The sequence below is a fragment of the Chiloscyllium punctatum genome, chromosome 22 (genome assembly GCF_047496795.1).
Source record: "Chiloscyllium punctatum isolate Juve2018m chromosome 22, sChiPun1.3, whole genome shotgun sequence".
Classification (NCBI taxonomy): Eukaryota; Metazoa; Chordata; class Chondrichthyes; order Orectolobiformes; family Hemiscylliidae; genus Chiloscyllium; species Chiloscyllium punctatum.
In genome coordinates this window covers 91,175,367-91,239,163 of record NC_092760.1, presented here as the reverse complement: position 1 = coordinate 91,239,163, position 63,797 = coordinate 91,175,367, and the positions used below count along the sequence as shown (strand labels likewise).

The 63,797-nt window shown below is 45.8% G+C and overlaps 1 protein-coding gene across 4 annotated transcripts; it reads right to left on the bottom strand.

The window, feature by feature from the left end:
* Positions 1-21,985: 21,985 nt before the first annotated feature.
* On the bottom strand, positions 21,986-63,521 carry fadd (Fas (tnfrsf6)-associated via death domain). Of its 4 annotated transcripts, XM_072592824.1 has the most exons (5): positions 63,212-63,521; positions 57,026-57,282; positions 39,654-39,729; positions 27,714-27,804; positions 21,986-22,120 (listed from the first exon to the last, which is right to left on the bottom strand). In XM_072592824.1, exons 1-4 carry the CDS (start codon positions 63,513-63,515, stop codon positions 27,740-27,742), a joined length of 702 nt encoding a protein of 233 aa, XP_072448925.1. In that variant the 5' UTR covers positions 63,516-63,521; the 3' UTR covers positions 21,986-22,120; positions 27,714-27,739. The 4 variants fall into 4 exon arrangements, with proteins under 4 accessions (XP_072448925.1, XP_072448926.1, XP_072448923.1 ...); XM_072592825.1 differs by lacking the exons at positions 21,986-22,120; positions 39,654-39,729 and having other exon boundaries at positions 27,715-27,804; XM_072592822.1 differs by lacking the exons at positions 21,986-22,120; positions 27,714-27,804; positions 39,654-39,729 and adding an exon at positions 44,620-45,641.
* Positions 63,522-63,797: the final 276 nt, after the last annotated feature.

Here is a 63,797-nt window from a genome sequence, read left to right as displayed (position 1 = left end):
GGAGGCTGGAGGAGGAGGTGGAGGAGGTGGAGGAGGTGGAGGAGGCGGAGGAGGCGGTAGGAGGCGGAGGAGGTGGTAGGAGGCGGAGGAGGCGGAGGAGGAGGCGGAGGAGGTGGAGGAGGCGGTAGGAGGCGGAGGAGGTGGTAGGAGGCGGTAGGAGGTGGAGGAGGTGGAGGAGGGTGGTAGGAGGTGGAGGAGGCGGGTAGGAGGCGGAGGAGGTGGAGGAGGTGGAGGAGGTGGAGGAGGCGGAGGAGGCGGAGGAGGTGGAGGAGGCGGAGGAGGTGATAGGAGGTGGAGGAGGTGGAGGAGGCGGAGGAGGCGGAGGAGGTGGAGGAGGCGGTAGGAGGTGGAGGAGGTGGAGGAGGCGGAGGAGGTGGAGGAGGTGGAGGAGTTGGAGGAGGCGGAGGAGGTGGTAGGAGGTGGAGGAGGCGGTAGGAGGCGGAGGAGGTGGAGGAGGTGGAGGAGGTGGTAGGAGGTGGAGGAGGCGGAGGAGGCGGAGGAGGTGGAGGAGGCGGAGGAGGCGGAGGAGGCGAGGAGGAGGTGGAGGAGGCGGGAGGAGGCGGAGGAGGTGGTAGGAGGTGGAGGAGGTGGAGGAGGTGGTAGGAGGTGGAGGAGGTGGTAGGAGGTGGAGGAGGTGGAGGAGGCGGAGGAGGCGGAGGAGGTGGAGGAGGGCGGTAGGAGGCGGTAGGAGGTGGAGGAGGTGGAGGGAGGTGTGTAGGAGGCGGAGGAGGTGGAGGAGGCGGAGGAGGTGGAGGAGGCGGAGGAGGCGGAGGAGGTGGAGGAGGCGGTAGGAGGTGGTGGTAGGAGGTGGAGGAGGTGGTAGGTGGGCGGAGGAGGCGGAGGAGGGCGTTAGGAGGCGGAGGAGGCGGAGGAGGTGGAGGAGGTGGAGGAGGCGGTAAGAGCTGGTAGGAGGTGGAGGAGGCGGAGGAGGCGGAGGAGGTGGAGGAGGTGGAGGAGGCGGAGGAGGCGGAGGAGGTGGAGGAGGCGGAGGAGGCGGAGGAGGCGGAGGAGGTGGTGGAGGAGGCGGAGGAGGTGGAGGAGGCGGAGGAGGCGGAGGAGGTGGGAGGAGGCGGAGGAGGCGGAGGAGGTGGAGGAGGTGGTAGGAGGTGGAGGAGGGTGGTAGGAGGTGGAGGAGGTGATAGGAGGTGGAGGAGGTGGAGGAGGCGGTAGGAGGTGGTAGGAGGCGGAGGAGGCGGAGGAGGTGGTAGGAGGCGGTAGGAGGTGGAGGAGGTGGAGGAGGCGGTAGGAGGCGGAGGAGGCGGAGGAGGCGGAGGAGGCGGTAGGAGGCGGAGGAGGTGGTAGGAGGTGGTAGGAGGTGGTAGGAGGCGGAGGAGGTGGAGGAGGCGGAGGAGGTGGAGGAGGTGGTAGGAGGCGGAGGAGGTGGAGGAGGTGGAGGAGGGGGAGGAGGTGGAGGAGGCGGAGGAGGCGGAGGAGGCGGTAGGAGGCGGAGGAGGTGGAGGAGGTGGAGGAGGCGGAGGAGGTGGAGGAGGCGGAGGAGGCGGTAGGGGGTGGAGGAGGTGGAGGAGACGGAGGAGGCGGAGGAGGCGGGAGGAGGCGGAGGAGGCGGAGGAGGTGGAGGAGGCGGAGGAGGCGGAGGAGGCGGAGGAGGCGGAGGAGGTGATAGGAGGTGGAGGAGGTGGAGGAGGCGGTAGGAGGCGGAGGAGGTGGTAGGAGGTGGAGGAGGTGGTAGGAGGTGGTAGGAGGCGGAGGAGGTGGTAGGAGGCGGAGGAGGCGGAGGAGGTGGTAGGAGGCGGTAGGAGGTGGAGGAGGTGGAGGAGGCGGTAGGAGGCGGAGGAGGCGGAGGAGGCGGAGGAGGCGGTAGGAGGCGGAGGAGGTGGTAGGAGGTGGTAGGAGGTGGAGGAGGTGGAGGAGGCGGAGGAGGTGGAGGAGGTGGTAGGAGGCGGAGGAGGTGGAGGAGGCGGAGGAGGCGGAGGAGGTGGAGGAGGCGGAGGAGGCGGAGGAGGTGGAGGAGGCGGAGGAGGTGGAGGAGGCGGAGGAGGCGGTAGGAGGTGGAGGAGGTGGAGGAGGCGGAGGAGGCGGAGGAGGCGGGAGGAGGCGGAGGAGGCGGTAGGAGGCGGTAGGAGGTGGAGGAGGTGGAGGAGGCGGAGGAGGCGGTAGGAGGCGGTAGGAGGCGGAGGAGGCGGGAGGAGGCGGAGGAGGGGGAGGAGGTGGAGGAGGCGGAGGAGGCGGAGGAGGCGGGAGGAGGCGGAGGAGGGGGAGGAGGTGGAGGAGGCGGAGGAGGCGGAGGAGGCGGTAGGAGGCGGAGGAGGCGGAGGAGGTGCAGGAGGTGGAGGAGGTGGAGGAGGCGGAGGAGGTGGAGGAGGCGGAGGAGGCGGTAGGAGGTGGAGGAGGTGGAGGAGGCGGAGGAGGCGGAGGAGGCGGGAGGAGGCGGAGGAGGGGGAGGAGGTGGAGGAGGCGGAGGAGGCGGAGGAGGCGGGAGGAGGCGGAGGAGGGGGAGGAGGTGGAGGAGGCGGAGGAGGCGGAGGAGGCGGTAGGAGGCGGAGGAGGCGGAGGAGGTGCAGGAGGTGGAGGAGGTGGAGGAGGCGGAGGAGGTGGAGGAGGCGGAGGAGGCGGTAGGAGGTGGAGGAGGTGGAGGAGGCGGAGGAGGCGGAGGAGGCGGGAGGAGGCGGAGGAGGTGGAGGAGGTGGAGGAGGCGGAGGAGGCGGAGGAGGCGGAGGAGGCGGTAGGAGGCGGTAGGAGGCGGAGGAGGCGGTAGGAGGCGGTAGGAGGCGGAGGAGGCGGAGGAGGTGGAGGAGGTGGAGGAGGCGGTAGGAGGTGGAGGAGGTGGAGGAGGCGGAGGAGGTGGAGGAGGCGGTAGGAGGCGGTAGGAGGCGGTAGGAGGTGGAGGAGGTGGAGGAGGCGGTAGGAGGTGGAGGAGGTGGAGGAGGTGGAGGAGGCGGAGGAGGCGGTAGGAGGCGGGAGGAGGTGGAGGAGGTGGAGGAGGCGGAGGAGGCGGAGGAGGTGGTAGGAGGCGGAGGAGGTGGTAGGAGGCGGAGGAGGTGGTAAGAGGCGGAGGAGGCGGTAGGAGGCGGTAGGAGGCGGAGGAGGCGGTAGGAGGCGGAGGAGGTGGTAGGAGGCGGAGGAGGTGGTAGGAGGCGGAGGAGGCGGTAGGAGGCGGTAGGAGGCGGAGGAGGCGGTAGGAGACGGAGGAGGTGGTAGGAGGCGGAGGAGGTGGTAGGAGGCGGGAGGAGGCGGAGGAGGTGGTAGGAGGTGGTAGGAGGCGGTAGGAGGTGGAGGAGGCGGTAGGAGGCGGAGGAGGCGGAGGAGGTGGAGGAGGCGGAGGAGGCGGAGGAGGTGGAGGAGGCGGTAGGAGGTGGAGGAGGCGGTAGGAGGCAGAGGAGGCGGAGGAGACGGTAGTGCAGTTTTGTGACAGCATGTTGACGTTGTGCTGGGACACTGTCAGAATCTTTCAGCCAGCTTGATGTTCCCAGCCTGGTCAGGAACTTGCTCTGCATTCATTCGCAGGTCATGAGCACTCATTAACAGCATGGGCCAGTGGAATTTTGTTCATGGGTGTGACATTGTTCACCAAATACAGATCTTTAACTTTTATTGCTGTCCTCAAGGGAAAGGAACTGTCCTTGTCTCCTGCCCAGGCTTCAGGAGAAATGTGAGAGAGATGTTGCTAAAGTAGGGTGCTGCTTTTTGCCTGAACATCAGAGGCTGGCAACTCACATCCTGACTCCCATAACCTGTCCTGGTCTAGACTACCTGTAACTCCAGAACCTCACTTAATTGTGCACTAGACAATTAGACATGGACAGTAACTGCTGGTCTAGCCAACAACATCCTCATCCTGTGAATGAATTTTTAAAAATAACAAAGTCAGAAATGTGATGGAATACTCCCCACTTGCCTGGATGGGTGCAGCTCCAAGTGAACTCAAGAAGCTCATCACCCTCCAGGACTTGATTGGCACCACATTCACAAGCATCCACTCCCTCTATCACCGATGCTCAGTAGCAGCAGTGTATTTTATCTACAAGATGCAGAAGTTCACCAAAGATCTTCAAGCAGCTTCTTCCAAACCCACAATCACATCCATTGAGAAGGACAAGGGCAGTAGGTACATGGGAACACCACACCCTGCAAGTTCCCCTTCAAGCTCCTCACCATCCTGACTTAGAAATACATCCCTGTTCCTTCACTGTTGCTGGGGCAAAATCTGGAATTCTCTCCCTAAGGGCATTGTGAGTCTACCTACAGCACATGGACTGCAGCGGTTCAAGAAGGCAGCTCGGCCCACCTTCTCAAAGGGCAACTAGGGACAGGCAACAAATGCTGGGCCCAGCCAGTGATATCTACATCTGAGGAACAAATAATATGGAAGGATGATGCTGCCTGTGCCTCTGTGTGAATGTCATCAAGGGAACGAACTGATTGGAAGACAGGAACGGACTGGCCTCAGGATATGGCAGAGCACTTCACAGCCAAGAGGTCAGGAACAAATACATACTTAAAATGGGGAAAAAGCAGCAGCCAGATTGCAACAGCAAGATCCCAAAAATAAATAAATAGCAACTAAACGCACCTAACCCTGCAAGCCTGGATCTTATTTCTGGTCTCGGGCAGGTACTCACTCCATATTCTTCATGAATTGAAAACAGCAAATATCACACCCAATAAAATGTTACAATCCCTGAGAAATATTTCTGAAATGTATGGAAATAGCACGCTCTTATTGAATTCAGTGGCACAACTACCCACTCACTGGCTTTCTTGGCTTTGCTCGTTATCTCCAGAATACAGCAACTGAACACATTCACAGCAACTGCCTCCCGGTCAACATTTATCACACCAGTTCCTTTTGGAAATGAAGTTCTTGTATTGTTATCATTTCAATGCTTTAGGTTTTCCTCTGTCACTACAGATACCGTTTGCTACAAAAACATCGAATTGGATTGAATCCACAGAAAAACGAATGCTCCAAATGTCTGAATCATTGCATCTCATTGATATTCTCTTCAAATTCTGTCCAGCGATATGTACAGCTACATATGAAAGAGGAGGTTTGTCCATTATGCTCTGCTGAATTCCCAAGCCTCAATTTAAATGATTAGATGTTATGCTTGTGTCATGAATTCACTGCAAAATAATTTGGCGTTCTTTGCTTTTTTTTTAAATGCAGCTTTTGAGGATATGCCTCAGGATACTGACAGACCATAACATTGACTTGCCGAATCTGACAAAGCCATTTTCTCTGGTTTACAGGTGCTTCAGTTCGAATTTGCTTCATGAACTGCAGGGCCTTGTCGAATTAAGTATATCTGGGGGAATGGGGCTGAACCAGAAGGAGGGGGAGGACACCTTGAAATAACTGAACAGAAACTTAGTTGTGGGGCTCTAACAATACACTGATAGACAACAATGTGCCTTCTGTTTGGCAGTGGTATTTTTGTGGGACAAATTGTGTTTTTTGTTGAAAATGTTAATGATATATAAACTTGAAATGCCATCTTTTCTGCACATGATAACAGGATTTGTAGATTTGGTTAAATGAGGACCTGTTCCTATTTCAAAATTGGCCCGGACTTTCCAGGCAGTGCACCTCATGACGTACCCTGTTTGTTAGATTCTACCCCCTACCCTTCAGCTTGAGTATGGGACCAGCGACAAATCACTAGGAATGTACCAAGTTCACAGTGCAGCATGGGCATTGAGGCAGCTGGAACTGGACCAATCAGCTAGTTCCAGAAACATTTCATATTAGGATTTAGTTGAGGATTTAGGGTCAAAAGAAGCACAACAAAATGAACGGTTGGATTGGGAGAAAAAAGGGACTGAAGCAAAAATCAAATTGGAAAAAGGATCAAAGATTTGTCATCAAGCAACATGAGGTGATGCGAGGCCAATGGGCAAAAAAAGCCTGGTTCAAGGGTCAGGTTTAAGAATTGCCTTGAAGAAGGCCTGGGAGGCCATGAGGATTAAGGAAGAAATTATCGAGTTTAAAGCCTGAGTTGAAAGCACAGCCGGCAATAATCAAGCAATTCAAATCAGGAATGTTTCCACAGTCAGAATGAGGTCAGATATTGTGGGGAATGTACCACAGCAGAGAGTTCCAGAGATAAGGAGTGGGGAGGTCTACAAGGACGATTTGAAACCGAAAATGTGAATTTTAAAATCGACGCATTGATTGACTGGAAGCTAACAGGAGCTAAACAGTGCAGGATAAGCTGTCACTCCCCTCCAGTTTATTTGGGGTGGGTGGGGTGAGGTTTAGAATTGAGAGAAGCCAGGATTTCATTGGAACAGTCAAGTCTACAAAGAGTCAGTGCATTCCTGATGAAGGGCTTTTGTCGATTTTCCTGCTTCTCGGATACTGCCTGACCTGCTGTGCTTTTCCAGCGCCACTCTAATCTAAACTCTGATCTCCAGCATCTGCAGTCCTCACTTTTGCCAAAACAGTCAGCACATGCTTGAATATTTCAGCAGGAGATTGGTTGAATCAAAGCTGGTCAATGTTGGACAGCTGTTGGGGAGAGGGCTGGCTTGGGGAATTAGGAAGTGGAGTTTGTGCATTTCGGGGACTACTTCCAAGTCAAACATTATCCTGCCTCAGAAATATATCCCCATCCTGTTACTGTCCCTAGGACAGAATCCTGGAACTCCATCCAAACAGCACAGTGGGAGTCCCGACACCACATGCACTACAGAAGATTATGAAGACAGTTCACCACCTTAAAGAGGCAATTTTAAATCAGCAATAAAAACTGGAATTTAATAACAGACACATTCTACAAACAAACAACAAATCTGGAATAAACTGCTCAAAGTTCTATCTGTGATTTAGTGAGAACACACAAAATGTTCTTCATTACTTTCTGAGGAATTCTACTTGTTACTTCAGAGAAAGACAAACCAATGAAACATTATTCCCATTCTACTGTTGAAGATAAACAGCTATTTTCTGGGAACTAATATTTGCAAATATAGCATTCAGGTAAAAATATTCAAAATAATCTTGGTGTCTGGATGTAGGTTTGCTCACTGAGCTGGAAGGGCCAATTCCAGACGTTTTGTCACTCTACTAGATAACATCAGTGGGCCTCCGGGTGCCTGGAAGCCCACCGAAGATGTTACCTAGTAGGGTGATGAAACGTCTGGAAATGACCCTTCCGGCTCAGCGAGAAAACCTACAACTAGAACCTCAACCTGAGATACAAATCTTCTCAAAACTCACTAATCTTGGTATCTTTAATAAAATATTCGAAATAAACTGCATGCAAATGTGGCACATCTTTTCTTGCAGTTAAGAAGTTTCCTTTACTTTCTTTTCTCGAAGAACTGCAATTATTTGGTAAGGTGCAGAAACCTGGAGATGAAATTCAGCAAGGTCATTAATTCAGGTTGATGCCTGTTATTATGTTGGCGAGTCAATCCACTTGTTGTAAACAGATTAGCTCCTTCAGTAAATAATCCAGAGGTGAAACAAAACCTTCCATGTTCGTATATGATTTGGAGATGATGGTGTTAGACAGGGCAAAGAAATACTGTTTGAGCCACTCTTACAAGTGGAGTCAATTTGCACACAGCAAGTTCCCTCAAACGGCAATATGGTAAGGATAAAATAAAATCATAGAGACATAGAGATGTACAGCATGGAAACAGACCCTTTGGTCCAACCCGTCCATGACGACCAGATATCCCAACCTAATCTAGTCCCACCTGCCAGCACCCAGCCCATATCCCTCCAAACCCTTCCTATTCATATACCCATCCAAATGCCTCTTAAATGTTGGATTTGTACCAGCCTCCACCACATCCTCTGGCAGCTCATTCCATGCACATACCACCCTCTGTGTGAAAAAGATGCCCTGTAGGTCTCTTTTATATCTTTCCCCTCTCATCCTAAACCTATGCCCTCTAGGTCTGGACTCCCCGATCCCAGGGAAAAGAGTTTGTCTATTTATCCTATCCATGCCCCTCATAATTTTATTAATCTCTATAAAGTCACCCCTCAGCCTCCGATGCTCCAGGGAAAACAGCCCCAGCCTGTTCAGCCTCTCCCTGTAGCTCAGATCCTCCAACCTGGCAACACCCTTGTAAATCTTTTCTGAACCCTTTCAAGTTTCACAACGTCTTTCTGATAGGAAGGAGACCAGAATTGCACACAATATTCCAACAGTGGCCTAACCAATGTCCTGTACAGCTGCAACATGACCTCCCAACTCCTTTTAGATTAGAGTACTTACAGTGTGGAAACAGGCCCTTTGGCCCAACAAGTCCACACTGCCCCGCCGAAGCGCAACCCACCCTTACCTACACTACGGCAATTTAGGATGGTCAATTCACCTGACCTGCACATCTTTGGATTGTGGGAGGAAACCGGAGCACCCGGAGGAAACCCACGCAGACACGGGGAGAATGTGCAAACTCCACACAGTCAGTCGCCTGAGGCGGGAATTGAACCCAGGTCTCTGGCGCTGTGAGGCAGCAGTGCTAACCACTGTGCCACCATGCCGCCCACTTGTGTGCACAATACTCTGACCAATAAAGGAAAGCATACCAAACGCCTTCTTCACTATCCTATCTACCTACAACTCCATTTTCAAGGAGCTATGAACCTGTACTCCAAAGTAACTTTGTTCAGCAACACTCCCTAGGACCTGACCATTAAGTGTATAAGTCCTACTAAGATTTGCTTTCCCAAAATCCAGCACCTCATATTTATCTAAATTGAACTCCATCTGCCACTTCTCAGCCCATTGGCCCATCTGATCAAGATCCTGTTGTAATCTGAGGTAACCCTCTTCGCTGTCCACTACACCTCCAATTTTGGTGTCATCTGCAAACTTACTAACTATACCTCTTATACTCACATCCAAATCATTTATATAAATGACAAAAAATAGAGGGCCCAGCACCGATCCTTGTGGCACTCCACTGGTCACAGGCCTCCAGTCTGAAAAACAACCCACCACCACCCTCTATCTTCTACATTTGAGCCAGTTCTGTATCCAAATGGCTAGTTCTCCCTGTATTCCATGAGATCTAACCTTGCCAATCAGTCTCCCATGGGGAACCTTGTTGAACACCTTACTGAAGTCCATATAGATCACATCTACTGCTCTGCCCTCATCAATCTTCTTTGTTACTCCTTCAAAAAGTTCAATCAAGTTTGTGAAGCAATACCTGACCAGGGACTTGAACCCTGGACCCTCAGGTTTAAATGCTGATGCTCTACCAACTGAGCTACATAACCAGGATGGCAACATAGAAGGATGGGTTAGTAAATTTACGGACACCACTAAGGTCAGTATAGTTGTGGGTAGTGCTGAAGGATGTTGTAGGTTACAGAGGGACATAGATAAGCTGCAGAGCTGAGCGGAGAGGTAGGAAGTGGAGTTTGGTGCAGAAAAGCGTGAAGTGAACCACTTTGGAAGGATTAACCGGAATGCAGAGTACTGGGTTAATGGTAAGATTCTTGGTAGTGTAGATGAGCAGAGAGATCTCGGTGTCCACGTACATAGACCCCTGAAAGTTGCCCCCCAGGTTGAGAGGGGTGTTAAGAGGGCATACAGTGCATTAGCTTTCATTGGTAGAGGGATTGAGTTTCGGAACTATGAGGTCATGCTGCAGCTGTACAAAATTCTGGTATGGCCGCACTTGGAGGATTGCATATAGTTCTGGTCACTGCATCATAGGAAGGATATGAAAGTTTTGGAAAGGGTTCAGAGGAGATCTACTCGGATGTTGCCTGGTATGGAGGGAAGGTCTTTCGAGGAAAGGTTGATGGACTTGAGGCTGTTTTCATTAGAGAGAAAGTTGAGAGGTGACTTAATTGAGATATCTAAGATAATCAGAGAGTTAGATATGGTGGACAGTGAAAGACTTTTTCCCCGGTTGGTGATGGATAGCACGGTGGGGGGACAGCTTTAAATTGGGGGTGATAGATATAGGACAGATGTCAGAGGTAGTTTCTTTACTCAGAGAGTAGTAGAGGTGTGGAACACACTGCCTGCAACAGTAGTAGACTCACCAACTTTAAGGGTATTTAAATGGTCATTGGATAGGCATATGGATGAGAATGGAATAGGGTAAGATAGGTGGGTTTCAGATTGGTTCCACAGGTCAGCGCAACATTGAGGGCAACTGTAATGTTCTGTGTTCTATGATCTGGTGTACAGGTGACACCAGACCCGCAACAATGGGATTGACCCTTAATTACTCCCTGAAATGGCACAAAGCTTAATGGTGATTCGGGAGGGGAACAGATTACCTTGTCAGTGATACCAACATCTCATGAAAGGATAAAGAGAATAATTCTTCTGCACAGAAAGTCCTGAGTCTTTGAAACTCTTTTCCTTAAATGTCAATGGGAAGCAGACTCTTTGAATATTTTGAAGATTGAGGTGAAAAGGATATGATAAAGAAGGGGTTGAAGGGTTACTGGGGGGTAGTTGGGAACATAGAGTATTCACACCAGTCATGATCTTATTGAATGGCACAGGAGGCTCCAGGTGCCAAAAGTCCTATTCCTGGTCAATGTTTGTGCATTTACTAACAAATTGATGAAATCCTTATTACTATTCACAGAAACTGAGAAACATAGAAAATTGGAGCAGGAGTAGACCATTCAGCCCATCATGCCTGTTCTGCTAATCAATGTGATTGTGGTTGATCATCCAACTCAGTCCCTTGGTCCTGCTTTCTCCCCTTACTCTTTGCTCCTTTTAGTCCTAAGGACTATATTTCTTTTCGAAAGCATTCAATGTTTTGGCCTCAACTGCTTTCTGTGGCAGAGAATTCCACAGGCTCACTGGTCTCTCCCATTGAGCAGAAGTGTATCCACTTAATGTGAAATAGATGTCTTGTTTTGTTTTACAGCCGGATGTTTCTAGCAACTTGTGCAATTCTAAATCTGCAAAGACTTTGAGGAGTCAGATTTTCAGACATGAATATTTTAATGTGTTAACACATCCTTTTCAGCATTAACTAGAGAATGATATCCTGCTTTATTGACAGAAGTTGGCCATTTGCCCACCTCACAAGGTTTTCGACATCTGTCTGTGCTAATTTGATTCATTCTGTTGTACAGTTTTGAAGCTCCAGTTCTGATGGATTTAGTTTTATTCAACATGGGTTTTATTGGTTGGTCCAACATTTCTTGTCTATCCCTATCTGCCTTTGAGAAAGGGCTGATTAATATCATTTCACCATTGGTGGCCATGCTTTCAGATGGATGAGCCCTAATCTCTGGAATTCCCTCCCTAAATGTCCACCTCTCTCTTCTTCTTGACTCTTCTCTCTATCCCTTTTCCACCCTTGCTTTCTCTCCCACCCCTCCACCTCATTCCTCCCCCTCCTCCCTCTCTCCGTTGTCTCTGTCCCTCACCCGCTCCACCTCTCATCCCATCCCTACACCTCTTTCCCCCACATCACTGCCCCCCCTCACCCTCACCCACTCTCTCTTCTCCTTTAGGCGACGCTGTTGCCTGTGAAATACTTTATATAGACACAGTTTATTACTCAAAACCATGTTTCCAGGTGTCATTACTGTATGAGGGCAACAAAAGATTGTGGTTCAAACTTAGTTTTATTAAAACACTCATAAGTCAAAGAAAAACTCTTATACAACAATTAGGTTACCTTTTCCCCGAACTAGGCTGACTACCTGATAAACACACGCATTACCCATTCTGGTGAACGTGACTGAGCTGTTGATTATATTCACTGATCTCCATTAATGGGTAAACTCAGGGTCTTCTTGATACAAAGATGGATAAAGATCAAGGAGGTTGTCTTTGTGTTGAACTCGAGGAGATGGGAAAGTTACTAAATGAATATTTTGCGTCAGTTTGTACTGTGGAGAAAGAAATGGAATCTAGAGAATGCAGAGAAATAAACTTTGATATTTTAAAAACAATTCACAATACAGAAGAGGAAGTTCAGGAGGTCTTAAAGAATATGAAGGTGGATAAATCTCTGGGACCTGATCAAATTTATCCCAGAACATTGTGGGAAGTAAGGGAGGAAATTGCGAAGGCCCTTGTAGCAATATTTGCATCCTCTATAAGTACAGGTGAGGTGCCTCCTGATTGGAGGGTGGCTACTACCGCATCTTTGTTTAAGAAGGGTTGTAAGGAGAAACTGGGGAACTATAAACCTGTGAGTCTGACTTTGGTTGTGGGTAAATTGTTGGAGGTGATTATAAAAGATAGGATTTATGGGACAATTAGAAAGGCAAAAACTGATTAAGGATAGTCAGGGCAGTTTTGTGTGAGGAAAATCATGTTTCACAAACTTGATTGAGCTTTTTGAGGAAGTTACGAAAAATATAGATGGTGGTAGAGCAATAGATGTTGTTAATTTGGATTTTAATAAAATCCTTTGACAAGGTTCTGCATGGTAGACTAATTAGTAAAGTTAGGTCACACGGGATTCAAAGTGAGCTTGTCAATTGGATACATATTGGCTTAACAGCAGGAGACAGAGAGTAACGGTGGAGAGTTGCTTTTCAGACTGGAGGCCTGGGACCAGTGGTGTTCCACAGGAATCAACTCTGGGTCCTGTTTTGCTTGTCATTTATGATTTGGGTCACAGTATAGAAGGCATGGTTAGTAAGTTTGTGGACGACACCATAATTGGTGGCATTGTAGACAGCGAAGAAGGTATTCAAGATTACCAAGGGATCTTGATCAAATGGGTAAATGGGCTAAAAATGGCAAATTGAGTTCAATCCGGATAAATGTGAGGTATTGCATTTTGATACAACAAACAAGGGAGGGTTTATACAATTAATGGTAAGAGTTGGGTAGTGTTGCAAAACAGAGGGTCCTAGGGGTGCAGATATATAATTCTTTGAAATTTGCATCACACATAGGCAGGATGGTTACAAAGGTGTTTGGTACGCTTGCCTTCATTGCTCAGTCCTTTGAACAAATGATTGGGAAGTCATGTTGAGATTGCACAGGACATTGGTGAGGCCTTTTCTGGAGTACTGTGTCCAGTTCTGGTCACCCAGTTATAGGTAGGATATTACCAAACTGTAGAGAGCTCAGCAGAGATTTACCAAGATGTTGCTGGGTGTGGAAGGGTTTGAGTTATAAAGAAAAGCTGGATAGGCTGGGAATTTTTTAACTTGAGTGTAGAAGATTGAGAGGTGATCTAATAGAAGTTTATTCAATAATGAGGGATATAGATACAGTTAATGTAGTTGAGTTTTCCCTAATATGGGGTATTTCAGGACTGGGGGCACATTTTTAAGGTGAGAGGAGAGAAATTTTAAAAAGACATAACAGGCAATCTTTTGACAAAGAGACGCTCTGGGCACAAGAGGTGAGCCACTGTGCATTACATGCAGCTTGTATCCGAGGCAGAGCTGGTGGAATTTGACCCGGTGCTAAAAGCCCCAGGTAGAGCTACAAAAATAAAAGAACCAGCCTATGTCCCTGGACTCAGAGGGAGAGGGATGTGCTGATTGCAACAGGGTCAGCCAGCTGGACCTCGTAGAATAGGAGTTCCCTGATTGACAGATATAAACAGGAGTGTCAGGAGTTCTGTTCACTCTGAGAACTGGCTCTGAGGGAGCTGGACCAGTGTCAGGGACTTTCCCCATGTAAATAAAGGGGGACTTGGCCTCTGTGGAGTTATTTCAGTTAGGGTTAGGTTTGAAAAATGTACTGTGTGAATGCAACTGTTTCTTATGATTTAACATGGATCCAAGTTTCGCAGGAGCTCTTACTGAAATGATTTTCTGATTGGTCACTCTTTTTCCCACTTGCTTTCCCTTACTCTTGTTTCAGTCATGGGAAAGTAAACAGTCATGGGTATTTAAGCGGGCATTGGATAGGTATATGGAGGATAGTGGGTTAGTGTAGGTTAGGTGGGCTTTGATCGGCGCAACATTGAGGGCCGAAGGGCCTGTACTGCGCTGTAATGTTCTATGTTCTATGTTCTATATAAAATTCTCAGATTGCCCCCAATCACTACACCAGTCTGGTTGTTATGACGTTATAGTTTGTGGACTATTAATCTTGATGTCTATCTACTGACTAAGTAACTGGGGCTTTCATTGGAAAGAAAATACTTTGAAATGTGTCAGAACACTGTTTTAAAATGGTTGCACAGGTCACCTGACCTCTAAGAGTGGCACAGCCGCCTTACAGTGCTACGGATCCTGGTTCGATTCCCACCTCAGGAAACTGTCTGTGAGGAGTTTCCTCCCACAATCCAAAAGATGTGCAGGTCACGTGAATTGGCCATGCTACACTGCCGATTGTGTTACACTGCCGATTTGTCAGGGGTAAATATAGGGTAGGGGAATGGGTCTGGGTGGGTTACTCTTCAGAGGGTCAGTATGGACCTGTTGGGCTGAAGGGCCTGTTTCCATACTGTAGGGAATCTAATCTAAAGAGCAGCCTTAGTCTTGGATGTGATTCAGATATCTAGGCAGTTCTCTTGCAGAATCTCACACTTTCTATTGATTAAACTTTCTGGGGAACAGAAAAACAAAGACATTAAACTACAGCCATCTCTGTCACAGAAACTACCAGAGACAAAGCAAATCAAAATGGTGCTGAGGATTCTCCTAATTGTTGTATCTTGGTATCTTTGACAATGAAAAAGGGCTCATGCCCGAAACGTCGATTCTCCTGCTCCTTAGATGCTGCCTGACCTGCTGCGCTTTTCCAGCAACACATTTTTAGCTCTGATCTCCAGCATCTACAGTCCTCACTTTCTCCTAAGAGTTATCATTACCAAGGGTTGACTCCACTGTGTGCCAATAGCCAGCTGTCACACGAGATAGAGCCCACCATGTGAAAGGCTTTGATTAGAAACTTGCTTTTTACAGACAAGGAGCAACATCAACAAGGTCTCCAGAATGGAATAACAACTGCCTTTTTTTTAAAGTCAGACTGTTTGGTTGAGATAAATTGGAACACATGACAGAAATGAAGATTCTTTTCTTAAAATAAACAAAACCACCATAGCACTGAGTCTGGTAAATGAAGAATTGTAACTTAAAGAGGCTGATTCCAGCTGACATCAGTTACAGAACTTCAAAACCACTAAAGGAACATTGGAACATATTCTTTCTGATGGAATTTACCCTTATCCCAACACCAAATGCCTGAATGATAACCTGATCTGTTCGACGTTACTCTGTATACATGTCATAAGATTTTTGGAATAGGTTTTACCTATGAAATAAGTGTTATGCTTCACTTAAGTAAGTTTACAATAAAACTAACACTCTATTTATATCATCTAGGCGAAAGTGAGTACTGCAGATGCTGGAGATTGGAGCCAAGAGTGTGGTGCTGATAAAGCATAGCAGGTCAGGCAGCATCAGAAGTCCTTCCTGATGAAGGGCTTCTGCCCAAAACGTCAATTTTCCTGCTCCTCGGATACTGCCTGACCTGCTGTGCCTAATGTGTATTCCTTTTTGCTAATCTTTCCAATGCTATTGCCTTGTCACCTTACATTTTGGTTACATTAGTGTGATTTTATGTGAGTTTTTGTTATTAGGACCACCACTGTGCTGTGACTCTGTGTCAGTCATACTGCTTCTGATGACAGGCTGGTATTTTAGCTTTGGAATCATACTTGATGATCTCATGTCTTTTTCTCTGTAAACTATAAACGTGTGGTCCTGATCATCTCCGCTCGTGGCTCTTTTGCCGCCTTTCCCCTTTCAGGCTGTGCTTTCTGTGCCACTAAACACCTTATATCACTGTAACAGGGACACCATCCATCCTCAGTCAACCAGTCTCAAATGCCCCAGGCCGCTTCTATGTCTAACATTCAGGAATCAGTTGATGCGAGTGGTGGGGTGGAGGATTTAGATTAGATTCCCTACACCAAAAAGTAACCCACCCAGACCCATTTCCCTCTGACTAATGCACCTAACACTATGGGCCAATTCACCCTAACCTGCACATCTTTGGACTGTGGGAGGAAACCAGAGCACCTGGGTGGGGAGAGAAATAAAAATGAATAATACTGATCTCATATCTACAATCTTGTAGTTTGAGGCACTGTTTGATGCAATGGAACTGTGACCGGCAACACAATTCTGTCCAGACTGTGTTGTTTTAAATGGAGTGCCAGGTTAGGTACAGTTTTTCATCGAATTCTTCAGAATATGATACCTCACTGATGTGAACAAATTCTTCTGAGCTGGAATGTATTGGCTTAAACCCAAATCCTTTGCTGCCTCCTTTCCACACCCTGTGACCTGGTTGTTTGGTAAGATATTAATGGGAGGAAAATATTTATAAAATAAAAAATGAAAATAGTGAATGTACCACGCTCCAGCACAGAATGGATGAATTTATGTTTCCTCCGCCCTTTCCGCTCATTCCTGCCTCCTCTCCCCCATACCTTTTAGTCTGAATTTGCTGGTTGTGTTTCAAATGTTTGGTTTCTACAGCTGGTCTTCTCATACTTTACCCTATTCAAGGCACAAAGATCATCATGACTCCTTGACAAGACCTGCATAAAATCAAAGGGCAAAGCAGACTTGGAGAGTGGGGGGAGCTGAGTGGCCTGTGAAGAGGGTGGGGGGACTCTCTGTTATAGTGGGATCTCCATAATAACTCAGTCTGGAGACATAGCTGTTCCCGGACACATGACCCCAGAGTTTCAGCTTGTGAGCCCCACAGTAGCCTGAGCACTTTAACTCTATGCTCAATAACATTGTGTTTATAATGTTTACCCAGTGATTCAGTCTGTATGCTCACAGCGTCACAGTGGGATTACCTTAGCTCCATTATCTGCAACTGAATCTTGTGTGATCAGCATGTGACCAGGCAGGAAATATCCTTTCCTCTAATACCTTCTTGTGCCACTCATTAAACTCCACTCTGTTATGTGAAACGCTCCTTGTGTTCAGCAACAACGGAAGAGTACATGGGGAACACATCAATTTTCATCTGTTCGGAGGGAGAGCTGAAGCTGCAGAGTTTGATTTGCTCAGCTGAAAGTCACTGAGTGTTTCTGACTAAAATATTCCAAACTGTGCTGTGGATTACATCCAAGAAAATATTTCATAGACAGATGTTAATAGAGTATCATGGCTCAGAAATGATTGAAATTTCAATACCCATCAGAATCCAAAAGACCTAACCTGCAAAAGCAACAACACAGCCTGGATATTGAATCATTTGTAATGGTGCTTTTAGTGACATCAATGATCTAAAAGAAACGTGCCATGAAGGAACAGGATTAGGCCAATAACAGAGCCTGGGAAAGGTGGGTGAACATGTTGTTAACCATGGTGGCTGTGATTTCTCTCCCTGGCCCTGATATGTCCCTCACAGTGAATAAAACACTTAAAATGTAGACATTGTTGTAACGTTCAAAAAATGGCAACCAATTTGCACACAATGAAGCCACGCCAACATCAATGTGATAATGATTGAGTAAACTAATTTGTGATGTCTGTCCAAAATGTATCCATTTGATTCTCTGGACGGTGGCTCAGTGGTTAGCACTGCTGCCTCATAGCACCAGGGTCCTGGATTCAATTCCAGCCTCAGGTGACTGACTTGTGGAGTTTGCAGTTCTCCTTGTGTCTGTGTGGGTTTCCTCCGTGTGCTCTGGTTTCCACCCACAGTCCAAAGATGTGCAGGTCAGGTGAATTGACGTGCTAAATTACCCATAATGTTAGGTGTATTAGTCAGGGGTAAATATAGGGTAGGGGAATGGGTCTGGCTAGGTTACTCTTCAGAGGGACAGTGTGGACTTGTTAGGTCAAAGGGCAGTTTCCATACTGTAGAGAATCTAATCTAATCTTTACATTGGTTAGGCACAGGTTCCCTGACTATCTCAACGTCATCCGTTTGTTATAAAAGTTAATGAAAGTCATGCGGAAAGTCAGGAGGCATGGGATAGTGGGAAGTTTGGCCAGTTGGATAGAGAACTGCTAACCGGTCGAAGTCAGAGAGTGGTGGTAGATGGTAAATATTCAGCCTGGAGCCCAGTTACAAGTGGAGTTCCACAGGAATCAGTTCTGGGTCCTCTGCTGTTTGTAATTTTTATTAATGACTTGGAAGAGGGAGTCAAAAGGTGGGTCAGTAAATTTGCAGATGATACAAAGATTGGTGGAGTTGTGGATAGTGAGGAGTGCTGTTGTCGGCTGCAAAGGAACTTAGATATGATGCAGAGCTGGGCTGAGGAGTGGCAGATAGAGTTCAACCCTGTCAAGTGTGAGGTTGTCCATTTTGGAAGGACAAATAAGAATGTGGAATACAGGGTTAACGGTAGGGTTCTTAGTAAGGTGGAGGAGCAGAGGGATCTTGGGGTCTATGTTCATAGCTCTTTGAAAGTTGCCACTCAGGTGGGTAGAGCTTGTAAGAAGGCCTATGGTGTATTAGAGTTCATTAGCAGAGGGATTGAATTCAAGAGTCGTGAGGTGATGTTGCAGCTGTATAGGACCTTGGTAAGGCCACATTTGGAGTTCTGGTCACCTCATTTTAGGAAAGATGTGGAAGCTTTGGAGAGGGTGCAGAGGAGATTTACCAGGATGTTGCCTGGAATGGAGAATAGGTCATACGAGGATAGGTTGAGAGTGCTAGGCCTTTTCTCATTGGAACGGTGAAGGATGAGGGGTGACTTGATAGAGGTTTATAAGATGATCAGGGGAATAGATAGAGTAGACAGTCAGAGACTTTTTCCCCGGGTACAACAGAGTGTTACAAGGGGATATAAATTTAAGGTGAAGGGTGGAAGGTATAGGGGAGATGTCAGGGGTGGGTTCTTTACCCAGAGAGTGGTGGGTGCATGGAATGCGCTGCCCGTGGGAGTGGTAGAGTCAGAATCATTGGTGACCTTTAAGCGGCAATTGGATAGGTACATGGATAGGTGCTTAAGCTCGGACAAATGTTCGGCACAACATCGTGGGCCGAAGGGCCTGTTCTGTGCTGTATTGTTCTATGTTCTATGATAGTTGTTATTAGAATCATAGGGTCTTAGAGACTTACAGCATAGAACAGGCCCTTCAGCCCACTGTATCTATGCCAAACATCAATCACAAAACTACACTAATCTCATTTACCTGCACTTGATCCATAGCCAATTAAACCCTGGCATTTTAAGTGCTTGTTTAGATGCTTCTTAAACGTTACAAGATTACTTGCCTCCACTACCCACTCAAGCTGGATTATTTAGAAACATAGCATCCCAATTGGACAGAATCATGCGTAGCTCTAAGTTTAATTTGTATTTCTATCTTGCTTGTGGAAATGAGGAGACACAGTTTCAGTTTCATTTGTGAGATCTGTGAGTGGTATTGGTTTATTGGAATGTGGTCAGGGCCCGTAGCATTTGTAGTATCCAGTGCCTCCAACCGTTTCTTGATGTCACATAGAGTGAATGGAGTTGGCTGAAGACTGATACCTGTGGTGCTGGGGACTACGGGGGTTGAGATGGATCATTCACTTGGTACTTCTGGCTGAAGATTGCTGCAAATGTTTCAGCTTTACAAATTTTGGAATGATGTGATAAACTAATCAAAGTACGAAAAGTAAGTTTTTCATTGACATGGCACCATGACTGTGTGTCTTTCGAATCTGGGATGGAGAGCTGCTTTCTTTTAGTGAAAAGTGTGGTGTTGAATTTCAGTGAGAGGCATGCACTCCCTTGTGAGGAGTGGAGTGGAGCTAAGCATCAAAATCAACTTGATCACAAAAGCAAAGCACTGCAAAAGCCAGAAATCCGAAGGTGAAAACAGAAAACACCCATGAGGTCTGGCAGCAAGGGCTGAGAGAGAATCAGAATTTTCATGGCGTGAACTTTCATCAGGAATGGGAAAAATTATCAATGTAGGAGCAAATGAAAAGCCAGAAAGGGAGGGAAAATAATGAAGGGAAGGTATGTGATTGGTTGGATAAATGGAAAGATTATGTGACAGTGGTATCATGAGGGCCAAGTGAGTGGTAAAGGGGCAAGCAAAGAAATGGAAGGATGAGTCTAAATGAAGTGTGAATGGCAGGATCCTGAAAGGATCTAAGAATGAATAATGATCCTGGGTGCACTGGAAGGGGTGGACCCGATCAAGTGCTGAAAGGTGAGGGAGACGTAAGTTGTGGAAGAAATGGCAGACAATGACTGTTGGATATGAAGACTTGCAGGATGTAGGTAAGGAGACGTGAATCCTGTCCTGGTTCAGTGTGGGAGCAAAAGCCACAGGATTGAAACTCAGTGAAGTGAAATGTAGGTGATATAGGGCTCTTCAAGCCATTGTTTGCATCAACAGAGATTTAGTGTGACTGTCTTCTTTCAGTTTTCCCAACCGAGTGTGAGCCAAAGGTCAGGCTTGTCAGGGTGTAATGAGCATTGCTCTAAATACATCGTACAGACATTCAAAAATACTTCCGGTACGGCATTAATAATGAGATTTGTGCAGAGATATAAACAGAAATTGCTGGAAAGGCTCAGCAGCTCTGGCAGCATCTGTGGAGAGAAATCAGAGTTAACGTTTCAGGTTGTGACCCTTCCACAGAATAGGGAGATTCTTGCAGCACTTTGTACAACTGCTGATTGAAAACAGGACAATAATTTGAGTGGATATTTGCAAAACTCTAAAGCAACAACACAAGTTTTCTCACACATTTTCATTTGATAAACTGGTACTATTTGTTATTTACTGCATGCAGTCCTAATAAGACTTAAAGATGTAGGAGTGGAACAGGCCATTCAGCCCATTTAGTCCACTCTGCCATTCAATGAAATCCTGGCTGATCTGATAATCCTCAACTCCACTTTCTTGCCTTTTCCCCATACCCTCAATTCCCTTCATGACTAAACATCAGTCTGTTTCAGCCTTGGATATACTGAATGTCCGAGCCTTGACAACCCTCTGTGGTAAAGAATTCCACAGACTCACCACCCTCTGACAGAAGAAATTCCTCCTCATTTTTGTCTTAAATTTTATAGAGTAGAATCATAGAATCTCTACAGTGTAGATCAGCCATTCAATCCGTTGAGTCCACACCAACCCTCCAGACCCAAACCCGTATCCTTGTAACCCTGTATTTCCCATGGCTAATCCACATAGCCTGCACATCACTGGATGCTATGGGAAATTTCTCAGGCCAATCCACCCAACCTGTACATATTGGACTGTGGAAGGAAACCAGAACGCCCAGAGGAAACCCATGCAGGCATGGGGAAAACGTGCAAACTCCACACAGTCACCTGAGGGTAGAATTGAACCAGTTTCCTGGTGCTGTGAGGGACAGTGTTAACCACTGAACGACCATACCTCCCACTATGTGCCACATTACTCTGAGATTCTTGTCATAAGGCACTCTCTCCATACCCATTATCAACCAAATGAACCTTCTCTGAATTGTCTCGAATGCCAGAATATTTTTCCTCAGATAGAGGGCCTAAAACTGTTCACTGTGTTCCATTTGTGGTCTGACTAGTGCCTTGTATAGTTTCAGCAAAACTTCCCAACTTTTACATTCCATTTCCTTTGAAATCATAGCCAACGGTTTGTTTGCCTTCCCTAATACCCACTGAACTTGGACGCTGGTTCAGATTCTACAGCATGGGAACAGCTTGTGAAATCTTTTACTGTAATTTGAAAGTAACAGCTCATTACATTCGAGGAGCGCAGGATTGTGGTTTCGACAGGAACCTGAGCACCTCACACACACTGGGTTGAGGCACACTTTCCACTTATTACTTTCTGCCTTGTGGTTGCTACATGTTAAAAGGATTTTTCTTCTCAACAAACCTAAACAGAAATGAACATTTTTTTTCTTTTATTTTCTGCTGCTGTTTTCAGAAACGGTCTCATCATCAAAGCTGATGAAGCTCCTGCTCCCAGTTTTGAGAAGTCGAAGTCTTTTAAAAATGCTATTGTTACTAGGCTGAGGAAGCAATGAGACAAACTTGGTTGAGGGTTGCTCGGAAACAGTAGTGGCACTCAGACGTCTGTGAATTGAAGCAAGCTGTGCAGTATTTATTTAGCTGCAGTATATTTCCCAGTGTAGCCCCCAGGCGAATGACAAATGCGGTCCCTCTCGATATTCTCAGCCTCTGACCTCCCCTGTTTCGCTCCTTATGTTGAATAATGTTTTTATAGCTCAGGACTGAGGGGGGCGGGGGGGGGGTGGTGTTGGAACTCAACTCCTCCTGAAGAACAAAGATGACATTCCCATGTATTCTAGAGAAGGGAAAAAGTGTGTTTCAGTGCTAATACATCCTAACCAACCCCTCCACCTCTCCACTCATTAATTTGCATCCTTTTGTAAATAATTTCATCCAGTTTGAATAATATTAAAATACATATTCTGCTTTTAAGACCCTCATGAGTAACACAATTGTACACAAAAGCAAAAAAAAAATGGTCCTGGCTTTTGCTAATCTTCTGGGTTACAAATGAGGCATATAAAAGGAATAATGAAAATGCAGAATCTTCCATGTGCAATCCAGGACAGAGCGTAGCATGATGATCAGCTGGGCCCAGCCCTACACATGCTCATCACCAACCCGACCTTCTCACTCCCTCTCCCAAACTAACATTGGGGTCACAGGAGAGAAGGCCAGAGGGACCCGGAGCTGTCTCTGCAGAAGCCACAGAGACACCAGCTCAATATAATGGGTCTTCTCATGCAATAGACAATAGACAATAGGTGCAGGAGTAGGCCATTCAGCCCTTTGAGCCTGCACCGCCATTCAATATGATCATGGCTGATCATTCCTAATCAGTATCCTGTTCCTGCCTTATCTCCATAACCATTGATTCCACTATCTTTGAGAGCTCTATCCAACTCTTTCTTAAATGAATCCAGAGACTGGGCCTCCACTGCCCTCCAGGGCAGAGCATTCCACACAGCCACCACTCTCTGGGTGAAGAAGTTTCTCCTCATCTCTGTCCTAAACCTAACCATTCTTCACTTGGGTGGGCACCAAGCTTTACTCTGCCATTTCATACAATCCTGTGCTTCAACTCAGTAAGATGGAAATCTGTGCCAATATCTCCCAACAGTTGGAAGGTGTAAGTTATAAAAGGAGATAAAATTGGTGGCACTTGCACACTTGGGGCACGATGCAGCTAGTTACTGGGCAGTGAGTTTGTTGGGATGTTGTAGGGTGTCTCCTGTTAAATGCTGAGAAAAGACAGAAGATGCATTCAACGTGAAGTTGGATAAACACATGAGGGAGAAAGCATTATATGGAGTATGCAGATCAGATTAGATGAAAACATAGAAACATCCAAAGTTGGAGGAGTAGGCTTGCTCTACCATTCAATATGATCATAACTGCACATCCAACTCAGCCCCTGTTCCCACTTTCTCCCCTATACTCTTTAATCCCTTTAGCCCTAAGAACTCTGTTTAACTTCTTTTCAAAAACATTCAATATTTTGGCGAAATTCTGTGCTAGAGAATTCCACAAACTCACCACTCCCTGGGTGAAGAATATCTTCTCATCTCAGTCTTAAATAGCTTACCCTGCATTCTTAGCTGTGACCTCTAATCCTGCACCTCCTGAATATCAAGACCATTCTTCCTGCATTTATCTTATCTAGTCTCATTAGAATTTAATAAGTTTCTATGAGATCTCCCTTCACTTTCCTAAACTCCTGTGAATATAGTCCTTTCCAGTCCAATCTCTCTCTTCATATGTCTTGTCATTTCAGGAGTCAGATGAAGATGGGTAGGAAGAGCCTTGTGTCCGGAATAGACACCAACGTGGATCAGTCAGGCCAAAAAGCCTGTTTCTGTGCTGTAAACTCTATATAAAGTTAGATCACTCAGGTAACAGCACCTCGGCAATGCTTCCTAGTCAATGTGAAATTAATTTGTAAATATGGTCCCTGACTTATCCAGGTCAGGATGAACATTGTAAGAACAAATGAAATTTGAAGCAGGACATTCATTATAACACAGCTCAGGAAGTTGCTTGTTGTGTTGTAAAGCTCAGCTGTAAATGCTGTCAAACTATAGTTAATTACCAACAGCTTTTCTTCATGCATATCTGTTAATGACTAGCCTGGAGCCAATTTAAAACAGAGGATCTAAAGTTCATCTAAAACATTTTGCTCTTCATATAGAAAGGATGAAGATCAAGTTCTGTCACAGGTTGTTAGATTGTACAGTTTTGACCAGGCAGATTGAATCAGCATAAAGCCCCTGAGGTAACCTGACATCTCCCAACAACAGCTCACGATCAGTTAATTTAGAAACAGCGGACGTAGACCTTTCAATGAAAATTTGATCTGGATGTCTTACACTGTAAAAGAAATTAGGATTTAATTCAAACTGTCAGACTCAATGGAGTGAAATACTTTGCAGTGTCGCTGTCCTGGAAAACTGCTAATGACCAGGAGTCGGCCACTCAGTCATAGAGTCTTAGAGATGTACAGCACAGAAACAGATCCTTCAGTCCAACCTGTCCATGCCGACCAGATATCCCAACCCAATCTAGTCCCACCTGCCAGCCCATATCCCTCCAAACCCTTCCTATTCACATACCCATCCAAATGCATTTTAAATGCTGTAATTGTACCAGCCTCCACCACCTCCTCTGGCAGTTTATTCATACATGCACCATTCTCTGCATGAAAAAGTTACCCCTTAGGTCACTTTTAAATCTTTCCCCTCTCACCCTCTAAGCCCTCTATTTCTGGACTTCCCACCCCAGGGAAAAGACCTTGTCTATTTACCCTATCCACGTCCCTCATTATTTTATAAATTTCAATAAGGTCACCCCCCCAGTTTCAGATGCTCCAGGGAAAATAGCCCCAGTCTATTCAACCTCTCCCTGTAGCTCAAATCCTCCAACCCTGGCAAAATTCTTGTAAATCTTTTCTGAACCCTTTCAAGTTTCACAACATCTTTCCAACAGGAGGGAGACCAGAATTGCACACGATATTCCAAAAGTGGCCTAATCAATATCCTGTACATCAGCAACATGACCTCCGAACTCCTATACTCAATACTCTGACCATTACAGGAAAGCATATTAAATGCCTTCTTCACTATCCTATCTGCCTGAGACTCCACTTTTAAGGAACTATGCACCTGCATTCCAAGGTCTCTTTGTCCAAGGTCCCTCCAGCCTGCTCCACCACACAGTAAGATCATGACCATTCTGATTGCTCCATGTTCCTACCTACCTTTGCTAACTTTTCAACCGCTTTGCTTGTCAAGAATATCTCAACTTCTGTCTTAAAAATATTCAAAGTCTCATCACCCATTGTGAGAAGGAGTTCTCTTCATCTTTGTTTTACATCAGTAACCCTTGTTTTTAATCTGTGCTCCTAAATTTAGATGCTCCCACATGAGGAAACATTTTTTCCACATCTTCCCCATCAAGGCTGAGATAGATAAGTTATTGATCAATGCAAGTATGAACTGTTACAGAGAAACTGCAAGTAAGTGGCTAAAAGGATTGTTAGGTCAGCCATGATCCTATTGAATGGCGGAAAAGGCTTGAGGGGCCAAGTGGCCTACTCCTGTTCCTATTTCTTATTGTTTTTAAAAAACTGCTCTCAGTTCTACACTCAGTTGCTCCAATATTCCTGTGGCTGGGCTCCCAATTCTGCACAAACTTCAACTCGTCTAAATTTCTGTAGCCGATATCCGCCCACAGATCTATCATTCTTACCTAACCCAAAACTGACAGGCAGGAAATTCCAGCTACCAATGAACCCCATACTTTGAACTGACTCTTTGTGTCATTAAATCCAATCTCTTTGATCCAATATTTGGTCACAGCCTCTAACCTCTTCACTGACATCAGTTTTCCCTCACATCTTGGTAAAGCTCCTTTTGAGTTTCTGGTCTTCAAGGAAATTGTGGAAGATCTTGCATCATTGCATTGATTTCCAGAAAGCCATTACACCATTCAGATAGCTATAGAAGATCACGACACACGATGCTTCAGCATAAGAGGTATCCATCTTACTCTCTGTATATTCTTTTGGTTGACAGTTGATCTACTAGCAAGCAGCCAGCTGGCCAGTCAGTCTACTATGTTCATAATTTAATAGTAATTTAACTAAGCATATAACTCAATCTGTATAGTAAATCTGACATGTCATACTGGTGTGCATGGTTAGTTGTTAATGAACTTCTAGATATCCGTGTGAATACAAACTGATTCTTTGTGGTATAGTTTATGTAAACTAATACATAAGAATCAATAAAAAGTACTTCATGCTGGTAGCAAATGGTCACACTGTGATGGAAGGTATTGGCAGCATTGTGGATGGTGAATGGTTAACTGATATCATTATTAGATTATTAGTCAAAAACCCAGGTAATGTTCTGAGGACCTGGGTTCAATCCTGCCACAGCAAATGGTGGAATTTAAATTTGCCAAAAGTCTGGAATTAAGTGTCTAATGATGACCATGAATCCATTGGTGATTATCAGGAAAAGCCTATTTGGATAAGTAATGTCTTTTAGACAAAGAAACCAGTGTCCTTACCTGGTCTGGTCCACATGTGACTCCAGACTGACAGCAATGTGGGTGATTCTTAACTACCTCTGGGCAATTCGGGATGGGTAATAAATGCTGGCCTGCCAATGATGCCCACATCCTGTTAGTGAATTTTAAAAAATGATAGGAACAAGGATCTGGCAGTATGCTTTGGGGATGTTGGGGAGAGGAGGTAATTTCTTGTGGAGCACTGGTAATTTCCCTACCATCAAGACAGGAGACCATGGTTCAAGCCACACTGTGTCCAAAGTGCAGAATATCATCAAAGAATCCCAACAGTGTGAAAGTCAGCCATTCTGCCCATCAAGTCTAACCAATCCTCCAAAGACCATCCCAACCAGGCCACTCGCAAACTGGAAAAGGAACACCTCATCTTCTCACCTCAGGAGCCTACAACCACACTGCATGAGCGTTGAATTCACTAATTTCTAAATCTCCCCTCCCCCACCTCGTCCTAGATCCAACCCACCTACTCAATTGCGCCCTCTTGACGCTGCCCATCTTCCTTCTCACCTATCGGCTCCACACTTCCCACTGACCGAACACCATCACCTCCTACTTTTGCCCACCTAAACTATCCCAACTGTCTTTCCCCTACCCCCACCCACCCCATTTATTTCTCAGCCCTTTTCCCCCTTCTAAGTCCTGAAGAAGGATCCTGCCTGAAATGTTGACTCACTTGTTCCTCAAATGCTGCCTGACCTGTTCTGATTTTCCAGCGCCAAGCTTTATCAATCCCCACATCCCACTGAGGACCACACCCCTACCCTATCCCTGTAACCCTGCATTTCCCATGCTTAATCCACCTAGCCTGCAGATCTCTGGACACAACGGGCAATTTAGCATGGTCAAACCATCTAACTTGCACACCTTTGGAATGTGGGAGGAAACTGGAGCACCTGGAGGAAATCGGTGCAGATACCAGGCAACTCCATACAGACAGTTGACTGAGGTGGCATTTGAACCCAGGACCCAGGCACTGTGAAGTAGCAGTGCTGACCACTGGGCTACCGTACTGTCCCTGCTCATGTGTGAGCATGTTGCTTAAAAATATCGAAAAAGTGGGATTTGAAGAGGCACATATTGTCTAGTGGTAATGCCCCTACCTTTCAGTCAGGAGGTATAGGTTCAAGTTCCATTTGCTCTAGAGGTGAGTAATAACATCTGTGAACAGGTTGATTAGGAAAATAAAAAGTCGGAATTTTGAAAGTTGTTAAAGGACAGTTCTGATGTACTCTGGTGATCCTAAAATGAAATACAGAAAGAAAACACCAAGGAAGCCATTCTTAATATTTAAAAAGGCTTACCTGTGTCCAGGGACTGGTCAATTCCACTATTTAGTTTTCATGAAGTCACTCTTCTTAGGCATGACTACTCCCGAGAGGAACAGGCCTGCAACTATGCGAGAAGACAAGAAAACAAAATAAAAAGAGATATCAACAAAGATAAGAGAAACTTTACACAGTAACACAGGTTCTTTTTATTTTGGTTAATTAAAAGAGCACAATGAAGCATGGCAATGATAGAAAGCAAATATCTCACCATGATTGGATTCCAGTGATTCTTCCAAGACAGAATAGTTTAGGATTGAAACCTTCATGTTACAATTGAGAAAGCTCAATTCACCTAACCTGCACATTTTTGGAGTGTGGGAGGAAACTGGAGGAAACCCACACAGACACGGGGAGAATGTGCAAATTCCCACAGACAGTTGCCTGAGGTGGGAATATGAACCCAGGTCTCTGGCGCTGTGAGGCAGCAGTGCTAACCACTGTGCCACCATGCTGCCCAAGTTTGTGTAACAAACTTAAATTCTATTAGTGAAGAACATTTGCAGCTTACTGTGAATATGTCACAGTGACTAACTGCCACAGTAAATAACGAATAATAAAATGATCTATCATCCAGAGGGCTGCCAAGAAGATAGCCATACTTCTCCTCGAACCGAGAAAAAAAGGCTTCCATGCACCAGATTTCTAAGATACTAGTTTTCTTTTCTCCAAAAGTCTCTTTGGGTATTCAGAACAGTGGCAATGGATGTTGGGGCAGTTGAATGTTCCTCCTGTAGAATGTGGGAGGTAAGGGTCACCACTAGTGTCCCAACTGACTTCATCTGTGGGAAGTGTACCCAACTCCAGCTCCACGGAAGCAGTGTTAGGGAACTGGAGCTGGAGCTGGATGAACTTCAGATCATTCCGGAGGTGGAGGGGGTTATTGAGAGGAGTTACAGGGAGGTAGTTACTCCACAGGTACAAGAAAAAGGCAGATGGTTACTGTCAGGGGACAGAAAGGGAACTGGCAGGCAGTGCAGGGAACCCTGTGGTTATTCCCCTCAATAACAAGTATACTGTTTTGGATACTGTTGGCGAGTGGGGGGGATCTTTCCAGGAGTAAGCAATGGGGTACAGGTCTCTGGCACTGAGTCGGTTTCTCTTGCTCAGAAGGGAAGGGGGAAGAGGAGTACTGCATTAGTCATTGTGGACTCCCTAGTTATGTGGACAGATAGGAGGTTCTGTGGGAACGAGAGAGACTCATGGTTGGTGTGTTGCCTCCCAGGTGCCAGGGTGCATGATATCACTGATTGTTTTTTCGGGAACCTTGAAGGGGAGGAGGAGCAGCCCTAGTCATGGTTCACATAGGCACCAACGACATAGGTAGGAAAAGGAATGGGAATTTCAGGCAGAAATTCGGGAGCTAGGGTGGAAGGTTAGAGCTAGGACAGAGCTCGAGCTAGAGTTATTATCTCTAGTTTGTTGCCTGTGCCATGTGCTAGCGAAGCAATCAATAGGGAGAGAAAGGAGTTGAACACGTGGCTACAGGGATGGTGCAGGACGGAGGGTTTCAGATACCTGGATAACCGGGGCTCATTCTGGGGTAGGTGGTCTATACCTGAACCAGAGGGGTACCAATATCTTGGGGGAAAATTTGCTAATGCTCTTTGGGAGGGTTTAAACTATTTCAGCAGGGAAATGGAAACCTGAATTGTAGTTCCAATGTCCAGGAGGTTGAGAGTGGTGATGTCAGAAATATGTTTTCAAGTTGCCAATGGTTCACTGACAAACAGGAAGGTGGTTTGAAGTGTATCTACTTCAACGCCAGGAGCATCTGGAATAAGGTGGGTGAACTTGCAGCATGGATTGGTACCTGGGACATCGATGTCGTGGCCATTTCGGAGACATGGATAGAGTAGGGACAGGAATGTTTGTTTCAGTTTCCAGGAGTTAAATATTTCAGTAAGAACAGGGAAGATGGTAAAAGAGAGGGAGGTGTAACATTGTTAGTCAAGGACAGTATTACGGTGGCAGAAAGGACGTTTGATAAGGACCCATCTACTGAGGTAGTGTGGGCTGAGGTTAGAAACTGGAAAGGTGAGGTCACCCTGTTGAGAGTTTTCTATCAGCCTCCAAAAAGTTCCAGAAATGTAGGGGATAGGATAGCAAAGGTAATTCTGGATAGGAGCAAAAGTAACAGGGGAGTTGTTATGGGGGACGTTAACTTTACAAATATTGACTGGAAGCACTGTAGTTTGAGTGCTTTAGATGGGTCAGCTTTTGTCCAAAGTGTGCAGTGGTGGGGGGGTCCTACACAGTATGTAGATATTCCTAATGAAGGTTTTTTGCCCGAAACATTGATTTTCCTGCTCCTCGGATGCTGCCTGACCTGCTGTGCTTTTTCAGCACCACACACTTGACTTTAATCTCCAGCATCTGCAGTCCTCACTTTTGCCCAGTATGTAGATACGCCAACAAGGGGCGAGGCCACATTGGATTTGGTACTGGCTAATGAACCCAGCCAGGTGTTAGATTTGGAGGTAGGTGAGCACTTTGGTGATAGTGACCACAATTCGGTTATGTTTACTTTAGCGATGGAAAGGTTTAGGTATGTACTGCAGGGCAAGAGTTACAACTTGAGGAAAGGCAATTATGAGGCAATTAGGCAAGATTTTGGATGCATAGGATGGGAAGGAAACTGCAGGGGATGGGCACAATAGAAATGTGGAGCATATTCAAGGAACAGATACTGCATGTCCTTGATAAGTATGTACCTGTCAGGCAAGGAGGAAGTGGTTGAGTGAAGGAACTGTGATTTACTAAAGAAGTTGACTCTCTTGTCAAGAGGAAGAAGAAAGCTTATGTTAGGATGAGACATGAAGGCTCAGTAGGGCACTTGAGAGTTACAAGTTAGCCAGGAAAGACCTAAAGAGAGAGCTAAGAAGAGCCAGCAGAGGACATTGGATGTCTTTGGCAGGTAGGATCAAGGAAAGCCCTAAAGTTTCCTATAGGTATATCAGGAATAAAAGAATGACTAGAGAAAGATTAGGGCCAGTCAAGGACAGTAGTGGGAAGTTGTAGGTGGACTATTCGCACTGGAAAAATATAATGTTTTTGAGAAGTATACTGAGATACTAGACAGGATTGAGGTTCATAACGAGGAGGTGTTAGCAATTCTGGAAAGTGTGAAAATATATACGTCCCCTGGGCCGGATGGGATTTATCCTCTGATTCTCTGGAAAGCTAGGGAGGAGATTGCAGAAATTTTGGCTTTGATCTTTATGTTGCCATTTTCTACAGGAATAGTGCCAGAAGACTGGAGGATAGCAAATATTGTTCCCTTGTTCAAGAAGGGGAGTAGAGACGACCCTGGTAATTATAGACCAGTAAGCCTTACTTCGGTTGTGGGTAAAGTGTTGGAAAGGTCTATAAGAGATAGGATTTATAATCATCTAGAGAGGAATACATTGATATAGGATAGTCAACACGGTTTTGTGAAGGGTAGGTCATGCCTCACAAACTTTATTGAGTCCTTTGAGAAGGTGACCAAACAGGTGATGAGGGTAAAGTGGTTGATGTGGTGTATTTGGATTTCAGTAAGGCATTTGATAAGGTTCCCCACGGTAGGCTATTGCAGAAATTACAGAGGAATGGGATTGAGGGTGATTTAACAGTTTGAATCAGAAATTGACTAGCTGAAAGAAGACAGAGGGTGGTGATTAATGAGAAATGTTCATCCATGAGTTCAGTTACTAGTGGTGTACCACAAGGATCTGTTTTGGGTCCACTGTTATTTAACATTTATATAAATGATCTGGATGAGGGGATAGAAGAATGGGTTAGTAAACTTGCGGATGACACTAAGGTCGGTGGAGTTGTGGACAGTGTGGAAGGATGTTGCAGGTCACAGAGGGACATAGATAAGCTGCAGAGCTGGGCTGAGAGGTGGCAAATGGAATTTAATGCGGACAAGTGTGAGGTGATTTACTTTGGAAGGAGTAACAGGAATGCAGAGTACTGGGCTAATGGTAAGATTCTTGGTAGTGTAGATGAGCAGAGAGATCTCGGTGTCCATATACATAGATCCCAGAAAGTTGCCACCCAGGTTGAAAAGGTTGTTAAGAAGGCATACGGTGTGTTAGCTTTTATTGGTAGAGGGATTGAGTTTCAGAGCCATAAGGTCATGCTGCTGCTGTACAAAACTATAGTGCGGCTGCATTTGGAGTATTGCGTACAGTTCTGGTCACCGCAGTATAGGAAGGATGTGGAAACATTGGAAAGGGCGCAGAGGAGATTTACCAGGATGTTGCCTGATATGGGGGGAAGGTCTTACGAGGAAAGGCTGAGGGACTTGAGGCTGTTTTTGTTAGAGAGAAGAAGGTTAAGAGGTGACTTAATTGAGAAATATAAGTTGATCAGAAGGTTATATAGGGTGGACATTGAGAGTCTTTTTCCTCAAATGGTGATGGCTAGCACAAGGGGACATAGCTTTAAATTATGGAGTGATAGATATAGGACAAATGTTTGGGGGTAGTTTCTTTACTCAGAGAGTAGTAGGGGCATGGAATGCACTCCCTGCAACAGTAGTAGACTCGCCACCTTTAAGGGCATTTAAATGGTCACTGGATAAACATATGGATGAAAATGGAATAGTGTAGGATAGATGGGCTTCAGATTGGTTCCACAGATTAGCACAACATCGAGGTCTGAAGGGCTGTACTGCGCTGTAATGTTCTGTGTTCTATGTCTGGTTTAGTTCTGTGATCTGACTTGTCAAGTCTTAGCAACAGCTGGGATCATAATAATAGTTGTTGATAAGCTTCCAGATATCTGACTCGATCTGAAGTTTTGTGGTATATGTTACACAGGCTGACGTAGGCAAACATCAAGCTGGTAGCAAGTGATTCCATCAGTGGTAAAGACAGAACATGCAGAAATGTCACTCGCAAACTGTCTTGAGACAGCAGCATCCTTTAGCAGTTCATAGACAGATGGTGAAATGGAAAGAGATATAGCAATTGAAATATAATGCAGAGAAGTGTGGTGCACTTTGAAAGGAAAACGTGGCAATATAAACTGAAGGATGCAATTTTAAAAGAACCCAGTGTTGCCACAGCATCAATAAGGGGAAGGGTATCTGCCATGAAGTAACCGTTTGAACGGATTTGCTTGAATTTGATGGTTTACCTGGAGTTTCCAGTTGGTCACGGATGGGGAAAAAACCCAAAGCACCCCTCACCTCATTTTTATCCTTCCCCCGTAGAATTTCAGCAGGACAGGAAATCTGCCCTCTGGTCCCTGCAATCTCATCCAGTCTCATTCTGGTTGCAGCAATTATCCTTTTTCTGACTGTGTCTTTCTGTGCAGTTGCCCTCCTTTGCTTTACCCAATCCTTTCAGCTGCACCTTCCCGGTCTCTCTCAGTTCAAACGATAGAAACCCCACAGCATCTCTTGCTATCTGACTTGACAACCATCTGTGGAACATCTTGACAGATTAACAAAATATAAATTTATATAGTGATTGCCTTCTGAGGTACTATGCTGACTTGACAACCTCTAGTATGATCTGCACACAGAGAATTTTATACTTGTAATGATTGTACTTGAGTATGCTAATAATTAGAAGCATAATTTACCAACATATAGAGAAATAAGTGAGCTCTCACCTTGGGTACATGGCTGCACTGAAACCATTATGAACAACAATTACAGGCACCATGGTTGTAAAATTAATCCTATTTATACATGCTCATAAATGTCAAAAGTTAATATTACAGATGTTCAAGTTGAGAGCTATGCACAAGAATGTTACTATACTGTTGAAAGTAATTTTTTATCAAGTAAACTAGCAATAGAAATGGACATATTATCCATATTATTTGAAGCATCTGCTCACTTACTGATGATGATAAACACAGACTTTATGCTTAGTTTGCACTGCAAGCTGTTAAATTAAAAGCCTGGCCAAATTAACACTGACAAGATAATCTTCAACGAACAATTTGTGCCAACATTTGAACATGTAATTATACTTCACAGTAATCAGCGGGCCTCACTCTACCCCTAGGCTTAATTATTAATTTGCTTAGGCCTACATAAACACTGCAAATTGATTCATACAAAATGTTGCTTGAAACTTTAAGGTGACCTTGTTTTTCAGATTATTTTTAAAATTACATTTGAAGATGTTGAAGACAGATTGAAGGAAGACCCCACTTTGGATATAAATCATCAAATTTGCTTCAATTATCCAATTTAAAACCTCATGGTATGCACTGCATATTCTCTCACTGTTCTTAAAAACATAGGAACAGGAATAGGCCATTCAGCCCCTCAAGCCTGTTCTACCATTCAATGAGGCCATGCTGGTGATCCATGGCCGAACTTCACATACCTGCCTTGGAGTTTAATTATAAGGAGATTATTTGCTGGGTGTTGCATGGTAGTATCAGGACAAAGAGTTTGAAATTGAAGACCATATGAATAGAATATAGACATAGATCACAAGGTGTGGTGTTTACTTCAGAATGACTGTGGAGTCATCTGTGTTATTTGTAGCACAATGTCCTGGGAGGGCTAGTGCACTTCAGAAGGGTTTAAACTAGTTTGGCAGGGGGATGGGAACCAGAGCTACAGGTAAGGAGACAGTATTGTTGAATGGACAGAAATAGAAGGCAGAGAGTCTGTCAGGAAGGATAAACAGATGACAGTGCAAATGGATGGGTTAAGGTGTGTCTGTTTCAATGTAATGAGTGTCAGGAATAAGAGTGATGAACTTAGAGCATGGATCAGTTCTAGGAACTACGATAACAGAGACATGGGTTTCACAGGGGCAGGAATGGTTGCTGGATGTTCCAGGGTTTACATTTTTTAAGAAGGCTGGGGGGTGAGGAGCATTGTTAATGAGAGAGTGCATCACAGCTGCAGAAAAGAAGGTTGTTGAGGAGGGTTTGTCTAATGAGTCAGTATGGGTGGAAGTCAGTTACAGGATAGGAGCAGTCACTTTATTGGGTGTTTTCTATAGACCCCCAATAGCAGCAGAGAGATGGAAGAACAGATTGGGCAAGAACAGATTAGATCTTGGAAAGATGCAGATGTAACAGAGTTGTTGTTATGGGTGACTTCAACTTCGCCAATATTGATTGGAACCTCCTTAGTGCAGATGGTCTGGATGGAGCCGATTTTGTCAGGCGTGTCCAGGAGGGATTCCTGACTCAATATGTAGATCGGCCGACTGGGGGGGAGGCCATATTGGATTTGGTACTAACAACGAGCCAGGCCAGGTGTCAGATCTCTTGGTAGGAGAGCATTTCGGTGACAGTGACCACAACTGCCTCACCATAGCCATGGAGAGGGATAGGAGCAGACAGTATGAGAAGGTATTTAATTGGGTGAGGGGAAATTATACTGCTATTAGACAGGAGCTGTGGAATATAAATTGGGAACAATTGTTCTATGGGAAATGCACAACAGAAATGTGGAGGCTGTTTAAGGAGAACTTGTTGCAAGTGTTGGATAACTTTGTCCCACTGAGACAGGCAAGGACTGGTAAGGTCAAGGAGCCTTGGATGACAAGAGAAGAGGAGCTTCTCATCAAGAGCATTGAGGAAGCAAGGATCTGGCACAGCTTTAGAGGATTGCAGGATTGCTAGGAAAGAACTCAAAAATGGTCTGAGAAGAGCTAGAAAAAGCCTTGGCACGAAAGATGAGGAAAACCCAAAGGCATTCTATATATACATGAGGAATAAGAGAATGATCAGAGAGAGGGTAGGGCCAATCAAGAATAGTGAAGGAAACTTGTGCCTAGTGTTTGAAGAGGTAAGGGAGGCCCTAAATGAGTTTTTTTCTTCAGTATTCAGCATTGAGAGAGAACTTGTTGATAGTGAGAACACCGTGGGCCAGATTAATAGGCTTAAAGAGATTGATATTAAGAAAGTGGATGCACTGGAAATTCTGCGAAGCATCAAAATAGATAAATCCCCAGAGCTGGACCAGATATATCCCGAGGTACTACGGACAACGAGAAATGAGATTGCTGCACCTCTGGCGATGATCTTTGCATCCTCACTCTCCATGGGAGTAGTACCTGATGATTGAAGGGAGGCAAATGTTCCTTTGTTCAAGAAAGGGAAAAGGAAAATTCCTAGGAATTACAGACCAGTCAGTCTTACCTCTGTGGTAAGCAAGGTACTGGGAAGGATTCTGAGAGATAGGATTTATGACTATTTGGAAAAACATAGTTTGATTAAAGAGAGTGAGCATGCCTTTGTGAGGGGCAGGCCATGCCTCACAAGCCTTACTGAGTTCTTTGAGGATCAGACGAGACAAGTTGATGAAGGTTGAGTAGTGGATGTGATGTACATGGATTTCAGTGAGGCATTTGATAAGGTTCCCCATGGTTGGCTCATTCAGAAAGTTAAGCGGTATGGGATACAGGGAAATTTGGCTGTCTGGATACAGAATTGACTGGCCGTAAGAAAACAGTGAATGGTAGTGGATGGAAAGTATTCCGCCTGGAGGTCAGTGACCAGTGGTGTCCCGCAGGGATCTGTTCTTAGGCCTCTGCTCTTTGTAGTTTTTATAAATGACTTGAATAAAGACATGGAAGGGTGGGTTAGTAAGTTTGCCGATGATACAAAGGTCGGTGGTATTGTAGATAATGTCGAGGGCTGTTGCAGGATACAACATGACACTGACAGGATGCAGAGTTAGGCTGAGAAGTGGCAGATGGAGTTCAACCTGGATAAATGCGAGGTGATTCATTCTGGAAGGTCAAATTTGAATGATGAATACAGGATTAAAGACAGGGTTCTTAGCAGTGCGGAGGAACAGAGGGATCTTGGGGTCCATGTTGATAGATCCCTCACAGTTGCCACCCAAGTTGATAGGGCTGTTAAGAAGGCATATGGTGTTTTAGCTTTCATTAAGAGGGGGATTGAGTTTAAGAGTTGTGAGGTTATGCTGGAGCTCTACAAAATCCTGGTTAGACCACACTTGGAATATTGCGTCCAGTTCTGGTCGCCTCATTATATGAAGGATGTGGATGGTATAGAGAAGGTGCAGAGGAGATTTACCAGAATGCTGCCTGGATTGGAGGGCATGTCTTATGATGAGAGGTTGAGTGAGCTAGGACTTTTCACGCTGGAGAGAAGAAGGAAGAAAAGTGACTTGATAGAGGTGTACAAGGGAATGAGAGGCATAGATAGAGTAAATCGCCAGAGATTTTTCCCCAGGGCATAAACGGCTGTCACGAGGGGTCATAATTTTAGATGATTGGAGCAAGGTATAGAGATGTCAGAGTTAGGTTCTTTATGCAGAGAGTAGTGGGTGTGTGGAATGCACTGCTAGCAGTAGTAGTAGAGTCAGAGCCATTAGGGACATTAAGCAACTGTTGGACAAGTACATGGATGGCAATAAATTGAGGGGTGTGTAGGTTAGGGTGACCTTAGATTAAGGTAAATGTTCAGTACAACATCGTGGGCTGAAGGGTCTGTACAGTGCTGCACTTTTCTATGTTCTATGTTTCAGTCACTTACCCTACTTGGCCAAAGAAGGACAGAGGATAGGTTGGCAATGTGACCAGGAGAGATTGTTTGATTTGTTCTGGATTCTGGGACAAATCAGTACTTGGATTTTTGAGGATACAGCGACCACAAGGAATGAAGAGGAGAGTGTAATCTGAGAGTGTAATCTGAGAGTGTAATCTGAGAGTGTAATCTGAGAGTGTAATCTGAGAGTGTAATCTGAGAGTGTTGCTGAGAGACCTGACGGGTTGCGGTGAGATGAGTTCTCCCACAGAAAGGAAAAATCTAACAACTCTCCAACTGAGGCAGCACGGATCGAAATACAGAAACATAGAAAATAGGAGCAGGTTGATCCTGCTCCACCTTTCTGTGTGACCATGGTTGATCATCGAATTCTGTATTCCATTCCTGCTTTCACCCCAGACCTTTTCAACCCTTTAGCACTAAGAACTAGAGTCAATGTTCTGGCCTCAACTGCTCTCTATGACAGTGTAGATACACCTTGTCACGGCCAGGCAGGTCAATCTGTTCGAGGTGTAGATTTCCTGTTTGCGTCCCAAGTGTTCTCAGTCTGATCCATCGAGCTCAAGCTGATTTTCTTCTCTGAACCACGGCCTCCTGCTGGCTGACTGTCACCTACAGGATGACCAGTGGGGCTGGCAAGAGAACTTGGGAGCTGAATGTGAAACCTTTGACTCCAGAAAACATTCAGGAACTCAAAAGGGACTACAAAGGTTGGAGAACTGTGAAGCCCCTCTTTGAGTCTCCAGTAGACTGGTGCAGACTGGTGGGAAACAGTCAAGGGGAACATCAAGAGGTTTTTTTTGTCCTCAAAGGTGTTCAGGTGTGTATGTGTGTGAGAGAGAGATGAGTAAAATTTGTCCAAACTTCAGAAAAGCATGCAGAACCTACACTTGCTGCAGATGATGGGGGTTGATATCATGGAAAATCTCCAGGAGGTGAAGAGCCAGTAATCCTTGCTCTTTGCCTCGTAAGCCTCCAGCACCCACAGCATAGAGCAGGATGAAATGTGCATGGAGAGATCTCTGTGATTATTAGCCTGAAGGGAGATGATGACAGTAACGTCATTTCAATCTGACATCCTGAGGACCAGCCAATCTCTTTATACCAGACTGCATGACCCAAAGCCCACAGGCAGTATGGCCTCCCAGTCACTTCTGTCCTCCATCACGGTGGTCTTAGATGACAGCACATGGGAGAGCATGAACTAGACGTTAACTCTAGGTTAGCTGGCCAAGGCCCTCAAGTCCTTTGAAAAAATAAAACTTGTGAAGTGACTGCTCATCGGCCGAGGCTATGGGACCTCGTTGGCCAGGATCTGCTGGAATTGTACGACAGTATGCTTCAGTATGAAGGAATCCATGAGGAAGGGTATCATCACCCACATCGACAAGGGGAAGGGGGAGAGGGCGGAAATTAGACATTGATGACCACTTTCACTCCTGAATGCAGATGACAAAATCATGTTTTAGGTTATTGTCAGCCAGGTAAGGTCTGCTCTGGGATTGGTGATTGACCCCGGCCACACCTGTGCTGTACCTGACAGGATGATCTCAGAGATCCTCCTCAGGGATACAATTGCCTATATGCAGGGCAGGGTTGGTGATGCTCCAGGTGTAGTCATTGTTTGTCCTTGGTCATGGAGCTGCTCTGGACGAACCTCAATGTGAACCACTGCATCTCTCTCCAGATTTCCTTTGCAAAGGCACATTCCATCAGGATATGTTTGACAGTCTCTTGCCCCTCCGTAGCTGCTTTTAGGACACTGTGTGGTGGTACAGAGAGTCCGAGTACTCATGAAGGATCTGACCACCACCAGCCAAGCTACATTTTGGTGCTTGTTGGAATGTTCTAGAGATAAAGCATCCTGCCAAATGACTGACAGTCTACTCAGGGAACAACCTGAAAGATTCCACCCTCTCCTTTTCCCACAGGGTCTCGAGGACTCTATGTGCTGACCACTTCCTGATGGACTGCTGGTCAGTGGGGATTTTCTTTGCAAATGTCTCCACCAGGGACAGGTGATACGGGACGGTCCGACTACTTGGAGTATTCAACAACAACGACGCCATTCCTTTGCAACACCAGGGACAGGTAGCACCTCAGTATGGAATAACATAAGGTGCGAGGGTCTGCGCACAGCTTGATGCAGCTGCACCCAAAGGTGGACATCAGGATGGGAGTGGCATTAGCTACATTCATCTCCTCCTTATCTAGAGCTTTGTACACAATGTCCATGTGGACACAGTCCATCCTAGACCTCCAGATGAAGTGGGAGAAGGTTTAGATGACAGTTATGCTGCAGATTTGGGGAATGGGCCAGATCTGTGCCTCGTGGGGCAACACCGAGAGCCCCTCACACCTGATGAATATGTTTTTATCTGTAATGGAGAGGGAGCAGTGCTCTTGAAAGCTCAGGTTTTGCCTGACCTTGGTGATATGTTCCTCCCAACATTTTGCGCATGCCCCGGCCCTTCCGATCCACAGCACCTTCACAGAATCTGTCCTGACAGGGAAGGAAACAAAGGTTCAGTTAGCCCAGTTCCCAAAGAACATGTTCTTCCTTTTGCTTTGATTTACTTTGGCTCCCAAGGCTAGTTCAAACTGGTCACAGATACTCTTGGGTCTGTGCACTGACAATGAATCTGAGCAGAAACCAGCAACTGGCAAAGCTCTGCTGCCTGGAACAGTCACCTCTCTCAGGCTCACATCGTTCCTGATGGACACAACAAAAGCTTCTATATAACACACAACCAAGGCAGGAAGAGATGGCAGCCCTGTCTGACTCCGGATCTGATCGGGAAGCTTTCTGATTCCTACCCATTGATTGAGATTGCTCTACTAATGTCAGCATTGAGCAGTTACATCCACTTGCTGATACCCTTCCCAAAGCCCATTTTGGAGAGTACATCCCTCATTTGGTGTGTCTTATGCTTTCAAAGGCCGTTTCCTCATCCAAGGTGATGATCAGAAAAGGAACTAATCTCCTGGCTGAGAGAGTAAACAGTGTAGTGGCAGTGGACTTCAACTAGTAAGATGGAGAGGCGGGTCGACTGGTGAGCTCAACTTTGGAAGTACTAGAGAGGGCAAAAGAGAGAAGATGGGGAACGGGGAAAAGTAATTGAGAGAAGACTTGAGTGTTGACAGAGGACAAAGCAATGGTCACCTTCCATTGGGGAAGAAAGAGATAAGGACAGGGTTAAATTGTATTTATATAAATACACTGAGTGAACAAAATTGGGGAACGAGAAGCAGAAATTGCTCTGGGGATTATGACACAGTAACATTGACAGAATGTGGCTCAAGCCAGAACAGGATTGGACACTTAACATCCTGGGTAATAAGGCTTTTAGTAGAAACCGGGTGGGTAACCAGGGAGAGGTGTAGCAGTCTTGGTCAAAGGTAGTATCATTGACCTTAAATGAGATACAGTTCCTGAAAGAGAATCCAAATGGTAGGAAGGAAGCAGTGATCTTGTTGGGTAAACATCTGAATAGTGGGCAGGAAGTAGAAAAGAGCATTTGTAGGCAGATTGTTGAAACCTGCAGGACAAGTAGCGTTGTGATCCTTGGTGATTTCAATTACCCCAGGGTAGACTGGGAGAAAGGTACAGGGTGGGCCATGGAAATGGAGAAATTCCTACAATATTGCAGGAGGATGTTCCGGAACAGTACATTTTCAATCCTGCCTTAGAGGAAATGAGGCAGGCCAAGTGGAGAACATCAGAGGTTGGGGGGGGGGGAAGCATTTTGAATTCAAACTTCATCATCTGCCATAATTTGAACCCAGGTCCCCAGAATATTACCTGAGTCTCTGGGTTAATAGTCTAGCAACAATCCTACTGTGCTAACTCTGTGCCAGAACAACAATAGCAATAAAAATAAAGCAGAGTCTCTCAAACGCAGGAGAGAGGCGAGGTCTGGAATAAGGGAAGCTCAGTGGAAATATGAGGAAAGGATGGCATGCTGTGCTGAAACAAAGAGTAAAGTATTCATCAAACACATTAATATAAAAGATTAGTGAAGGATGGAGTGGGAACCATTTGGAACAGGCAGTGCAAGCTGCTCACTGAAGCAAAGGAGAGAGTGCAAAGGAGATTCACTAGAATGAAACTAGGAATGAGGGATTTCAGGGACAAGGAAAGAAATTAGGTTTATTCTTCTTGGAGCAGAGACTAAACGTTGACCTTATTGAGGTGTTCAAAATTATGAACAATTTTGACAGGGTGAAGGAAGAGATTCTGTTTCCACTAATTGGTCTGTCAGTAATTAAGTGTCACTATTTCAAGGTTGTCAAAAATCTACAGTTTTCTACAGACTCCCCAATAGCAACAGAGGCACAGAGGAGCAGATTGGGAGGCAGATATTGGAAAGGTCCAGCAACAACAGGGTTAATTGTCATGGGTGACTTTAACTTCCCTAATATTGATTGGAACCTCCTAGTTCAAGTACTTTGGATGGAGCAGTTTTTTTTATCAGTTGCGCCCAGGAAGGGTTCCTGACTCAATATGTAGATAGACAGAGGGCATATTGGATTTGGTGCTTGGCAATGAACCATGCCATGTCTCAGATCTCTCAATGGGAGAGCATTTCGGTGATAGTGATCACAACTCCCTGACCTGTACCACACTCATGGAGAGGCTTAGGAGCAGAAGGTATGGGAAGTATTTTGGGGGAATTACAATAGATTAGATTAGATTAGATTACTTACTATTAGACAGGAACAGGTGTCTCGGGGAAATGCACAACAGAAATGTGGAGGTTGTTTAGGGAGCACTTGGTAATGTGCTTGTCCCACTGAGGCAAGGAAAGGATGGTAGGTTGAAAGAGGTAAAAACAATGACTGCAGATGTTGGAAACGAGATGCTGGATTAGTGGTGCTGGAAGAGCACAGCAGTTCAGGCAGCATCCAAGTAGCTTTGAACCTTGTGTGACAAGGAATGTGGGACATCTAGTCAAGAGGAAGAAGGAAGCTTACTTAAGGTTGAGGAGGCAAGGATCAGACAGGGCTCTAGAGGGTTACAAGGTAGCCAGGAAGGAACTGAAAAATAGACTTAGGAGAGTTAAAAGGGGGCATGAGAAAGCTTTAGTGGGTAGGATTAAGGAAAACGCTAAGGCATTCTACACTTATGTGAGGAACAAGAGAATGGCCAGAGTGAGGGTAAGGTCGATCAGGGATAGTGGAGGGAACTTGTGCCTAGAGTCGGAGATGGTGGGGAGGTCCTTAATGAATACTTTGCTTCAGTATTCACTTCCGAGAGGGATCTTGTCGTTTGTAAGGACAGTGCGAAACAGGCTGATATGTTCGAACAGGCTGATGTTAGGAAGGAAGATGTGCTGAAAATTTTGAAAAACATGAGGATAAATAAATCCCCTGGGCCAGATGGGATATACCCAAGGTTACTACAGGAAATGAGGGAAGAGGTGCAGAACTGGGCTGATATTCAACCTGGATGTTATTCATCCTGGAAAAATGTGATGTGATTCACTTTGGAAGATCAAATTTGAATGCAGAATACAGGGTTGAAGGCAGGATTCTTGACAGTGTGGAGGAACAGAGGGACCTTGAGGCCCATGTCCATAGATCCCTCAAAGTTGCCACTCAAATTGATAGGGTTGTTAAGAAATCATATGGTTGTTGGCTTTCATTAGCAGGGGGATTGAGTTTAAGAGTCACGAGGTTATGCTGCAGCTCTATAGAGCTCTGGTTAGACCATACTTGCAATATTGTGTTCAGTTCTGGTCACCTCATTATAGGAAAGATGTGCAGAGAAGATTTACCAGGATGCTGCCTAGACTGGAGGGCATGTCTTATGAAGAAAAGTTGAGGGAGCTAGGGCTTTTCTCATTGGAGTGAAGACTTGATAGAGGTATAAAACTTGTTGAGAGGCATAGATAGAGTGGATAGCCAGAGACTTTTTCCCATGGTAGAAATGACTATCACAAGGGGACACAATTTTAAGGTAAGTGGAGTAAGGTTCAAGGGAGATGTCAGAGGTAGGTTCTTTACACAGAGAGTGGTGGGTGTGTGGAATGCACTACCAGCGGTGGTAGTAGAATCAGACACATTCGGAACACTTAAGCGACTCTTGGATAGGCCCATGTAAGATAGTAACATGAAGGGTATGTAGATTTGTTTAATCTTACGAGTAGGATAAAAGGCTGGCACAACATTGAGGTGGAAGGGCCTGTATTGTGCTGGACTGTTAAAAACAGTATAGAATATTCTCTATTCTATGTTAACTAGAGAGCTAGGAGTGAGATGAGGAGAAACTTCATCACTCAGAGAGTTGTTAGGATTTGGAATTCCAGCTGGGAGAGTGGTGCAGGTAGATTCTATACAAGGTTTCAGAAGAGAGCAGTATATTTCAAAGGGATGAATTTAGATGGATATGGAAAAACAGTTGGAGGATGGGACCAGCTGGGTCGCTGTTTTGGGAGGCAGTACAGGCACAATGGGTTAAATGGCACTCCGTGTGAACTGTAAAATTATATGATTCTGTATTTTAAAAAAATCACTGGACTCAAAACTTTCTGTTTCTCACCTCACTGATGCTGCCAGACACAGAGTTTTTTCAGGAACTTCTGTCAGGGAAACAGATGTATTTTTATATAACTCGGCCATCATTAAGTTACTTTTTATTCCAGATTTTTTATTGAATTGAAATTTCACCAGCCACCATGCTGAGTCAACCCCAGGTCTGTAGAACGTTAGCAGGGGGTCTAGATTTCTCATCCAGACACATTACCACTATATCACTGTCTCCCAAATGCAACTGAACACTGCAGTGCGATCACCAATTGTGGCCTTATGATTATCATCGATGAAGTAGCTGAAGATGCCTGGTCCTCAAGAAACTACACTAAGGAACATTTTGGTAAAGATTTGTTTACTCCTTGTAAACCAACACCTTCTTAATTATTTTCCAAACATTTGTCATAATGTTACATTTTTAGACCTTTGTGATTCTCACCTTTAAATGTTTTATGAACGTTAACAACCCGATGTTCTGATGTTTACCATATTTCGGAGAAGGATGGAGACAGTGGAAGAGTCTTTTTATCAGCTTTGTCCATGGTGGTGGTGGTGAAGATGGTGGTTGTGGGGGTGGGGGTGGGGAGGGAAGTGGTCTCAAAGATCAGGGACACATTACCTCATTCAAGACATATCCAAAGGTGCTAATCTTAGCAGGCACACTCTCTCTGCTCACTGAACCTGTATCTGCTATCAAGTCCAAGATAAAAATGTTGGGAGAATGCCTAGTCTTAACAATGAGTGATGAATGTGGAGATGGAGCAGGTTTATTTAATCATAGATACACAGCTGAAAGTCGTGAGTAAAACTATGGTTGACTGAAGAAAGAAACACCCACAATAAAAATTCACACGGAAGCCCATTCAGAAAAGTAACAAATTTTATTTTTGAAAAGAGAACAATAACAATTTTTGTGTTTATTTGGTGCCTTTACCATAGTGAAAAGCTTCAAGGTACTCTGCTGGATTAATAAACCAAAATGAGGAATGGAGTCACAGAAAGAGAAATTAGGGTTGGTGAGGTAAGCTTTAAGGAGTAAATCTGAAAGAAGACAGGATTGGAATGGGAGTGTGGGAGAGAATTCCAGACTGAATTCACATTGGAATGATCCTTTGAAATGTGGAAATTTAGCTTTAGTCTAATTGGTTAATAGGATGAGCACCTCTACTTTCTTATTTTGAAAACTGCAAGAAATGAATCCATCGGTCCTTATTTCTGTTGTCAGCAATGTATTGTGTAAATTCCAAAACTACTAAAATGGTGATTATCACTCACATTGACCATGGATTGGCTGAGGCTGGACAACACAGTACCAACATTGCCATCTTGCAGGCAAAAAGTCTGTGTGTGAAAATTTCAAGCACTGATATTCTTCCTTACAAGACCAAGAGTGAAAAACCGTTCCATGAGTCAGAATGACTATCCCTTTACTGTATAGGGTGGAGGTTTGCTCGCTGAGCTGGAGGTTTGATATCCAGACGTTTCATTACCTGGCTAGGTAACATCATCAGTGGTGACCTCCAAGTGAAGCGAAGCTGTTGTCTCCTGCTTTCTATTTATATGTTTGTCCTGGATGGGGTTCCTGGGGTTTGTGGTGATGTCATTTCCTGTTCGTTTTCTAAGGGGTTGATAGATGGTATCTGGATCTGTGTGTTTGTTTATGGCGTTGTGGTTGGAGTGCCTGGCCTCTAGGAATTCTCTGGCATGTCTTTGCTTAGCCTGTCCCAGAATAGATGTGTTGTCCCAGTCGAAATGGTGGTTTTTTTCATCCGTGTGTAGGGCCAAGAGGGAGAGAGGGTCGTGTCTTTTTGTGGCTAGCTGGTGTTCGTGTATCCTGGTGGCTAACTTTCTTCCCGTTTGTCCTACGTAGTGTTTGTGGCAGTCCTGACAAGCAGACCAAACACAGTTAGAAACCCTAACCACCTTACCATACATCAAAGAAGTTTCAGAAATGACAGCCAGACTACTAAAACCCCTCAGAATCCTAGTAGCACACAAACCCACCAACACTCTCAAACAAAAACTAACAAACTTAAAAGATCCAGTACAACCCATGGACAAAACCAACGTCATCTACAAAATTCCATGCAAGGACTGCCACAAACACTATGTAAGACAAACAGGAAGCAAGTTAGCTACCAGGATACACGAACATCAGCTAGCCACTAAAAGACACGACCGTCTCTCCCTCGTAGCCCTACACACGGAGGAAAAAAACCATTTCAACTGGGACAACACATCTATACTTTCTGGATTAGTGGTGCTGGAAGAGCACAGCAGTTCAGGCAGCATAATCTATACTTTGACAGGCTAAGCAAAGACATGCCAGAGAATTCCTAGAGGCCTGGCACTCCAACTACAATGCCATAAACAAACACATAGATCCAGATACCATCTATCAACCCCTCAGACAACAAACAGGAAATGACATCACCACAAACCCCAGGAACCCCATCCAGGAGAAAGATATAAATAGAAAGCAGGAGACAACAGCTTTGCATCACTTGGAGGTCACCACTGATGATGTTACCTAGCCAGGTAATGAAATATCTGGATATCAAACCTACAGCTCAGTGAGCAAACCTACACCCTAAAGCTCAACCTGAGCTATAAACCTTCACAAACCTTGCAAATCCCTTTGTTGTGATGGGCACAAATCATTTCACAGCATTATTGATAGCACCTTACAAACCCCCAACCTCGACCACCGAGGACAACTGCTGATCATGCTTAGGAACTCAATTCTTGCAAGTTCCCCTTCAAGACATTCACCATCTTGACTTTGGAAATCGCTGTCCCTTCAGTTGGGTCAAAATCCTGGAATTCCCTTCCCTAAGGCAACATGGGGGGGGGTCACCCTGGCACATGGACTGCAGAGATTCAAGAAGGCAGCTCAACACCATCTTCTCAAGAGAAGTTGGGGAAGGACAGTAAATGCTGGCCTACTCAATGACATCTATGTTCCACAAACGAATAAAAGAAAGAAAGGACTCAAGAGATTGGAGTGTTTGCCATGCTGATCCTTGGCGAGTTAAAGTGGTGAACCAGTCTGTACAGAATCAACTGAGCGCAGCTAAGGTGAGCTCTAGCTACATTACAGTTGATCTTGAGTTAGAGGTTGTTCTAAAGTGGGATCCATAGAAATGATCGGGGTCTACAAAATAGCATGAATAAGACCCATTGTTGAGATGGCACTGGTCAGGTAGGTGCTGCTGACTGTCCCAGATTCTGGGGTCTCGTTGACAGAATACTATACAACTAACACTGTGTCAGTAATGCTTCAGCATAGATCAGGTAGCAACCACAACACACAGAGGGAAAACAACCGGGAAACAGCCAGCAGCTGTGCAGGGAGTAACACCTGATTTGTTGTCTATGTTAGATTAGAGTATCTCTCCACCCTGCAGGCACTCAGCCTCTACTCCTGATGAAGGGCTTTTGCCCGAAACGTCGATTTTCCTGCTCCTCGGATGCTGCCTGAACTGCTGTGCTTTTCCAGCACCACTCTAATCTAGAATCTGGTTTCCAGCATCTGCAGCCCTTGTTTTTATCTTGTTGTCTATGTTCACCATCACAGCCACCAACCCTAATTTGACTCTAGGAAAAGAAAGGAGATGTAGGGCAATGAAACACTGATCAGGGATGTTGCTGAACCTTTCGGTTGAAGGCAATGTAGAAGTTATCATGTCACAATGACATCAATGTACCCTACATTAGACAGTTCTGGCAAAATTTCATGTAAACTTCTTCAACAACTTTACCTTCAGCAATGTAAATGTGCCCTATGTTTATTGTACAATTTCAGATAGGGGTTTGTGATTATTAATCAACTTAGAAGCAGGCTCATTAACCAAAAACTGTTTTACACAGAACAGAAGCAACAAAAGGTTTGAATTTATGTATTACTTTCAATGGAGGATAACATCACCAGCCTCTTTGCAAATGCAGTCTGTGAAGGAGAGGTCACCAGAGGATGCTGATGATTACCGAGGAATGCTTAGCAATCAGCAAACATCCCCACTTCTGACCTACTGATGTACATAAAGATATTGATGAAGCAACCGAGGAGAGTTGAGCCTAGGACACTCCCTGAGACCTGTCCTGGAGCTGAGATGACTGACCTCCAACAAACCCAACCATATTCCTTTGTGTTTCTCCACTGATTTTAGATTTGCTAGGATTCCTCAATACAATATTCATTCAATTGTGGCCATGATGCCAAGAGCAGTCACTCTCATCTCACCTCCCCTCTGGAGTTCAACTCTTTTGCCCATGTGTGAATCAAGACTGTAATGAGGTCAGGAACTGTGTAGCCCAGGTAGACTCCCAACTGGACATCACTGAGCAGGTTATTGCTGAACTGTTGATGAGTCCTTCCATCACTTTACTGATGATCGAGAGTAGAAATGGCTACGTTGCTTTTGACCTGATTGTTATGTACAGGATTTCTTGGGAAATGCCAACTTCCTCCATTCATGTAATTTGGATGTTGCTGGCTATGGCAACATTTATTGCCCATTCCTAGTTATTCTTGAGAAGGAGATGGAGATCTACCTGCACTGCATTGCAACAACTTGGCTAAGGGTGCTGCAAGTTCTGGACTACAAATCTTCAGCGGTATTGCTGGATTATTGTTGTGGCCTTTGAGGTATCAAGTGACACCAGCCATTTCTTCATATCATGTGAAGTGAACAAAACCAACTGGTGACTGGTAAGTGTGAGACAAAACCTCAGCAGGATGTTGAAATGGATCATACACTCCATACTCTGGCTGAAGATTATTGCAAGTGATTCAGTCTTATTTATGACACTATTACTGGGTTACCCCATCAACCCTGGAGATAATCGTGGATCCTCCTCCTTCTCCAATGTGATGGGATCTGGGGCTGACCTAGCAGGTATGTGGATAACAAGGACCAGGTGTATATTTTCAATCTGTAGGTGGGACTGCGCAATGGTCATTCCTGTCATAGACAGATGCATTCAGCAAGTAGATTGGTTAGAATGAAGTCCTGTTGGTTCCACCTTGTTGGCTTCCTCACCAGCTGCCATGGGCCCAGTCCAGTAGCTATGTTCTTTAAGACTTGGTGAGCGTGGTCAGTAGCGGTGTTGCTGAGCCATTCCAAATAATGGACATCAAAGTCCCCCACACTGTGTGGCCTTGTTCAACTCAGTGCTTCCTCCAAGTTGTGTTCAATATGAAGGATTATTGGACTTGTCAGCTGAGGTGCAGTATATAGTAACCAGCAGGAGGTTTTCTCACCTATGTTTAACCTGATACAATGAGACTTCATGGGATTGGCAGTCAATTTGAGGACACCCAAGACAACTCTCCACCAAAAGCAGAAAAATGCCAGATGGAGTTTAATCCAGAAAAATGTGAGGTGATGCATTTTGGAAGTTCAAATCCAGGTGGAAATTATACAGTGAATGGCAGAACCCTCAGGACTATTGATATGCAGAGGGATCTGGGTGTGCAGTTCCACAGATCACTGAAGGTGGTAGGGCAAATAGATAAGGTAGTAAAAAAGGCCAATGGTACGCTTGCCTTCATTGGGGGAGGCATTGAGTATAAGGATAAACAGGTTATGCTGCAGCTTTATAGAACTTTAATGAAGCCACACTAGGGACTTTGTGTAGTTCTGATCAATACACTACCAGAAGGATGGATGCTTTGGAAAGGGTACAGAAAAGGTTTAGCAGGATGTTGACTGGTATGGGTGATTTTAGCTATGAAGAAAGATTGGATACACTGGGTTTGTTTTCACTCAAACACAGGAGGTTGAGGGATGACCTGATCAAAAGGTCATAAGATTGTGAATGGCACGGATCGAGTGGAAAGTAGGAGGCTTTTTCCAGGATGGAGGGGTCAATTACTTGGGGGCACGGGTTCAAGGTGCAAGGGGTATATTCAAAAGAGACGTGTGAGGTACGTTTTCACACACAGAGTGGTGACTGCCTTGAATGTGCTGCCGGAGGAGGAGGAGGAGGAGGAGACACAAGAGCAGCATTCAAGAAACACCTGGATGAATACAGGAATAAGAAGTATATCCAGAAATGGTGACAATTGTGTCTCATACAATGTATGCTCAGTACGGTATGTCATAAAACTGCTTGACTAATGTGTGCGCATGCCCAAATTTGGTACTACCCCAGCCCCTGCAAGGAGGATTTTGCAGGGTCTACAGGACTGTTTTTTTCTGCTGTTGTTTCCAGTATCTTGGTCACTGCCAGGTGGACTGCCCAGTTTCATTCTCTCGAGTGGTTTGATACAATTGAGTAGCTTAGTCGGTCATTTCACAGGACAGTTCAGAGTCAACCACATTACCAGACCAGAAAAGCATGGCAAATTTCCTTCCTTAAAAGGGAATCAGTAAACTATGAGTTTTATGATAATTGACTATGGCTTCATGATCATCATTAGACCTTTAATTCCAGAGTTTCTGAATCCATCCATCTGCCAAGGTGGCATTTGTACCTGGATCTCTGGATTACTGGTCTACTGACAAACAACCAGGCCATAGCCTTCTCTGTTCATGTACAAGGTACTGGTCAAATCTTGAATTAAACACGTGCTTGGTTTGGTCTGAGCTTTGGACAAGGACCTCAGTTTTACAGGGTATTGCCAAAGGTGACAAATTCATTCTTGGTTCTTACATTTCAAAAAAGTACATTTGCCATTTCAGAACTTTGAAAGTTCTGAAGCTGTAAAAGGCATTACATAAACACTCAAATTCCTTTCAAAAACTTTCCTAGATAGTAATGTCAATGAAGATACTCTCAAAACTCAGTTAGAAGATCAATTTAAAAAAGAGAAACTAAAGTACTAAAAGAGAAACAGCCATTAAAGAGCTAAAGAATACAAACCTCCCAAACTAGATTCCAGTAAATGCTACTCTTACAGTGAGGGTTTTTTTTTTGCTTTTGATGCAGTAGAGAACAAGATGGGACTGAAATGTGATGCACATTTGCTTTAATGAGAGGTTGAGGAGGTTGAGCTAGATATCCTTTGAAAAGAAATTTCAAGATAATGGTATTGAAGTTTTAAAGATAATGAATGGATACTGATAAAAAATTATTTATTGTAGAGAATTTGAATACTACATGAAATAACTTCATAAAAGCTGGTATCTCATCACCAAATCAACTTTTATTTACACATGTATAATACTCGACACTGGTCCAGCTCCCTCAGAGCCAGCTCTCAGACTGACCAGAACCTCTGACACTCCTGTTTATTTATTTTTTTCTTTTTCTTGTAGCAGCAGGCCCAGGCTGCAGCAGTGGTGGTAACTGCCTGCACAGCTAAACACAGTCCAAATCAAAGGAAAAACAAACACAAAAAAAAGTAAACCAAAAGAACAAATGTCTTCCCTTGACAAGGGGAGAGAGAAATAAACTCTCCTCCTCAAAACCAGAATCCAACAGTAGCAGGAACACACTGAGTCAGTCCCCGAAACTGAGGAGATTCTAAATCACCTGTTAATATATGTTAGCCAAGGCTCCCTGACTGGACCAGATTAATAGGCCCAATAAGGGAACTTAATCAATGAGGTCTGCCTGGTTGACCTTGTTACAATCAGTACAGGAGAGAACTAGGCAAAACACTCACCCAAAGTAACAGGTTTTAGGACTAGTCTACTGAGGGAGACTGATGCACGGCACAACAGAATGGGTTTGAGACAAAGGAATTAAGAATATGTGAGAATATAAATACTGTTTCTTTATTTGTTCACTGGATGTGGATGTTGTTGGCTCAGCCAGGATTTATTGCCCATTGCTCAGAGGGCAGTTAAGGGGTAACCACATTGCTGTGGGTCTGGAGTCACATATAGACCAGGATAGGTATGGTAGATTTTCTTCCCCTAAGGATGTTAGTGAACAGGATCGTTTTTCCTGACAATCGACAATTGTTTCATGGTCATAAGCCTAGATTAAAGTCTAGATTAGAGTGGCGCTGGAAAAGCACAGCAGGTCAGGCAGCATCCAAGGAGCAGGAAAATCGACAGTTCGGCGCATTGGTCGGTTAGCTCAGCTGGTTAGAGCATAGTGCTAATAATGCCAAGGTGTGGGTTCAATCCCCACACTGACAAGTGTAGGGCTGAGGTGGGCAAGCCAGCGAGTTTGCAGTGCCATGTCAGGGTTGGTGATTGCTCTTATTTCTTGTCTTACAAAGAGACAAGTTGATCACTGGCAACAAAAGGGAACTCTCAAAATCTGACCAGCAATTGATAGCTTGATCTTTCAATAATTGTTTGGGTTTGTTAAGTCTGAAGACTTTTTCCTAAAATGTTATGCATGGGAATTGAACATTAAATAGCTCCTTAAGTGATACCAGCTGATAGTATATGTTATACAGAGCTCAACATTCCAGGTTTTTGGTTCATCACATCATATGGCACACGCTGAATCATGATAAAGAAAAAGAAATATTTGCACGTCTCGTGCTCTGGTGTGCCAGTTAATGCCATACTTCGGGGCAGATGCTTCAGGCGCTTCTTAGACTGGCTCATCCTATGCAGCAAACGCACAAAAATAATCACGCAAGGGTAGGTTCTCCGAAATATTTAAAAGCAGATCCTGAACAAAGAAACTGGAGCTGTGGTCTCTGGCATACACACATGGAATGCAGAAAGTCATTTCACCCAAAACAGGCACGTTGCAAAATGACTGCTCCTTCCAAGCAGTGTGGCTGTATAAAAACCCAACGGTTTGCATGCATGTTGTGAGATTATTCCTCATTACAAAAGAACTAGAGAATACATTGACATCATAAGATGCGACAGAAGTAGCCATTCGTGCCATTGGATGAGATGAGAAGAAAGTGAGGACTTCAGATGCTGGAGATCAGAGCTGAAAATGTGTTGCTGGAAAAGCGCAGCAGGTCAGGCAGCATCCAAGGAGCAGGAGAATCGACGTTTCGGGCATGAGCCCTTCTTCAGGAATGAGGAAAGTGTGTCCAGCAGGCTAAGATAAAAGGTAGGGAGGAGGGACTTGGGGGAGGGGCGTTGGGAATGCGATAGGTGGAAGGAGATCAAGGTGAGGGTGATAGGCTGGAGTGGGGTGGGGGTGGAGAGGTCAGGAAGAAGATTGCAGGTTAGGAAGGCGGTGCTGAGTTTGAGGGATTTGACTGAGACAAGGTGGGGGGAGGGGAAATGAGGAAACTGGAGAAATCTGAGTTCATCCCTTGTGGTTGGAGGGTTCCCAGGCGGAAGATGAGGCGTTCTTCCTCCAACTGTCGTGTTGCCATGGTCTGGCGATGGATGAGTCCAAGGACCTGCAGGTCCTTGGTGGAGTGGGAGGGGGAGTTGAAGTGTTGAGCCACGGGGTGGTTGGGTTGGTCGGTCCGGGTGTCCCAGAGGTGTTCTCTGAAACGTTCCACAAGTAAGCGGCCTGTCTCCCCAATATAGAGGAGGCCACATCAGGTGCAGCAGATGCAATAGATGATGTATGTGGAGGTGCAGGTGAATTTGTGGCGGATATGGAAGTGTCCCTTGAGGCCTTGGAGGGAGGTAAGGGGGGGGAGGTGTGGGCGCAAGTTTTGCATTTCTTGTGGTTGCAGGGGAAGGTGCCGGGAGTGGAGGTTGGGTTGGTGGGGGGTGTGGACCTGACGAGGGAGTCACGGAGGGAGTGGTCTTTTCGGAACGCTGATAGGGGAGGGGAGGGAAATATGTCCCTGGTGGTGGGGTCCGTTTGGAGGTGGCGGAAATGACGGCAGACGATACGTTGGACATGGAGGTTGGTGGGGTGGTAGGTGAGGACCAGTGGGGTTCTGTCCTGATGGCGGTTGGAGGGGCGGGGCTCAACGGCAGAGGAGCGGGAAGTGGAAAAGATGCGGTGGAGAGCATCGTCGACTACATCTGGGGGGAAATTGCGGTCCTTGAAGAAGGAGGCCATCTGGGTTGCTCGGTATTGGAACTGGTCCTCCTGGGAGCAGATGCGGCGGAGACGAAGGAATTGGGAATATGGGATGGCGTTTTTACAGGGGGCAGCGTGGGAGGAGGTGTAGTCTAGGTAGGTGTGGAAGTCGGTTGGTTTATAATAAATGTCCGTGTCGATTCGGTCACCCGAGATGGAAATGGAAAGGTCTAGGAAGGGGAGGGAGGAGTCTGAGACGGTCCAGGTGAATTTGAGGTCGGGGTGGAAAGTGTTGGTAAAGTGGATGAACTGTTCAACCTCCTCGTGGGATTGGATGAGATGATCATTGATCTGATAATCATCAACTCAACTTCTCTGCCTTTTCCCCAAAACCCTTGATTCCCTCACCGACTAAAAATCTTTCTGTCTCACATTTTGAAAATACTTAATGACAACAAGAATTCTACAGATTCATAACCCTTAAGACAGAAATTCCTCATTTGCGTCATAAATGGGTGACCTCTTATTCTGAGGTGATGCCCTCTGGTCCTGGACTCTCCCACAAGAGGAAACAACTTTCCATACCTACCCAGTCAAGTCCCCCAAGAATCTTGCGTGTTTCAGAAAGATCACCTCTCATTCTTCTAAATTCCAATGAGTACACGCTCAACATACTCTCCACAGAAACAGTGCCTCCATACTGAGGATCAGCCTCGTGACTGTCTCCAATGCCAGTATTCCTGCTGCAGTCTGATGAATGTATTGTATGGTTTTAGCAAAAGCTCCCTACTTCCATACTCAATTTCCTTTGAAATAACAGCCAACATTACATTTAAGTGGCACTAAGTTCGGATCTTGTGGCAGTATTTACACTTGCATCAAACTGGTCAATTCAAGCCCCACTGCAGAACTCCACTAATGCCCTCGTTTTATTGGTTTATGATTCTGGTCTGACCATTGACACCACCTTTGGACCTTGCTCCTTTACCACTTCCTTTTCACTTGTCTATCATCTCTTTTAAACACTCTTGCCTTCCACCCTATCTTGGATCTTGCCTTTTGTCCTTCCATCTTTTCCCTTACCTGGTATTTGCTTAAAAACCTGCGACATCTGCATTACTTTTTCCAGCTCAGATGAACTTGAAATGTTAACTTGTTTTTCTCTCCCCAGATGCTGCCACACTGCTGAGTATTTTCAGTGTTTATATAATAATAATTAGAACAGGATAGGCCATTTGGCCCTCGATCCTGCTCTGCAATTCAACAGGATCATCCAACATTCCTTATATTCATTGCCCTGCATTTCTACCTTAACCCTTGATTCCCAGAAGAATTGATCTGTCTCTATCCCACAGCTCTCTCTGGCAAGCAGTTCCAAAGACTCTCTAAAAGAAGAAATTCCTTCACGTCAGTCTGAAATTGGTGCCCCTCCGTTTTCAGACTATTTCCTAGACTTCTCCTTGAGTGGAAACATCCTCCTGGCAATTACGCTGTCAAGCTCCTTAAGTATCCTATATGTTTCAATGAGATTGTCTCTCATTCTTCTGAACTCTAGTGAGTACATTCACGAACTCCGTGAGTGGCAAGGTGGTTAGCACTGCTTCCTGACAGCGCCAGGGACCCAGGTTCCACCCTCTGGCGACCATTGTATATTCTGTCTGTGCGGATTTCCGCTGGGTGCTCAGTTTCCTCCAACAGTCATTGGCCATGCTAAATTGTCCACAGCACCCAGGGATGTGCAGGCTAAGTGGAATAGTCATGGGAAATACAAGGTTACAGGACTAGGATAGTGGGGTGGGATGCTCTTTGGAGGGCTGTGGTGGGCTGAATGGCCTGCTTCCATGTTGTAAGAATTCTATAAGTAGAGTCCCAAACTGTTTAATATTTGCTTCTAAAATAATCTCTCCATACCAGAGATTATCCTATAATCTGGGTCATATTGTTTGAATTACTATCTTGGGATGAAATGTTAAACAGAATCCTTTTCTTCATCTCTCACATGGATTTTAAAATCCTATGCCACTTTTTAAAATAGACTTTTGTAGATGTCCTGGACAATATTTATCCCCTGAAGAACACTTCCAAATGGATGAGCTGAGTTACTTAGTGGTTTGTAGGAGTGTGCCATGCACAAACTGGCTGTTCTATTTCCCTAAGACAGCAACAAAACTTATGAATTGCTACCTGTTCTAGAATCATGGACAGTGTTGTACAATTTAGCTTTTCTTGTTTGTTTGCAAAAAGCAAAAAAAGAGGGTGCTGAAGCAATTTCCCTCCATGCTATCCTTGCGACCTGGACAAAGGGACAAATGCAAGGCCTTTCACTTGAAACATTAACACTCAGGCAAGCATCTCAACATCTATCCTGATGAAACTGGACAGCTAGCAGAGAAGATAATGACAGAAAGTAGTGCATTCAAGTATCCAGGCATTTGCCCTAATGGAGCAATAGTCTCTGCGTTGGGGGGGCAGGGGTCTAGTAATCACAAGAATTGTAAAACTTATGTGAAGCCAAGGTGGAGAAGTTAACAAAATTAGCCTTACTATTCTGGCAAATGAGTGCCAAACTTCATTTAACAGATCTTGTGGTCAACAACTCTCAAAACCAGATTGCATCTTTTTTCAGTCCTACAAATTCATCACCTCAATTAAGTACAAATTTGGATGAACAGTTCTTATAGCTGGTAATATCATGGAAGCTCTTTCCATCAGGAATAAAAACTGAAATAGTTCAATGTTTTACCCTTGGCAACTTACCAAGAAAGTACAATCTTCCACAATTTTAAAAACAATGCAATATGTATTGTCGCTTTGAACAAAATAATTTGTGAAGGTTCCCAAGACATTTGCAAAATTTGTCAGAGTTCTTTCTTCCCCACAGGAATCCAAAACAGTTTTAGGAACTTATTCCAAATATTGTTTTACAACCTGATCAAGGTCTGCATTCACACTATGATCCTGTGGTGAAGTGATTTTGCCTTTCATTGATCTTGCTGTCATGGCAGCGTGAATATGCAGAAAAGCCTGAAATGAAGGAGGCAGTTAATGCTGCTTTGTGCTCCAGGTAGTTTGAACCCTCACACCCAATTCACACTCTGAGGTTAATACTGGTGTGTCTTCAAAACCACTGCAATGAGGATATGGAGTGAATGCATACTTCTTCACAGGAACGCGCAGGAAGCCTTTGAGTTGAGTGCCATGAGTAACCTAAAACATTCAGTTACTTTCAACAAAACTCTGATCAATAAGAGCTCGATGGTAATTATAGAATTAAGGATACCGGAAAAGAGAACTGCACCTTTAAGTTTCAAAAGGAACCAAAGTATTTGCTTTGGATGTCTAAAGTATTTTTTATGCCATTGAGATAATAGTTTGCGTTCTCAGTTTAGAAATCAATCAGACTTATATACCTCTTCTTCAACAGAATCTGCTACCATGTTAAGTTTGCAGCTCCTTAGTGCTGACAGCAGTTTATCTACAGTAGCTTGTTCTCTTTCTCTTTTCTGCCACTCTATCAAAGACTGCTGAATCTGTTCTCGCATGTTGCGTGGATGTTTGTATTCGATCTGCTGAAGTAATGCTTCTTTGTGTCCCAGTTTTCTTGCGAACATCCGCCATTCATTTCCAAGCTCATTACAAATTATATCGAATGCAACATTCAGATTCCCTGGGGGAAAAAAAAAGAATTCAATGAAGCTAAGTTTTGAATTAAAGTCATGAACCTAAACTCAGTGTCAGGTGACAGTTTCTTAAATCATCCATAAAATTAGCACTGGTGCAACAAAACACTAGATGTGTCCCTCGTCTTGTTCATCACAACATCTTTAGTTATACTGTATAGCAATAAAGTACCTAACGTCAGTTCAGGCAGTATTCGAGCGGGAAATGGGACTTTGGTGTGCTACTTTTGACAATGTAGCACTCTATGTGCACTCGAGTGTCAACTTTGCATTCTATGTTGAAGCCCTGGAGTGGGACTTGAACATAGAGGTTCACCTTCTGACTTAGAGGTGAAATGTGCTACCAACTGAACCATGTACTCAATGACCTTTCCTGAAAGTTTTTAAAGTAACGTGCCTCACCAACTACTTGTGGTAGCATGTTCCACATTCAAACCACTCACTCACTACCTAGTAGCTTTGGATCCTGGTCCCAGGTTTTAGAATCTCCCCAAAATGAAAACATTTCCTCAAAAATTACTCCCTCCAACCCAAATATAACCTTGAGACAATATTACCAGCTTTCAGCTAAGTCTCTCCCTTTTGTAAAGGAACATTCCCAATCTGTTCAATCTTTCTGTACTGGGGCCAACATCTTTGTAGGGCAGGCTGGAGAAAATCAGAGATTAAAATAGTTAAAGACTTGGATATAAACAAGGATGAGTATTTTATAAGGGCTATGACAGACCAGGAGCTAATGTTGGTCAGTCAGCACAACACAAAATGGGACGTAGTTAGATCTTAATCTGGATTCATGCTGTACAGCATCTAAACAAATTACAGCAACAATGCAAAGCAAAACTGTTTTTACCAAGGCTACAGGGGAAGGCCAAGCTGAAGAAAATCAGGTATGATTTGGTCAGAGTGGAGTGAAAGCCAATAGGTAAATCTGTGTCAGAACAGCGGGACACATTCATGAAGGAAATAGGAAGAGTACAGGGCCAACATGTTCCAATAAAGACAAAGGGTTGGACCATCAAATGCAGTGAACAATAGGTATCGAAAGATATACAAAATTGGACAAAGAGAAAAACAGAGATTTATGACAGATACCGAGGGCCCAAAACAACAGAAGCACTAGAGTAGTAAAGAACTGAGAAGCAGAGGGGGATCTTCAATGGGAAATTAGAAGAGCAAAAAGGGACATGAAGGATAATGGCAGGTAAAATCAAGGAAAATTAAAAGTTATTTCACTGGTACATTAAGAATAAAACGATAACTAGGGAAAAAGTAGGACCCATTAAGGACCATGGTTGGTCATTTGTGCATGGGACCAGAGGATATACGTAAGGGTCGAAATGAATACTTTATGTTGACATTCACCAGTGAGAGGGATGATGTGGAGAGAGAAATCAGGGAGAAGGACTGTATTATAATTGAAGAAATGAATATAAATAGAGATAAATTTCTGAGTGGTCTGGTCAGCTTAAAAGTCCAAGGCCAGATGATGAAATGTACCTCAGGCTGTTGAGTGAGGCAAGGGAACAAATAGGAGGACTGCCATCAATGATTCTCAATCCCTCTCTGACCACAGGAGGCGGTCAGAAACCTGGAGGACAGCCAATGTTGCCTCATTACTCATGAAGGGAGCAAGGGATAAACCAGAAAGTTACAGGCTGGTCAGTCTAACCTCAGTGTTGGGAGCAATTCCAAGGGACAGAATTAAACTGTACTTGGAGACGAAGGGATTAATCAAAAACAATAAGCATGATTTTAATAAATGGAAGTCATGCCTGACCAATGTGACTGAAGTTTTCCAAGAGGTGATCAGGTGTGTAGATAGGGGAATGTCTTTGATGTAGTCTACATGGCTTCAGCAAGGTTTTTGATAAGACTTGGGAGATTGATAGCAAAGGGAAGGTCCCATGGGATCCAAGGAAATTTGCCAAATCAGATCTAGAATTGGTTGAGTGGCAGGAAGCAGAGGATGATGGTTAATGGCTGTTTTTGTGACTGGAAGTCTGGGTCTAGTGGGGTTCTACAAGGATGAATGTTGTAGTCCTTGCTGTTTGTGGGATTACTGGGCAGCATAGTAACTCAGTGGTTAGCACTGCTGCCTCATAGTGCCAAGGACCTGGGCTTGATTCCACTCTCAGGAGACTGATTGTGTGGAGTTTGCACATTCTCCCTGTGTCTGTGTGGCTTTCCTCTGGGTACTCCAGTTTCCTCCCACAGTCCAAAGATTAGGTGAATTAGCCATGGAAAATTACCCATTGTATCCAGGGATGTGTAGGTTGGGTGGACAGGCCATGTTAAATGCGGTGTTATGGGATAGAGTAGAGGGGGTGGATCCGGGTGGGATACACTTCGGACGGTTATTGTGGACTTGATGGACAGAATGGCCTGTTTTCCTACTGTAGAATTCTCTGATTCTAGACTTGAATTTAGGATGATTGATCAGTAAGTTGATAGATATATGAAAATTGGTGGGGTGATAAATAGTGAGAATAGCCTTGATTTTCAGGGTTAAAAATCACACAACACCAGCTGATGAAGGAGCGTCGCTCTAAAAGCCAGTGCTTCCAATTAAACCTGCTGGACTATAACCTGGTGTTGTGTGATTTTTAGCTTTGTACACCCGATCTTCAAATCATTAGTCTTCAGGATTATAGATAGGCTGGTCAGTGGCAAATGGAATTGAAGGCAGATAAGTGTGAGGTGATGCACTCATGAGTAATGGTAGGACCCTGGAAAGCACAGAGAATCAGAGGGACCTTGGTATGCATGTCCACTGCTCCCTTAAGGTAGTGGGACAGGTAGATAAAGTGGTTAAGGCGGCATGTAGGATACATGAGTATAACAGCAGGGAGCTGGGACAGGGTGTAAGAGCAGGGGGGTTTTGCTGTAACTCTATAACACATTGGTTAGGCTGCAGACAGAGTATGGTCTAGAATCCATATTGTAGGAAGGATGTGATAACCGGAGAGGGTGCACAAGAGATTTGCCAGGATGTTACCTGGGCTGAAGGGTTTTGGCTATGAAGAGTGATTGGGGAGAATGGGATTGTTTTCCTTGGATACTGAAGAGGGACATGATTGAGATGTATAAAATTATGAGGGGCATAGACAGGAACAAACTATTCCCCTTCGAACTTAGAACAATACAGCACAGTACAAGCCCTTCAGCCCTTGATGTTATGCCGATCTTTTATCCTACTCTAAGACCAAGCTAACCTACATACCCTACATTTTACTATCATCCATATGCCTCTCCATGAGTCGCTCAAATGTTCCTGATGTATCTGACTCCACTACCAGCACTGGCAGTGCATTCCCCCCACCTACCACTCTCTGTGTAAAGAACCTATCTCTGATATCTCCCCTATACCTTCCTCCAAGCACCTTAAAATTATGCCCCTTCGTGATAGCCATTTCCAACTTGGGAAAATGTCTCTGGCTATCCACTCCATCTATGCATCTCATCATCTTGTTCACCTCTATCAATTCACCTCATCCTTCTTCGCTCCAATCAGAAAAACTCTAGCTCCCTCAACTTTTCTTCATAAGACATGCCCTCCAGTCCAGGCAGCATCCTGGTAAATCTCCTCTGCGCCCTCTCTAAAGCTTCCACATCCTTCCTATAATGAGGCAAACAGAACTGAACACAATATTCCCCATTTAGTCTAATCAGGACTTTACAGAGCTGCAGCATCTTAAACTCGATCCCCTTGCTAATGAAAGCCCCCACATCACACACTTTCTTAAATGCCCTATCAACTTGGGTGGCAACTTTGAGGGATCTATAGACGCAGACTCTTGTTAGATCAAGAGGCATAGATTTCAGGTAAGGGGCTGAAAAGTTAAAGGAGATGTGAAGTAAAACATTTTCACCCAGATGGCGGTCGGAATCCGAAACGCAATGACTGTAAGAGTGGTAGAGGCAGAAATCCTGATAAAGTTTAAGTTCTATTTGGATATACACTTGCGAGTCCTTCAGCCAAAGTACAACTGTTCAGTTCTCAGACCCTCCCGGTGCCTCAAACGTACGTAAATAGTATTGTATAAATAAGAAATGCCTTGAGTTTGTTTGCTCTCCATACATAAAGACGCCATAGAACTGAACTGCTCTAGTGACTACGTTTGAGAGCAAGAACTGCAAATGCCGGAATTCAAGGTAGACAGGCAGGAGGCTGGGAGAACACAGCAAGGCAGGCAGCATCAGGAGGGACAGGCAGGAGGCTGGTGTTGGGGTGGGGGTGTTGGGGGTAGGGGTTTTGGGGGTTGGGGGTGTTGGGGATGGTGGGGTCAGGTGTGTTGGGGGGTGGGGATGGTGGGGTCAGGTGTGTTGGGGGGTGGGGGGGTTGGGGTCAGGTGTGTTGGGGGGTGGGGGTGTTGGGGTTGGAGATGGTGGGGTCAGGTGTGGTGGGGGTGGGGGTGTTGGGGGGTGGGGGTGTTGGGGGGTCAGGTGTGTTGGGGGGTGGGTGTGTTGGGGGGTGGGTGTGTTGGGGGGGTGGGATGGTGGGGTCAGGTGTGTTGGGGGGTGGGTGTGTTGGGGGGGTGGGATGGTGGGGTCAGGTGTGTTGGGGGGTGGGTGTGTTGGGGGGGTGGGATGGTGGGGTCAGGTGTGTTGGGGGGTTGGGGGTGGTGGTGTCAGGTGTGTTGGGGGTGGGGGAGTTGGGGTCAGGTGTGTTGGGGGTGGGGGTGTTGGGGTTGGAGATGGTGGGGTCAGGTGTGTTGGGGGTGGGGGTGTTGGGGGGTGGGGGTGGGATGGTGGGGTCAGGTGTGTTGGGGGGTTGGGGGTGGTGGGGTCAGGTGTGTTGGGGGTGGGGGTGTTGGGGGGTGGGGGTGTTGGGGGGTGGGGGTGTTGGGGGGTGGGGGTGTTGGGGGGTGGGGGTGGGATGGTGGGGTCAGGTGTGTTGGGGGGTTGGAGATGGTGGGGTCAGGTGTGTTGGGGGGTTGGAGATGGTGGGGTCAGGTGTGTTGGGGGGTGTTGGGGGTGGTGGGGTCAGGTGTGTTGGGGGTGGGGGTGGGGGGGGGTGGGGGTGTTGGGGGTGGGGGTGTTGGGGGTGGGATGGTGGGGTCAGGTGTGTTGGGGGTGGGGGGGTGGTGGGGTCAGGTGTGTTGGGGGGTTGGGGGTGGTGGGGTCAGGTGTGTTGGTGGGGTCAGGTGTGTTGGGGGGTTGGGGGTGGTGGGGTCAGGTGTGTTGGGGGTGGGGGTGTTGGGGGGTGGGGGTGTTGGGGGGTGGGGGTGTTGGGGGGTGGGGGTGTTGGGGGGTGGGGGTGGGATGGTGGGGTCAGGTGTGTTGGGGGGTTGGAGATGGTGGGGTCAGGTGTGTTGGGGGGTGTTGGGGGTGGTGGGGTCAGGTGTGTTGGGGGTGGGGGTGTTGGGGGTGGGGGTGTTGGGGGTGGGGGTGTTGGGGGTGGGGGTGGGATGGTGGGGTCAGGTGTGTTGGGGGTGGGGGGGTGGTGGGGTCAGGTGTGTTGGGGGTTGGGGGTGGTGGGGTCAGGTGTGTTGGTGGGGTCAGGTGTGTTGGGGGTTGGGGGTGGTGGGGTCAGGTGTGTTGGGGGTTGGGGGTGGTGGGGTCAGGTGTGTTGGGGGTGGGGGTGTTGGGGGTGGGGGTGGGGGTGTTGGGGGTGGGGGTGGGGGTGGGGGTGGGGGTGTTGGGGGTGGGGGTGTTGGGGGTGGGGGTGTTGGGGGTGGGGGTGTTGGGGGTGGGATGGTGGGGTCAGGTGTGTTGGGGGTGGGGGGGTGGTGGGGTCAGGTGTGTTGGGGGTGGGGGTGTTGGGGGTGGGGGTGTTGGGGGTGGGGGTGGGGGTGTTGGGGGTGGGGGTGTTGGGGGTGGGATGGTGGGGTCAGGTGTGTTGGGGGTGGGGGTGGTGCTCGTGCCCAGCTGCTGACCTCTAACCTCTGACCTCCCCATGCCCATTGCTGCTGTTACCGGAGTCTGCCTGCGGCTCCTGGCCCCGCTGCTGGAAGGCGTCCAGCTGCTGCTGTAGATCATGGCGCTGTATTGCTGAGAGGAGGCCGCTCAGGGTGTCTGTATTGTCGGGGCCCAGTAGGTTGAGCTCCTCGAGCTGCTGGAAGAGCTGCAGGCCGCTGGCCATCGCCTCCAGCCGCCTCTTTCCGATCATCTCCCGGCAAAGGAACTTGAGCGAATCCACATTGTCCCGGCTCAGGCTCTGAGAGAGATTGTTCAACAGGGCGGCAAAGCGCATCGCCGCGAACCGGCCCTCAGGCTCCATCACCCCCCCCCCCCCCCCGGGACAACAATCCACTCGAGGCCGCGGACTCTCCCCCAAAGACCCGGCCCTCCCCGCGAGGTAACAACAAAATGGCGCCGGACCGACCTCTTCCGGGGGCTCCGACTCCCAACAGCGCGCTACCAGCGGCCGGGAGGACACACTGCACCCCCTCCAGCGGCCGGGAGGACACACTGCACCCCCTCCAGCGGCCGGGAGGACACACTGCACCCCCTCACCCCCTCCAGCGGCCGGGAGGACACACTGCACCCCCTCCAGCGGCCC

Excerpts from the sequence above, each read along its gene's own strand:
- fadd (XM_072592822.1), bottom strand. The coding sequence starts at position 63,515 with ATGGAGCCTGAGGGCCGGTTCGCGGCGATGCGCTTTGCCGCCCTGTTG. Across the intron at positions 57,283-63,211 it reads GGAGCCGCAGGCAGACTCCG|GGAATCTGAATGTTGCATTC; the intron begins GTAACAGCAGCA and ends TTTTTCCCCCAG. Across the intron at positions 45,642-57,025 it reads CAGATTCTGTTGAAGAAGAG|GACTGCCACAAACACTACGT; the intron begins GTATATAAGTCT and ends TCTGCTTGTCAG.